Raw genomic sequence first — 61,405 nt, 5'->3', positions numbered from 1 at the left:
GGAATCAGGGAGCTGGAATATAAAGGAGAAAAATCCCAGAAAGGAGACACAGAAGAGAAGGGCCTCTAAGTTCTGCAGATGCTCTGGCGTAACTTCAAAAATTCTTGGAAAATGCATACTTTGAAAAAAACTATGCATGGACTTCCAGAAAATTCCACCCCACAGCTGCAGAATACATTCTTAGCACATAAAATACACTCCAGGACAGACTGTGTTAGGCCACAAGACAAGCTGCAATGCATTAAAAAAAAAAAAAAAAAAAAAAAGTAATCATTTTTGTTTTCTAACCACAAAGAAAAAAACTTAGAAATTATATATGGAGATTAAATAACATGCTTCTGAATAAACAATGGGTCACTGAAGAAATAAAAAGGGAAATCTAAAAATCTCATAAAACAATGAAAATATACCAAAACTCATGGGATATGAAACTGGAGTGCCTACATGAAAAATTAACCATAGAAATCAAGAACTTAGGGGAAAAAAATGCACCAAGCACAAGCTGAGGAGATGGAGAAATATAACAAAGATCAATGATATTAAGCAAAAATTAATAAACCTTTAGCTAGAAAAAAGACTCAAAATCATGAAAAAGGAGCTATCACAACTGACACCAAAAAACATCATTTGAGACAAGTATATACAAACAAATGGAAAAACCTGGGAGAAACGGACACACACAACTTGGCCAAGACTGAACTAAGAAGACCCAGAAGCAAGTAATGAGACAATCAGTAATAAAGTCTCTCAATAAAGCAAAGTCCTTTCCTGCTGAATTCTACCTAACCTCCTTAAGGAAGAACTAACAATTCTTTCTCCAAAAAAATTGAGAGGGAGGAGGCCTCTGAAATTCATTCTATGAGGCTAGCATTATCTTGATACCAAAACCAAAGATGAAACCAAAAATAACTATATACTGATACTCCTGATGAATACAGATTCCAGAGAAGAGTTCATATATCTACAGCTGATTTTTTTAAGATTTATTTTATTTGAAAGGCATAGTTGCAGAGAGAGAGAGAGAGAAAGAGATAGAGAGAGAGATTCCATTGATTGGTTCACTCCCCACAAGGCTGGGGCTGCCAGGAGCCAGAAGCTTCCTCTGGGTCTCCCATGTGGATCCAGGGGCCCAAGCACTTGGGTCATTTTCTGCTGCTTTCTCAGGCCATAGCAGGGAGCTGGATCAGAACAGGAGCAGCTGGGAGTCGAACCAGCACCCATATGGGATGTTGGCAATGCAGGCAGGGGATTCACCTGCTACGCCATAGCACCCCCCCCCCCCCCCGATTCTTGATAAAAGCACCAAAACCATAAAGTAGAGAAATGCCAGTCTCTTCAATAACTGGCACTGGGAAACTGGATATCCCAATGCAGGATATTGAAACTTGACTCCCACCTCTCACACTATAAAGGAACAACTCAGAATTGATCAACGGTCCAAATATAGGATCTGATACTTTCAAACGACAAAGGAAAGTAAGGAACCAGAATGCTAAAAGTCATGCTAACTATGTCATCAGTTCATGCTCTATGCATTGTTGAAATACTTACTGCCCTATATCTCATAAAAACTACTAGCATCAAAATAAGCTTACCTTTTAATTCTACTTTCCACAAACTTTTTTTCCACATACCCCCTATGCATGGATTTTGAAATTTGTTGCAAGCCAAGATAAAACTCTTTTAATTCCATTTTCCCATAAACTTTCATTTACAAACGCATGCAGAGAACAGACTTCAGGCAGCACAGCTAGAGTGAAAACTGAGAAGAGATTTCAGGTGCTGCCCTCAACAAAAAGAATTTAGAGTTCAGCCAAGTTACTACTACCTGCTAAAATAAAAACTCAGGGGCAGATGTGGCACGGTGGGTTAAGCCACATCCCATTTCAGAATGCTGGTTCAAGGTCCAGCTATTCTACTTCTGATCCAGCTTACTACTAATGTGCCTGCAAAGCAGCAAATGATGGCTCAAATATATAAGTCCCTGCCACCTACATAGGCAACAGAATGGAGCCCATGGCTCCTGGCTTTATCCAGCCCAGCCCCAACTGTTGCAGTCATCTAGGGAGTGAACTGGCAGATGAAAAGTCTGTCACTCTGCCCTTAAAAGAAATAAATAAATCTTAAAATAAAAACAAAAGAACAGAAACAAAGACACCTTAGTGTCTTTCAGAGACATAACCGAACCAGTCTTTACAATGATCACTCATAATGGCATGATACAATTTAAGATCACTGGACATATGAAAAAAAGAAGGAAAATTCAACTAACTTATAATGCAATCAAACCATGAATTAATATTTTCCTTTTAGCTATGATGAACCAATCGTCCAGATTACATTCTCCAAACTTTCCTTATGACTACAACCTTTAAATCACCAAGTCAGTATCTAGTTTGCTTATTTCTAGTGCTTGAAGATTTTAAAGTATTTAGTTTTTTCCTCTTTAGAAGTTTATGCCATCTAGGCTGGCGCCGTGGCTTAACAGGCTAATCCTCCACCTTGTGGCGCCGGCACACTGGGTTCTAGTCCCGGTCAGGGCGCCGGATTCTATCCCGGTTGCCCCTCTTCCAGGCCAGCTCTCTGCTGTGGCCAGGGAGTGCAGTGGAGGATGGCCCAAGTCCTTGGGCCCTGCACCCACATGGGAGACCAGGATAAGCACCTGGCTCCTGGCTTCGGATCAGCACGATGCGCTGGCCGCAGCGGCCATTGGAGGGTGAACCAACGGCAAAAAGGAAGACCTTTCTCTCTGTCTCTCTCTCTCTATCCACTCTGCCTGTCAAAAAAAAAAGTTTATGCCATCTATACAAAACTTGAGAATTACTTGCTGAATCTAAAATGATTCTTGAGTTTAGTTGTAATATGCAAAATCCTACTCAGAATTTAGTATTTTCTTAGTATATCTTCCAAAAAGATATTTTTTAGACATTTATCAATAAATGCAATTTTACAGTATTCTTTATAAAAAAGAAATGGCCATTCATCTAGCTATGGCAATCCACATAGGAAAAAAGTAGATTCCTTTAATGTTGTATTTCTCCAGAAGTATATGCTAAGCATTTAGCAGGCATCTCTAAAGTGAATGAAAGGACTATGTCCTTTTAAATACCTTAATACCATACAACATGAACAAAGATACATTCAGCCCAAGAAAGCAGCAATAAATAATAAGAATATATGTTACAGGTAGTCAGAAAACATCATCTCAAGAGCCACCCATAATAACCAAGAATGAATATTTAAGACATGTTTATTGATATCTTTATTCCCCACTGTAACACATTTAAGTCTCCATTTAATATGTTTGTAAACAGACCTCTTTATTTCTGTAACTGAATAACTATCACTCAGACTTGTAGACCTCAATGGAACCTTAAAAATTCTACATTTAAACTGCAACAATTTAAGGGTTAAACAAGACAAGTGAGAGACAGTCACTTTTTATTTACATCGGTTCAGTTTATACATATTTGAAACTTATTCTAATGACTAATCTGTTTCCAATATGAAAACCAAATTTAAAATAACTTGATCACCTTGCTTCAACACATGCCATATTCCAGCTCCATCCATGTAAAACTGAATTCAATTTCACTGTACCAGAGATAAAAACTATTTATCACAAGTTCAGTGAAGCCGAACCTTACAAACAGCATGAAAATATAGGTTGATGGAAATCTTCCAGGATGCTACTATTACAAGTAGCTTTTGTCCTGCATATTAATGCACTGAAACAAAATATTAAATTTATTTAAAATATAGATAGGAGATTATCCCATTCTGCCCAAACCTATTAAATACCTTCCAAAAGTCTCATAGTCGAGTCCTAGATATCCTTGCATTTGGGAGCATATTCTGTTCAGAAATGTGACCTCTATAAAAGCTCCCAAGAAATTTCAGAAAAAATATATAATCTTCTAATTTAAAAGTTGATTGATTTGCCAAATGATGCAGCCAGGTTTGCTTCTCTGAAAGCTTCTGATAAGGTCTGCAAGAGAAGACATTTAAAATTAAAAGCCAAGTCTTTGTGGGACACAAGAAAACGTAGACAGCCATCAATTCTCATGTTGTCAGTAGTTACCGGATGTGCGTGACAGACTCTAGCTATGTCTTCACAGGACGCCCCGTATTCCAAAGCCAGAGCCGCTTCATTCACCATTTCTCCAGCACCCTTCAAAGTAACAAACAAGAAGTCATTTTGCTTCCCATGGCAAAAACAATTACCCACTAACAAGACAGCAAAGGTTAAGAGAGGCTGCTTTAGATACTAACATTGAAATGTTTATGATTACAACAGTTGAGATAAAGTCAGGAAAAGTTGAACAGAAAAGGTGACACAAAAGAGCTTGAAAGGGCAGGTGTTGTGGTGCAGCAGGTCAAGCCACCACTCGGAACACCTGCATCCCGTCCTGGAGTGCCATTTTGAGTCCCAGCTCCTCTACTCCCAATCCAGGTCACTGCTAAGGCACCTGGGAAAGGCCGCATATGATGGTTCAAGTACTTGGGTCCCTGAAACCCATGTGGCAGACCCAGATGGAATTCTGGGTTCCTGGCACAGCCTCTGCTGTTGTGGGCATTTGAGGGATAAAAGATATTTCTCTCTCTCTCTGCCTTTCAAGTAAGTAAAAGTTAAAAAAAAAAAAAAAACAGTCAAAACTGCAAGTGTTTAACTTGCAAAGATAAAGTGCTGCTGTGATAAGAACTCTGTTTTTAAATGAAGAGCCTGGGCTCTTGAGCAGCCTGGATTGATGTCTTACAACTTGCTACCTCAACCTCTCAGACGCTCTGTGTTTCTGCATCTCAAGAATCACAGCAGCACCTATCTCACAAAGCTGTTGTAAAAGTGAAATGAACTGAATGAATGTACTTAGGAAGTAACATAGTAAGCATGCACATATTCTGTTCTCATTACTAGCTGTGTTACATCAGCCACCTCGTGGGAAGATGCAACGCTCACTGGCGGGTAGGAAAAGCTTCCCTTAGGAGGTAACCGACGAGCCGAGATGTGAATAGTGAGTCAGGCTTGGAAAGGTCTGAAAGCAGAGCCTTCGAGGCAGAGGTCACAGAAAGCACAGACAGACAAGAAAGCTGGGCAGGGCAGCACCAGATTCGGACAGGCCTTGTACTAACGGTCAGACGCTGGGAAGTACGACTGGAGGGCTTCAAGCAGAGGCGTGGCCCGGGGCATTTGTTAAAGGGCTAACCCTGGCTGTAGTACAGAAAGCAGGTGATATGGTGCACAAGACTGACCATGCTGGCACCCTCCTAGAAATGATGCACAGAGGCCAAGTTCAAGTTTTTACTGATAACTGGCAACCTCAGACTATAAACACCAGGTTGTTTAAAACTTCATCTACTACACACTATGGTCTGTTTTACTGGGTGTGCCTGACAGACTGCAGCTGTGTCATCCCTCAACAGTCCACATCCCAAAGTGAGAGCAGTTTCCTTCACCGTTTCCACAGCACCCTTTAGAACAACAAACCAAGCTTTCCACACTCACTGGTCCTAGAATATGTGCTCCCAGTACTCTGTCTGTCGACTTCTGCCCGAGAATCTTCACCATGCCGTCTGTGTCAGCATTAGTTTTAGCTCTGCTGTTGGCAGCAAACGGGAACTTACCAACTTTGTACTCAATACCCTGATGAGAAACAAAAAATGAGAATCTATAAAAACACTGAAAAAAGTCATTCCCAATGGTAAAATCAGCTACCAGTTGTTCAGAAAATAAATTCCAAGGAAGCAATTGTTCACACAGTAGACAGAAGCAAAGACCAAAAGGCTAGCTAAGGAAGTATACTTGTATTTTGGGTACAAACGTAAGCAAACACAGTGTCCACAAGCTTTTGAGTTTGGGACATCATCCACCAGTGGTAAATCTAAAGAGTGAATCCCTCCTCATGACGCTAACAAAGGAAAAAATGCATAAACTCAACTCTAAAGTTCTACATGGTTATTAAAAGATATTCACACGATTAAGAAAAACGCTTTTTCTCAGCTATTAACATCATCAGCTCAATTCACACGTTGGAGTAAAACTGCCCGTTATTCAGGCTTACCTCTTCCTTCAACTGTTCTTCCGATTTTCCAACCCAAGCAACCTCAGGGTGCGTGTAAATCACGGACGGCACGCAGTTGTAATCAATGTGCACCGCACCACCAGCCATTCCCTCGACACAGATGATGCCCTCATCTTCTGCTTTGTGAGCCAGCATCGGGCCAGCAACCACATCACCAATAGCATAGATGCTGCCATGGAGATCAGAAGAAACACAGTGAACGTCTGAAACTGGACATGTCTGAAACCAGGTACACCATGCTAACAACACGTGTCTGGCTAGTACATCTCAAAAAGCATACCACATGCGGCTCTTCAAAAATGTGATTTCAAGTTCTCGTCTTTGAGTAATGAAGATACTCACTGAGTTATTTTTATTTTACATCTTTCAAGTTTAGTATTCTTCCCCAAATCCAACACATGCTTTAAAGTCTAACAATTTTAGTTTCAAAACAGTCACAGTAAATTTAAAAATTACTGAAAATATAAATAATTATTTAACTTACTTTGGAATCTTAGTTTGGAATCTGGTGTTGATTGGGATTCTACCTCTGGGATCTAGTTCAATTCCAAGCTCTTCTAGTCCCAAATTCTGAGTAAAGGGTCGTCGCCCAATGCAAACCAAGAGCACGTCACAAGTGATGACTTCAGCTTTACCACCAGAAGCAGCTTCAATACTAGACAATGGACAGCACAAGGGATTAAACACACATCTGCCATATATGCTTGACTTAGAAATTCAACATCCGAGAATTGTCTTGTGTTGATGACATTTCTAACAGTATGTTCAGTTATAAACATGAACATAGGGGTCAGGTAAGAAAAAGTGTATACATCCTCTAAAAGCTTCTCATTAAAATCTCACAAACAGCCTAACAATCGTGGATACAATATAGGTCTTACAGTCAGAAAGATCCAAGTTCAAGTACTGACTTTGCCACTCTCTAGTTGTATGAATAACCTTAGGTATGTTGTTAAATGACATAAATACTTAACAATTACGGTGCCAGGCACATAATAAGCGATCAAATTAATATTGGTTTCCCCATATAGCTACTAAAAATATTAGTTTCACTAAATGTTGGGGGTTTTAAATCTTCTGGATGTACACTACAAAAGGGTATATTACAGCAATAATAGTGGGCTAAAGGGTTAATTTTTCTACTATCAACTGAATCATGCATTTCAATGCACTAATTTGGCAAGTAATAGTGTTTTGTTTTTTTTTTCAATTTGTTATTAAGCAACAAAAGTTAAAAAAGTTGGGGCCGGCACTGTGGAACAGTGGATAAACCCACAGCCTGTGATGTATGCATTCCATATGGGCTCTGGTTTATGTCCTGGGCTGCTCTGCTTCTAATCTAGCTCCCTGTTAACATGCCGGGGAAAACAGCAGCAGATGGCCCAAGTGTCCAGGCTCCTATTTCCCATATAGGAGACCTTGATGAAGCTCCTGTTCCCTGGCTTCGGCCTGGCTCAGCCCTGCCAGTTGTAGCCGCTTGGCAGTGAACCAGTGGATAGAAGACCTCTCTCTCTGATTTAAATAAATAAATAAATCTTTAAAAAAAAAAAAGTTACAAAAAAACCCTATACTAAACTCATTACTCTGATTCTGAAACCTGAATGGTTTTCCTAGAAAAATACACAGAAAAGGATGACACCATATCAAAACAAAGGTAGCATACTTACGACACATCAATTTTTCCATCTGGCTTCTTGGTAGCACCAGTAACCTTTGTATTCAATTTAAATTTAAATCCTTGTTTTTGAAGGATGCGTTGAAAGTTTTTAGATATCTCCATGTCAATTCCAACTCCACCTACATGACCCAAAAATTCAACTGCTGTCACGTCTGCACCAAGTCTTTGCCACACTGAACCCTGCAAATAATAATAATCAAAAAACCCCGATAATCATAAAAATAAAACTAAACATGTTTACCAAATCATGTTAAATAATTTATTGTAACATATTGCCTTCTTTTGCTTATGTGTTTTTGTTAAAAGCTTTAAGGCTTAAAATTAACCCTGTGACAAATATGAGTAACTTCATATATTTATTCTTTCACATTTATTGAGCATCCACTACCTGCTAGGCCACCAGTTTAGCTACTAGGCATTCACTAGTGAACAAAACAAAAGTAAGGGGCCTTAAATTCTAACAGGAGAAATAAATAAGCAAAATTCATAAGAAGATATTAAAGTACTTTGAGGAAAATAAAGCAGGAAGTAAAACAGGGATTATTGAAGGAAGAAAGAATGGAATTTTATGTAGTATGATTGGGGAGGGCCTCACTGGAAGTACCATTTGCACAAAGACTTGAAGAAATGGGGGCGAGGGGGCCAGCACTGTGGCATAGCAGGTAAAGGCGTCGCCTGCAGTGCCAGCACCCCATATGGGCACTAGTTTGAGTCCTGGCTGCTCCTCTTCCGATCCAGCTCTCTGCTGTGGCTTGGGAAAACAGTATAAAATGGCCCAAGTCCTTGGGCCCCTGCACCTGTGTGGGAGACCTGGAAAAAGCTCCTGGCTCCTGGCTTTGGATCAGTGCAGCTCCGGCCGTTGCGGCCATCTGGGGAGTGAACCAGTGGATGGCAGACCTCTCTCTCTATCTCTACCTCTCTCTGTAACTCTGTCTTTCAAATAAATAAAATAAATAAATCTTAAAAAAAAAAAAAAATCACTCCAGCCACTGTAAGGAAAATAAACTATGAAACAGAAAAAAGCGGCCAGGAAGAGGTATGGCAAGACACGATGCTGGCTTTAACTAGCATCTAAGTAGATGAATATGAGAGTGAAGTGGATATATGCTGGAGGTACGCATTAGGTAAAACCACAGGAACACAATGACTGACTGCACTTGGGGCTTGAGGGCACCCTAGAAATCATACCTAACTCCCAAAGGTCTTGCTTACATCTTTATACAGACAGCAGCACCACTCACTGAGGTGGAAAGTGCTAGAAGAGAAATAGGTTTGGTTCTGCTTGTGAGGCGCTGGGGTGGGTGGGATGGACAGATTAAGTTGCACATCTACTGGAGAGTGCGCCTGTGAGACACACAAGCAGGAATGCCAGTACACACACAGATACAAAACCAGAGCAAGGCGAGAGGACGAAGCTGCAGGTATCACCCAGTCCTTGTGTAACTGGGATGGGGGTGAAGAGAATATTATGTGGAAAGACAAAAAGGGTCGAGGATGGAAACCTGAAAGGAGCCTAGAGTAATGAATAAAGGGAAGGCTGAGAAAGGGGAACCTGCAAAGAAGATGGAGTCAGTCCTCAGGGCAGATGTAAAATCAGCACAACATGCCATCAGAGAAGCTAGGAAATTTCAAAGACAAGAAAATCAGCAATGCTGATGACAGATACCAAAGAAAGCAGTGAAGATTGAATAGTAAATCCATTCATGCCCTTATCAGGAGCAATTTATTGGCACAAGCAGCCATGGACCGAGGAGTGAGAGTTGATGAAACAGGGCATGGACAACTCTTGAAAGAAGCTTGGTGGTAAAGAGAAGGTGACAGGGAATTAGTAACCGAAGGACACGGGGTCATGAGAAGGCTTTTTATATGTAGATAAGTCTGCATCTGTACCTGCAAACCTGTGTGTAACATGTGAGTGCACACATAGCCACACTCAACTGTAAATGAAAGAGAAGCACAAGGAGAAACAAGTCTGAACACTGAAAAACCAAGTCCATAAGAAGGCAGAAGATGATGCACTTCCAAGCCCGGGTGAAGGGACTAATCTCAATGAGAAAAAGCATTTCCACACTAACAGGAGGGAAGAGCAAAAGAACAGCTGTGAGGTCAGGCAAAAGCATGGTCGAATGCGGAACATCAGGCTGAAGGAGTCCTCATTCCCTCTCTCACGCCATCTTGAGGACACATGGTAACCTGTGGGCAGGGAAAGATGGTGTACCAGCAGGTCTGCCAGGAGTGGGAAATGAAATAGCACTGCAGAGGCCAGGACAGCGTGCCAGCTAGGCAAATAACAGATTGTCGGCAACACTGGTGAGGTTCCTGCGTAGGCCTGTGACCAAGAAATGACACAGGCACCCGTCGGCAGGGCATGTATCTTCCAGATGCAGTCAGCAGACTGGGAACAGCATTTAAAAAAAGATGCATTCAACAAGGACGAGAGCTCTGCCAGGGAGGTACGACCAAACCGTGAGGCAAGTGACTCAAGACTGACACAGAGTGGCTGAAATGACGACTGTGCAATCAAAACTGGCCAGGAAAGCAGTCCTGGAAGGAAAGGACAGAGTTAGGAGAAAACCATAGGCGGACCTATGGAGCAGAAAACCCAGCAAAGTTGAGTATAAAACTACAACAGAAACAACTGAGTAAGAGTAAGAGGACAGCAAGTTGTGGTTAGAGAACAAAATGCCCGAATTTTATGATTTCAGAAGTAGAGCAATTCCTGATTACCAGACACAATTGCCTTGGGATCGGCCACCTAAAATGGAGGGGAAAGGTCATTGGAATATGTGGAAAGTTGCCAGGTGGACAGAGCAGGCAGAAGGTATGAAACAGCATGGGGTGCAGAGAACTGCAAGTAGTTTGACACTGCAAAAACATAAATTAAGAGGGACCAACATGAGGATGGAAAAGCAGGAATGACCAGATCACATATGTCATAGTAAGGAGTCTGATCTTTACCTGGAATACAGTTGGCTCAGAATGAGAGCTGCCTTCAATACCTGAGGGGCTGTGGGAGATTCAGAAAGAACGAGACTAGTTTCAGGGAACAGGGGGTGGAAGGTATGGGGAAGCAGATTGGAAAAAAACAAAAAAACAAAAGATTGTTCTAATGGTTAATGGTTACACACATTAAGTACAAAGGTTGTCTTGAAAAAAAGATGTGAATTCTTTATTATTTTTAAACAAAACTCAACATCAACTGGTTTATAACGTTAAACCAAGAAGGGATCACTTACCAATTCTACTCCTATTACTCCTGCACCAATAACAACCATCTTTTCTGGAACTTTTTTTAAAGATAAAGCACCTGTAGATGATACTACTGTATCTTCATCAATCTATAATAAAAACACAAGAAAAATGATTGAAGTTATTTGGAAAAAACCTGGTGATTTATAAACTATGATATCGCTTAAAATCACTGAAACTGCTCCATCGTTGATTTTGAGGTTTCTATACTTGCCAGCTCAATTTCATCAAATCCCATTTAAAAATGCTGAATTTTATCATTTGGAATTTCAAAACAAAAATTTAAATCTTAATTTTTTCATACTGATTTCAGCTCAGTGACTGTCAAGATGTATAGTATTTCACTCAGAAATCTATTTTTTAAAAAGATTTTATTTATTTATTTGAGAAGTAGAGTTACAAACACAGAGAGGGAGAGACAAAGTGAAAGATCTTCCATCTGCTGTTCACTCCCCAAATGGCTGCAACAGCCAGAGTTGAGCCGATCAGAAGGCAGGAGCTGGGAGTTTCCTCTCCATACTACACATGGGTGCAGAGGCCCAAGCACTTGGGCCATCTTCTACTCCTTTCCCAGGCCATTAACAGAGAGCTGGATCGGAAGAGGAGCAGCCAGGACATGAACCCAGTGCCCATATGGGATGCAGGTGTCTCAGGGAAGCTTAGCTTACTATGCCACAGAGCTGGCCCCAGAGATCTATCATTTAAAATTCACAAACAGCATAAGCTACATTTATAAAACACACATCCAAAAGAACGTTGTAATGGCTATTACTGGTAAAGTATTAAGTACCGTGATTCCAGGAAAAGGAGTAACTTCTGATCCGGTAGCTATAAGAATATTCTTTGTGTCGATGACCTGCGTGCTGCCATCAGCTTTTGTAGCAGTGACCTGATTTTTGCCAGTAATCTTTCCATATCCATTGACATGAACAACCTTCATAAAAGAATAAAATTCATAAAAGCTAAAATAAATTTTTGATAAATATGATTAGTAAGATTAAAAGCCCTCTGTAAATAATTTATCTAATGTAAAATGCTGCCTTTGGCAAAATATGACAAACCCAAAGTCTGCTTCATATTGAATGGAGAAAAGTTGTAAGCATTTCCACTGGGACCCAGAATCCGACAAGGATGTCTACTTTCACCAATTCTATTCAATATAGTTTAGCTAGAGCCATTAGAAAAGAAAAAGCAATCAAATAGTAAGGAGGAAGTCAAATTATCCCTGTTTGCAACTAACATGATCCTATACAGAGGGGAACCAAAAGACTCCACTAAGAGACTACTGGAACTCTTTTTTTTTTTTTTTTAAATTTTTGACAGGCAGAGAGGACAGTAGAGGGAGACAGAGAGAAAGGTCTTCCTTTTTGCCATTGGTTCACCCTCCAATGGCCGCTGCGGTAGGCGCGCTGCGGCCAGCGCACCGCGCTGTTCCAATGGCAGGAGCCAGGTGCTTCTCCTGGTCTCCCATGGGGTTCAGGGCCCAAGAACTTGGGCCATCCTCCACTGCACTCCCTGGCCACAGCAGAGAGCTGGCCTGGAAGAGGGGCTACCGGGACAGGATCGGTGCCCCGACCGGGACTAGAACCCGGTGTGCCGGCGCTGCAAGGCGGAGGATTAGCCTACTGAGCCGCGGCGCCGGCGAGACTACTGGAACTCTTAAGAGAACTTGGTAAAGTTGCAGGATATAAAATCAACATACAAAAATCAATAGCCTTTGTGTACATAAACAATGCCATGGCTGAGAAAGAACTTGTAAGATCAGTACCATTCACAATAGCATTCAAAGAATTCAAATACCTTGGAATAAATTTAACCAAGTGTGCGAAAGATCTCTATAATGAAAATGACAAAACATTAAAGAAACAGAAGACGACAAGACATATAAAAATGGAAAAATCTTCCATGTTTCTGGATTGGAAGAATATCATCAAAATGTCCATACTACCCAGAGCAATTTACAAATTCAATGCAATCCCAATCAAATTACCAATGACATTCTTCTCAAATCTACAAAAAAGAACGCTAGAGACACTGAACAGGTAAAGCAATCTTAAACAACAAACACAATGTCAGAGGCATCACAATACAAGATTTCAAGACATATTACAGGGCAGTTACAATCAAAACACCCTGGTACTGGCACAAAAATAGACATGCAGACCAATGGAACAGAATAGAAACCCACACAGCTACAATCAACTAATCTTTGACAAATGAGCTGAAATCAATACCTGGAGTAAGAACAGTCTCTTCAACAAATGGTGATGGGAAAATCTGATCTATGTGTGCTGAAGTATGAAACAAGACCCCTACACCTTACATCTTATACAAAAGTCAACACACACTGAATCAAGGATCTAAATTTATGACTAGATACTATTAAATCACTAGAGGAAAACCTTGGGGAAACTGTGCAAGACATTGGCATAGGGAAAGACTTCTCAGAAAAGACCCCAGAAGCAGAAACAATAAAAACAAAAATAGACAAATGAGATCACATCAAGCAAAGAAGCTTCTGCACAGCAAAGGAATCAACAAAGAGGCAACTGACAGAATGTGAGAAAATATTTGCAAACTATACACCTGATAAAGAATGAATATCCAGAATAAATAAGGAGCTCCAGGAACTCCTGAACAAAAAAACAAACAATCCAGTTAAGAAATGGACAAAGGATACAAACAGGCATTTTTCAAAAGATGAAATCCAAATGCCCAACAGACACAAGACAAAATGCTCAGGAACACTAGCCATCAGGGAAATGCAAATAAAAACCACAGTGAGGTTTCACCTCACCCCAGTTAGAATGGCTATCACTCAAAAATCAAAAAATAATAAATGCTGGTAAGAATGTAGAGGAAAAGGTACCCTAATCCACTGTTGGTAGAAATATAAACTTGTACAACCATTATGGAAGACAGCAATGGAGATGACTCAGAAATCTAAAAACAGATCTACCATATGACCCGGCAATCCCACTCCTGAGAATTTACCCAAATGACATTAAATCACCATATGAGTTATTTGTATCCCATGTTAATTGCAACTCAATTCACAATAGCTAAGATATATAATCAGCCCAGATGTCCATCAATACTGATGAGTATATGAAGAAAAATATATATACATTATGGAATACTGCTAAGCCATAAAAAACAATGAAACCTATCTTTTGCAGCAAAATGGATGCAACTGGAAACCATTATGCTTAGTGAAATTAGTCATTCCCCAAGAGACAAATATCATTTATAGTCTCTAATATGTGGAGGTTAAGAGTATACAAAAAAATGTATAGGCATGAGACAGAAATCTTATGATCTGATTGTCATTTTTCGCCCTTGTTTATACTCCTGTGGTCTTTTTAATCTATGTGCTGAATATTACGGTTAGTGGTGCATTAAGTCTGTGATTATAAAGTGGATTGAAAGCATGTTTTTGCAAAAATTAAAGAAAAAAAAAGGGGGATTCAGGGAGGCAGAAAAGGAGGAAGGGAAGTACAGTTACCTTAAAATTGTACCTATGAAATACTTGAAATCTGTTCTCTTTATATTAATCAAAAAAATTTTTAAATGCCACCTTACTTAGGAATGCCACACACGAAATGACAAAAGACCTGGTTACTGTGTCAGGAAAACTGATGTGAGGTTAGCATCACATCAGTTTTTTTTTCTTTTTTTTTTTTTTTTTAAGGAGTTATATATTTATTTGATAAACTTAGATTAGAGAGAGAGAGAGACAGAGACAGAGATAGAGAGACAGAGAGAGACAGAGAGGTCTTCCATCTGTTAATTCACTCCCAAAGTGGGCAGCAGAAGCCTGGAACTTCTTGCGGTCTCCCACATGGTTGGCAGGGGCCCAAACACTTGAGCCATCTACTATTGCTTTTCCCAGGCCATTAACAGGGAGATGGATCGATAGTGAAGCAGCCAGTGAGCACCTATACGGGAAGCTGGCAGCTTTACTTGCTAAGCCACACCGCCAACCCCAGTAGTCAAGTGCAAACTGGAACACTCTATCAGCAGTAAACAAATGAGAATGTTTCAAATACATACAAATTAGGCAGAAATCTGAATATTCAACACCAACCTTATTCTGCTTGAATAAGTGGGCAATTCCGCCTGTTAGAGCTTTTACTGCAGTACTCTTCTGCTCCATCATCTTCTCTAAATTCAAGCGAACTTCAGACACTGTAAGTTGTTAAGTAAATGTGTAATCATTACCTAAGTTCTTGAACTGCGGTATTTTTTTTACTAAGCCAAGTCTACAAAGCTTCAGCCTACTGTTTACAAGGCTTTATAAAAGGCATTAACATTTTAACTTAATAGCTGGTATGATAATCACAGCTGGTAAAATCTCATCAACATCATATCTTAATAATGGGATCTTTATACACTATAAAATGCACACCCTGGGTAAAAGCACAGTCCAAAATAAAATATTACATCCCACTTTGAAAACATATTCTCCAAACATCTTAGGACTGTTCTAAGTCTGGAGGACATTTAAGAAGAAATAGAAAAGTAAAACATCACTTGGAATTTTAAAAAGGAAACAATAATTTCATGAAATTAAAAAGATACACACTTGAACATGTCAAATACAGACGCTTACAATAAAGAATGAGGTTTATCATTTAGATTTTAATCGTTCACTTAACTCAGAAGAGAACTTGGAAGCTTAAGATATAGAAGCTCAACTCTAATTATTTCTCAACCTTTTGGCCCCGATCAAGTGTTGAAACTCAACTCTCAGAAATCAGCTCCCACAACCCAGGCAGACCTCAGAGTCAAGAAAACACAGACCCCTAAAGATTCCTGATTTACCAAGGTCCCAGGGCTGGTACATAAAGCCTTTCCGGCAGTGCAGACCTCCTGGCTCTCTCTCCCACAACCGTATCATCTCTTCTTCCCTTATATTATTCTACTTTTCATCCCGTCTGGTATTTGCTTTAGCATGCATTACTTCTATACCCACTGCACTGCCAACACACAGCTCCTTTCAGAAGATTACCACTGCAAAGAAACCAATGAAGGAGGGGCCAGCGCCCTCACACAGTAGGTTAATCCTCCGCCTGCGGTGCTAGCATCCCATATGGGTGCCAGTTCTAGCCTCGGCTACTCCTCTTCCAACCTAGCTCTATGCTGTGGCCTGGGAAAGCAGTATAAGATGGCCCAAGTCCTTGGGCCCCTGCACCCAAGTGGGAGACTGGGAAGAAGCACCTGGCTCCTGGCTTCAGATCGGCACAGCCTTGGCCTTTGTGGCCGTTTGGGGAGTGAACCATCTCTCTCTCCCTCTCACTTTCTGTAACTCTACCTCTCAAATAAATAAATAAAATCTTAAAAAAAAAAAAAAAAATAGGAAAAGTAACATCCCAGGGAACACTCAGGTCCTTCCTAGAAGAGACTGCCCTTCTGTCAACAACAGTAATAGGAGTCAAAGGATGAAAAACAGCCCAAAAAAGTCTGGCAAAAACAAGACATACCAAATTCCAACACCAGTAATGGCCCTCTTTTCCTGCTGTGCCTCACCCTCCCCTCTCTCCTCTGCTTTTTCCACTACCTTCTTTTATGTCTGTCTGCCCATGGCACTCAGGATCCGGCCTTCCTACGACCAAAAGTTAGCAAAGGAATAGAAGATAGGATATAACTCTGGACTTAAAAATTCTTTCTTAAGTAACTCTATATTTTCATGAGTCTTTATCCTAGTCTTCCCTAACTAAACATTTATGAAGGTACTTTAAAATCTTTATGAAAAACAAAATTAAAAGACAAGCTCATTTTGAAATTTTTGAAATCTATGCAATTCTTTCATAATACATATTTTTGTAAATTATTTAAAGACCCCTCGTTTGCATGGATTTAAAAAATGTCTCCACCAGAATTTACCTTTTAATTCCATTTTCCATCAACTTTGTAAATAGCCTCACATTACATAAACATACATTACACACACACGTCTTCACCCAGAAGAGTCAAGTTAAACATGTCTGATAACATCACTAACTACGAAAAGTACACTTACTTTCAATTCCCCTAGATGCGAAATCTTTTCCATGGGCCATATGGTAATAATGAGAGTTATTCAATAAAGCCTAAAGGAAGTAAAAACATAGATTTATCAAATATTCATAAGAAGACCATATACAAGAATAAAGCACTTACGAAATGACATTCTCTAAGTGGAACAGTACTTAGGACTACACCAATTCAATTCCTTAAGTAAACAATCTAAAATAAACAATAACGACATAAAAAACATTCAACAAACAAGAATGAATAAAAAAAAAACTTTACTTTCTTCAAAAGCAAAGGTATTGGTGCTGGCGTTGTGGCACAACAGGTAAAGTTGCTGCTTGCAATGCTAGCATCCCATGTGAGTGCGCTGGCTCAAGTCCTGGCTGCTCTACTTCCAATCCAGCTCCCTGCTATGTGCCCAGGAAAGCAGAAGATGATGGCCCAAGTCCTTGTACCCCTGCACCCACGTGGGAGACCCAGAGTTCCAGGCTCCTGGCTTTGGCCCGGCCCAGTGCCAGCTGTGTGGCCATCTGGGGAGTAAACCAGCAGAGAAGATCATTCTCTATAACTCTGCCTTTCAAACAAATAAATCTTTAAAAACAAAATTAGAAAAAAAAAGCAAAGGCACAATAAGCACACTCTTCAAGGTGACAGGTGAAAAAGGCAGTCCTGTCTACATACAAAGAGGACCGCTGAGACCTAAAAGGATCTATTATCTGTTTCGTTGGTAAAGGAAAGCTGAAGAACATGGAAGAACAGAATCCGAATCTAAAGGCTAGGTCTTCTGAGACAAAGAATCAGGAATGTATGGCAGACTGGGGACAGTACTGGAAGCTTTACCAAGGAAAATATGTAGGACTGATTTTTTCATCGTCCTTGGATTAAATTTTAGTAACTGTATTAGCCTAATCATTTACCTGAGTACAGCCTTCTAGGTCGCGGCTGAAGAAAAACACCCCTGCGCTGTGCAAAGCATATACTCACCTTAGAGGGAATACAGCCCACATTCAAGCACGTCCCTCCAAGAGTCTCATTTTTCTCAACGCAGACTGTCTACAACCAAAGAAAATATTATTTAACTGCACATAACCTGCAAAGTCTGTTCACTGAAATTCCAAATGTATCTGTCTTAATAATAAGTTCCTCAAGCTGCTTTATAGAAATCAGAATATAGTCTTTCAAAATTTTTCATTAGATTAGTTCTAAACTAGGGTAGCCCAAGAATCAATTATTTTAACACATATTTTTGTTCAACACCACAAAATACATGATTTTAACTCTATCACTGTGTCTTTCAAAGTGTGAATAGAGGCCCAAATGGTTAAGTCCTGGGAACAGGGTAAAAATATTGCACTTCATGAGACTACAACCCAATGAATCCTATCTTCATCAGTTTCAAGCTTACTAACAATTTACAGGATTAAGAAATCATTTATCATGTCTACACTCGCAGAGTATTTTGTGAAAACAAGCAAACCCACAGCTACTTTGAATGTAAATCTTACCTTAAAGCCTAACTGGGCAGCTTTAATAGCAGCGACATATCCGCCGGGACCAGAACCTATCACGGTCACATCAGCATCAACTACAATAAAGCAAATTGATAAGGCATAGTAAATTTTTAAATATTTACCAAAAACAATTCTTGGTAAAACAAACAAAAAAACTCATCTAAGCCTCCAAGAAAGTGAAAATAAGCATCTTCTACACAGTCTATTTTATTCCTGGGACTTGTTCTTTGATGTCAGTGAAAATGGCACATTTTAAATTTCATTTTTGTTTTCTATTCATTATGGCATATGGAAACACAACTGAGTTCTGTAATGTTAACTTCTTGTCCCCCAACCCTGCTAAAATCTATCATTTAATGAGAAATGACAAGAAGTACTGAAACCAGAAGACAAATGTGTAGGCAACAACCTAAGGTTTGGAATCTGGCATACTGAGCTTCATATCTCAGCTCTTATCAGCTATGTGATCTTGGCCAAATGACTTAGTGTTTCTAACACAGGAATAACAACAAAGTTTTATTTATTTATTTGAAAGGCTAGGAGTGCGGGGATGAGAGAGAGAGAGAGAGAGAGAGAAAGAGAGAGAGAGAGAGAGAGAGATGGAGACAGGGAGGGAGAGAAGGGTAGGTATCTTCCCAATACTGATTCACTCCCCAAAAGGCCACACTGGTCCAAGCTGAAGCCAGGAGTCTAGAACTCCATCCAGGTCTCCCTCATGGGTGGCTGGGGGCACCCAAGTACTTGGGCCACCTTCTACTGCCTGTGAATTAGCAGGGAGTTAGATCAGAAGTGGAATGAATAGCTGGGACACAAACCAATGCTCCAATATGGGATGCCAATATCACAGGTGGTGGCTTAACCTGCTGTGCCACAATTCTGGCCCCACATAAGATAATTTTATATAATGCCTTAATACTTCGAATTAATTTAGATCAATTATCCCTTTTAGGTCCTAACTTCTGAAATATCAGGAGGAAAAAAAAAAAAGTTTCCCTATAGTACATGGCATGTTATATCTATACTGATAAAAAAAAAAAAAAAAATTGACAGGCAGAGTGGACAGTGAGAGAGACAGAGAGAAAGGTCTTCCTTTTCCGTTGGTTCACCCTCCAATGGCCGCCGCGGCCGGCACGCTGCGGCCGGCACATCACGCTGATCTGAAGCCAGAAGCCAAGTGCTTCTCCTGGTCTCCCATGCGGGTGCAGGGCCCAAGCACTTGGACCATCCTCCACTGCACTCCCGGGCCACAGCAGAGAGCTGGCCTGGAAGAGGAGCAACCGGGACAGAATCCGGCGCCCCAACTGGGACTAGAACCTGGTGTGCCAGCGCCGCAGGCGGAAGATTAGCCTATTGAGCCGCGGTGCTGGCCTATACTGATAAATTTTTTAAAAAGATGTATTTTATTTATTTGAAAGACAGAGTTACAGAGAGGGTAGAGATAGAGAGAGATGTCTTCCATCCGCTGGTTCACTCCCCAGATGGCCATAATGGCCGGAGCTGCGTCGATCTGAAGCTAGGAGCCATGGGTCTCCCACATGGGTGCAGGGGCCCAAGGACTTCGGCCATCTTCTACTGCTTTCTCAGGCCATTCAGAGAGCTGGATTGGAAGAGGAGCAGCCAGGACTAGAACTGATGCCCATATGCAATGCCGGCACTGTTTTAATCCACTGTGCCACAGTGCCACCCCTACACTGATAAATTTTACAGAGTTTAAGATAACAGGCTAACTAGAACATTCAATTAACTATTCTAGATATTTACCTTACAAAGATAAAAATGAAAAATTAACTGATCAGTAGCCTTAGGAATATAATTTTAAAACAAATGTACAAATACATCTAATTACCTTCGTTCTCCTCAATCCAACTTCAAGTAAAGCAAGAATAACTCTTAAAGAGTTAGGTGATTGAGGCCAATGTTTTAGCACAGCGGGTTAAGCTGTCACTTGCACAACCAGCATCCCATATGAGTGTTAGTTCGAGACCAATTGCTCCACTTCTGATCCAACTCCTTGGTAATGCATCTAGGAAAGCAGCAGAAAATGGCCCAAGTACTTGAGCTCCTGCCACTCACACAGGAGACCAAGATGGAGCTCTAGGCTCCTGGCTTTGACCTGGCCCAGCCCCAGCTACTTTGCCTTCCAAACAGCTAATAGGGAGTGAACCAATGGAAAGAATGAAGGAATGATGGGTAGATGGATGGATGGATGGATGGAAAGAAGGATGGAAGGAAAGAAGGAAGGAAGGAAGGAAGGAAGGAAGGAAGGAAGGAAGATACATGGATGGATGGACAGATGATAGATAGATTTAACTTTGCCTTCCAAATAAATAAACCTTTAAAAAAGTTAGGTGAGTCTTCCTTCTTCTATCCCAGTGTCATTACAATCCCAATTAATATAGTATTCAGCAGCTTATAACACATATTCACATACATTATGTTTCAGTCTGTGAATTTTCTAGGAGGAACATTAAGGACAGAACAAATATGACATTTCACAGAGTAAGGGATCCAGAAAGGTCAATTAATTAGCCCAAGGTCATCTAGCAAGTAAATGGTAGATAAAACTATTTAAGCTTCTTGGCTGTATTTCTGATGGTCTAGCCATTACTCAATACTATATCATTCCTTGGTCCCAAGCACCATGAAGTAAAATCGCAGAGCATGACGAAGAAGCCTTACAGTTATCAGTTATCCTAGGTAACGTAATCTGCCTCATCTTTGACTCCTCATCTGCCAACTACAGAAAATCTACTTCACAGTCATACACGGAATAATGTATATAAATAGTATAGCACAGCACCAGTAACATACAGAATACTTGAAACCAGTAACTTCATTCTGATCTACAAAGATGGCAATTTAATTTGTATCAACCCCTCCCTCAAAAACTACACACTCAGAGGGAATGGAAGCATTTCTATCATTCAAAAAAACCTTAGTTGGCAATGGTGCTGAAAGAAAACTAAACCTTCCTATGGAGTAAATAGAAGTAGGGATTCAGAAACACATACAAAAACAATGAAAAAAAAAAAAAAGGTAGGGATTCTCCCTGATCACATCAGATGATAATTAAGATTATTCATACATGAAACATACACAGCCAGTCCAATACGTGAAAAATTTACTACTTCAATTTCCACTGATCCATTTGTGTTTTTTGGTTACTTTGCTTAGTTCTTTATGTTTATTACTAAGTTCAGAATAAAATGTATTTGTACTTTTAAATTTCAACAAAATGATAATCTACAAGGAATTCTTTAAATGGGCTCTAATTTTTATTTCACAGTAATGTAAATACAACAAACTACAATTTCTTTGCTGAACTGTCTTCTTGTTAAACAATAAGATTTACTGAATAAATTTAAAGACAGAAAAGCAAAGAAAAACTCCCCAACCATGTTGCCATACATGTACTAGAAAGAAGATGATGTTTACAGGTTCTTCTCCATCTTTTTTTCACTCAAGCTTTTAATGGAAATATTATAAAATAAGTTTCTCCACACTATACTTTAAAAGACTACAGGTTTCTGTAGAGACATCAGTGGTCAGTGAATCACTCTTCTATGACACTAGAGGGCTGAGTACCTGCAGTTCTGACCTCACTATCCAAACACCCGAGGGACATGAGCTCAAGGTGATGAGTGGTGGCAATGTGGCCAGCACAGGACCCCAGTGTCTCTGTCCCTATCTGGCAAGGGTACAGAGCAGGACACGATCCCTCTTCCAGTTGCAACCAAACAAAATAGGCCTAATCCCTCTCCCCCCCTTGAGGTATCTGAGAATGGACCAGTGCCCAAACTGGGCCCTCCAGGGACAGGCAGAGCAAAGGACAGGTGGGGATAGAGAGACTCCTTCCTCATGTGGACCCACTGGGTCCCACCAAGAGTGTGTGTGTGTGTGTTGAGGGGTGGGGGGGAATGCAGTACTTCTGAGGTCAATAAATTACAGCGATAAAACCAAGGTAACGTTGGAGAGGTGAGTTCTTGCAGAAAATTAAAGTGGGTGATGGAAGGTGGGGGCATTCTGCTAGGGGGTCCAGGGCAGCCTGAAATCCCACAGGTCACACCCACTCCTGGAATCCCACTCACAGGTTCAGTGACACAGGCTCCAGTTAGTCTGGGGGACAGGACGACCTCGGTCCCTTCCAGGGAGCGTGTTAGGGTTGGGAGCGCTGCCCGCCACCCTCCCCAGCCCCCAAGTCTGTCTCAGGTCTGGTGCCTTCGGCTTTTGCCCTCAAGCCTGGGGGTGGGGCAGATGCCTGCACCTGTTCCCTGAGCCCTGACATCCTGGCTGCCCAGGCCTTTCCCTGACCCAGGATGGTGGTGGGAGGGCAGGGGTCTGCCTGCCAAGAGGCCCGGATGGCACTCCTGCACAGGGAGCTGAAGTCCAGTGAACACTGACAGAAATGGGGCAAGGTGGCCGGGTGCACCCAGTGGTGAGGACAGGAGACACACACAATGGCATGTGTAAAGGGGCAGTCAGTCTGGGTCCACAACGTTTCAGAAGCTGAGGTATATGGTTATGCTACAAAGTCTCTGAGATTCTCATCTGTTAGGATGGTCTTTTTTTTCCTTTTCTGGAACCCTTGCATGTGGCTCTGTTCAGCGGGAGTGGGCAGTGGTGCAGCCCAGCAATGCCACTCAATGCATTCACCCCAAGTCTGAGAAATAAACACACCTGGCTGGCGCCGGCTCAATAGGCTAATCCTCTGCCTGCGGCGCCGGCACACCGGGTTCTAGTCCCAGTCAGGGCACCGGATTCTGTCCCTGTTGCCCCTCTTCCAGGCCAGCTCTCTGCTGTGGCCAGAGAGTGCAGTGGAGGATGGCCCAAGTGCTTGGGCCCTGCACCGCATAGGAGACCAAGAGAAGCACCTGGCTCCTGCCATTGGATCAGTGTGGTGCACCGGCCGCAGCGGCCATTGGAGGGTGAACCAACGGCAAAGGAAGACCTTTCTCTCACTGTCCACTCTGCCTGTCAAAAAAAAAAAAAAAGGAAAGAAATAAACACACCTATCACGCGACAGAAGTCCCATAAAAGGGAATGAGGGCTCGGTGAATCCACGAGGTTTCCAGTCCCTGCCCTGCCCCCAGGGCTGCCTCTGCCCATGAGTAGCTCCAGAGCAGACTCAGAAGGGCCCTCAGCAGAAGGCGGGCATCCCTGGGATGGGTCTTTCAGCTGCTGAGGTCTGAAATTGTGCAAGTTCATGTAAACGAGATATATTAGTACCTTTTTTCTGAGCCCACTGAGGTCCTATATACAAACTGATCTTTTGTTTAAAAAGATGTTGTGAACGTGGGTATGAGGGTTTTTCTTTTTCTTTGTTCACCCTCTTTCCTATGTGCCATCTGCTATCTTCTGTTTCTTATTTCTCTGAAAGATTAAGGAATTAAGCAACTAAAGCAGAGAATTCTAAGTCTGTCTTCCTTATAAGGCTCTTAAACACCCACAGACACTCTCACAAGCACACACTCAACAGGAATCAATGCAAAAAGTGTGGTGTTAACCTTGCCTGGCCCCATAAACCCCTGACATCTTAAATATGAAGACACAGAAAAGGCTCGATACAAAACTAAGGTGGGGACATTGAATGGCCGTCACTGGGTGAGGGCTCTGTTCCCAGTCCCTAAGGTTCTGCAAGGGAATCGCCTACGGTCAGGAGTAACCTCACAGATGCGGCTGCCACGGCCTCAAGACCGTGTGTGTGGCCAGGCCTGTATGGTACAGACTTCGTGTTTTATGGCTCAAGTACCGCCGGAGTGGGGCGGGCTCAGGAGAGCAGGAGGCCTGGAAGGCCCTGCTCCCTCACTGGGTGGGGTGGGGCCGGGGGAGTCTGCTCAGGTCCTCAGGCTGGCTCCTCCCAGGACCCAGTCCATGTGGCTCTCACTCCCTCACTCCCAAAACACACTGCTCACCACTTGGGTCCCTGAACTCAGGCTCTGTCTTCAGCAGGAGGTCTGGAGGGGTGAGGGTGGGAGACAACTTTTTGGTCTGAATTTAAAAGAAAAACAAGAGAAAGAAAAGTATAAAAAAAAATGAAGATTAAGACCTGCTGGCCCAGCCAGGCAGCTCCTGGAGGCTGAGGGCAGCGAGCCAGAGTGGTGACCTTGGTCTGCCCTTGGCTCAGGGCCCTTCCAGGTGTCTGAGACTGGCTGAGAAAGCCCAGGGTGAGGGTGGGACCCTGTGTGTGGTGACTAGCCCCTCACCTGCTCAGGGAGCACACGCCCCAGCCCACACCCAATACACATTTTGGTCAGCTCCTCCCACATCTCTTGCTGACAAGGTAGGCACTACTGCCCTCCCAAGCTCAAGGTCTCACAGGCCCTGGGGGAGGAGGCCCAATGGGGCAGGCTCACTGCCATCTCATCCTGGCCCTAGCAAAAGCCACTTCCTCCTCCTGGCTTCGGTGCTGGGCTACTGGGCCAAAATGGAGGCTTGTGGGCACAGGATGCCAGGACACCCACAGGAAGGAAAACGCACACATCAGCAGCAGGTGCCCCAGGGCACACCAAGAGGAGGAAAACAGACTAGTCAAGGCCTCAGCTGCCAATCACCAAAACGCTGTCATCATGAATCCAGGAGGTAGTAAACAAGTCAGAAGTCTCTCTACCTTGTTCAATGAATAAGGAAGGAAAGTAAAACAGCTGTCCATGCACACAGCACATCCACACAGAAAATGCAAAATGAGAACAGGAACAGCCTAGGCATCACGTCCAGTCTGCCCCAGGAACCCCAGACCTTCCAGTTCAAACAGTCACAGGAATATTACACTGGTTTTGCTCTTAATAAAAAACAAGTACCTCTAAACAAAGAACATTCCTCGGAAACTACAGGAGAAAGCACTCCCTCTTTGGCAGCCCAGACAAGCCTCAGGTACCAAGGAACCTTTGGGCAAGATGGGCTTCTGGGGCCTGGAGGGGAGGGCTCACCAGGCACCCCAGAGCGCATGGGCTGTGGGACAGCAGGCAGGGCAGCTGTCCCTTAGAATCAGTCTGCAGACCCAGGTTCAGCCCCAAAGGGGACAGGAAGAAAATGAACTACTCTTGGGGCCGGCAGTGGGCTAACGCCCTGGCCTGAAGCGCCCGCATCCCATGTGCGTGCCAGTTGGAGATCCAGCTGCTCCACTTCTGATCCAGCTCTCTGCTATGGCCTGGGAAAACAGCAGAAGATGGCTCAAGTCCTTGGGCCTCTGCACCTGTGTGGGAGACCTGGAGGAAGCTGCTGGCTCCTGGCTTTGGATTGGCACAGCTCCAGCCATTGCAGCCAACTGGGGAGTAAACCATGAATGGAAGACCCCCCGTCCCCCACCTCTCCTCTCTCTGTGTAACTCTTTGAAATAAATAAAAAAAAAGAAAGAAAGAAAAGAAAATGAATTACTGTTTCTTCTGGTTTAAAAAAACAAAAATTTTAAAAGAAAAATAAGGAACAGATCAGTACGAATAACAGCAACAAGTCTTTGGTCAGCGGGGCAGTCGGTGGGGTCACCCTGACTGTGCCTATGCCAACAAGCAGCACTGTCCTGGCTCACGGACGGAGGCTCCACTCCCTCATCCCAGCACCTGCTCCCTGCAGAGCCAGGGCCACCCACGCCTGGCCAGCAGGAAAGGAACCAGGTCCCAAGTGAGACCCACATGAGCCACTCCCACCAGCCCTGAAGTGGCCCCCAAGGGCAGCTGGGAGTCTAAGCAGGGCAGGGAGGTAGGCGACACCAGCACAATGCACACAGAGCTAGGCCAGCAGCTTCTCCTCGTCATTCCCCTTGGTACATACTGTCAATTAGAGCTCTGGGTGTGGGGAGGGACCACCAGGCACGACTCCGGCCCCTCCCACAGTGCCTCCTAGCTTCTCCTGTGGGTTTTGGAGAGTCAGGTCTGCACAGGGGGCCTGCGGGTCTGTGGCTTCTAGGAGGGGAAGGTGTGCGTGCGCAGATGGCTGATGAGGTTGTGCAGTTGGGTGAACTTGCCCCTGCAGCGCGAGTGCACATGCTCGGCGGGACTGGTAGGTAAACCCAGGTGGCTCCGCATGTGGCGGGTCACAGTGCCACACCAGGTGAACATGGTGCCACAGATGTTGCAGTGGAAGGGCCACGTGAGCCAGTGAGTCTTGGTGCTGCAGCAGGGTGGCTGGGTCCTGGTAGGTCTTTTCGCAGACCCAGCACTTGAAGGGGCGAGGCTCGGCCACGCGGTGCTCAGCCTCCCTTTCGGCACCCCTGCTGCCCATGTCATAGGCCCCCTCCTCGATCAGCAGCTCCTCCTCTGTGTGCGTCTCCACATGGACACTGAGCAGCTCAGCACTGGAGAAGCGCTTGACACAGAGGACGCACAGGTACAGGGTATGCCTGTCTTAGCCAGTCTGCAGGTACAGGTCGTGGCGCCAGCGTGGCTCCACTTTGCCCTCAGTCATTGCTCCCATCCTTGCCATTCTCTTCCTCCTTGCAGGGGCAAGGGGGTCCCCACGGGTAAGGGGGTTCCCCATGGGGCCCACTTTGCTACCCCCACCAACGCCATTGCCAATCTTTCCTCCACACCAACATTTATAGATTTCAGACTTTGCCACATAAAATTTTATATTTTTTCATCGTTATATGAGTATAATACATATGTTATTTCTACAATAATTCAAAACTCTGGTGACTACGTTATTGAATTTACATTCAGATTTTGGCCTTTTGGGTATGTGGGTTTTTTAAAATTTAATTTAATTTATTTGACAGATAGAGTTATAGACAGTGAGAGAGAGAAACAGAGAAAGGGCTTCCTTCCATTGGTTCACTCCCCAAATGGCCACCACGGCCGGCGCTGCGCCGATCCGAAGCCAGGAGTCAGGTGCTTCCTCCTGGTCTCCCATGCGGGTGCAGGGGCCCAAGCACTTGGCCATCCTCCACTGCCCTCCCGGGCCACAGCAGAGAGCTGGACTGGAAGAGGAGCAACTGGGACTAGAACCTGGTGCCCATATGGGATGCCGGCACCACAGGCAGAGAATTAACCACGGCATCGGCCCAAGTATGTGTTTTATTTTTAATCATTAATATGTAGCAACGCATAAAATAAATCCACGGGACAAAAATGAGAAATACATTTGGTCTGGAGAACAGCCTCTTTTGGTAAGCAAAGCCAGAAGTAAACAAGAACTAAGACTGAGGCAGGTGTCTGGCACGGTGGTTAGGAAGCCACCTGGGACACCTGCATCCCTTATCCCAGTGCCATGAGCTTGAGTTCTGGCTCCATTCCCATTGTATCTTCCCAACATGCACCCCTGGGAGGCAGCCCGTCCGTGATACCTTAAGTACGTCAGTCCATGCCATCCACATGGGAGGCTGGGACTGAGTTTCTGGCTCCCAGGCATGTGGGGATTGAACCAGTAGATGAGAGGTCTCTGTGTGTATCTCACAAATAAAAATTAAGAAATATACACATACACACCACATATAAATAAAAATTAATATACACATACACACCACAAATAAATAAAAATTAAGAAATATATACATACACACAAGACATAATAATAAGAAAACTTTATATTTCCCATATTACTATATGATCTTGTGGGTTTTTTTTTTTTAAGATTTATTTATTAACTTGAAAGGCAGAAATACAGAGAGAAAGAAGGAGAGAAGGGTGAAAGATCGAGCTCTCCCATCCACTGGTTCCCGCCACAATAGCCGGGACTGGGCTAGGCCTAGGACAGGCTGAAGCCAGGAGCCAGGAGCCAAGAGCCAGGAGCCTCCTACGTGGGTACAAGAGCCCAAGCACCTGGGCCATCCTCTGCTGCCTTCCCAGGCGCACCAGCAGGGAGCTGGATCTGAGTGGAGCGGCCAGGATTCTACACTGCACCCATGTGGGATGCTGCCACAGCAGGGTGCCCATATGGGATACCACAGTACCAGCCCCATGTTCTTGTTTTTTAATAAATGATTTATTTATCTGAGAGGCAGGGTGAGAAACAGAGTATCCAGTCTCTTGCTTCACTCTCCATATGTCTGCAGTGGCTCCGGGGAGGGGATGGGAGCTGAGCTGGAATCAGGTATATAGTGTCATGTACTGAACCCAGGCACTCTAACATGGGAACACAGGCATCCCAATCAGCATCTCATTCCATATGGTGGTATCTGTTTTCTGCAGCAAATGCCAAAAAGTCCAAACAGTTCGCTTCTCACCATACTAGACGTAACACTCCAAGTGATAGGCAACATAAAAATGAAGGGAAAAAAGCCAAGTCTTCATGTAAAGATTTGCCAGCTTAGAATACAGAAGTGTACAATCCAGTGACAAAACTTCAAAGACCAGCCAGAATTTAGGGGAAATGTACAGATGTCTGCAAATTATTTTAAAAGGCATCAAAAAAATAAGATGGACCAATGGATAAGTAAATGGATGGCCAGTTATGAAATAATTTAAGTACAGTAAGGTGTTAAAGGAACGATCTATGAGTGTTCACTATAAAATTCTTATAGCAGTCATAATGAACCATTGGGAAAACACATGGCTAACTGTCACTTTTAAGGAGGTAAGCCAAAGTCTTCCATGGTTCCGACTTTCCCCTGTCCCTATCACAGAATACTGGTCAAGTGGGTCCCCACTCATAAATTTTAAAAATCAGGATACAGGGGTCTGCGCTGTGGCTCAGCGGGTTAACGCACTGGCCTGAAGCACTGGCATCCCATATGGGCACCGGTTCGAGTCCCGGCTGCTCCTCTTCCGATCCAGCTCTCTGCTATGGCCTGGGAAAGCAGTAGAAGATGGTCCAAGCCCTTGGGCCCCTGCACCCTTGCAGGAGACCGGGAAGAAGCTCCTGGCTCCTGGTTTCGGATGGGCGCAGCTCCAGTCATTGCGGCCAATTGGGTAGTAAACCATCGGATGGAAGATCTCTCTCTCTCTCTGCCTCTCCTCTCTCTGTGTAACTCTTTCAAATAAATAAATAAATCTTAAAAAAAAATCAGGATACAGAGTTCATGGACAGGGGCCAGCACTGTGGCTCAGTGACTTAAGCCACTGCTTTTGACACTGGCACCCCCTACTGGAGCACCACCGGTTTGAGTCCCAGATACTCCACTTACAATTAGCTCCCTGCTAATGCACCTGGGGAGCAGAAGATGGCCCAAGTGCTTGGGCTCCTGCCACCGACATGGTAGACTCACAGGGAGTTCCAGGCTCCTGACTTCAGCCTGGCCCAGTCCTCACCACTGTGGCCATTTGGGGAGTGAACCAATGGATGGAAGATCTCTTTCTCTATTACTCTGCCTTTCAAATAAAATACATCTTAAAAAAAAGAAAAAATATCGTAAGACAATAATTATTAATTACCAAATTCATTAAATAAGCAGAAAAGCTATTTGGTAGAGTTTATTTGCTAGTATTTTGTTGGGGGATGGGGAAAGCTCTTTATTTTTATTTGAGAGGCAGAGAGCACAGTGCAGATGCCCTCATCTGACAGTTCACTCCCCAAATGCCCTCAGAGGGAGGGGGAGAGGGTAGACAACTCAATCCAGGTCTCCCACATGGGTGGCAGGACCTAACCACTGAACCGAAGCATCACTTCTGCTTCCCAGGGTTCACACCAGCAGGAAGCCAGAATTAAGCCAGGCATTGGATCCAGGTACTCTGACATGGGACACTGGCATCCTAACTGGTATCTTAACCTCTAGGCCAAATGCCTGCCCCAGGCAGGCTGTTTTCAAATGTCACTAGCCTTAATGTCCAGTCTATTTCAGTAACCTTCTCCCACAGTCACACTCTATACTTGTTCTCATGCCAAACTGTTCAGCCTTTGAAATCTTGGATTCACTCTATAACCGTAACTTTACAATCGCCTAGTGCATAAGGAAAGAGAAAGAGTAAATAAAGGATTTGAAGTGTAAAAAAAAAAAAAAAATTTTCAAAAACCCTGGGGTTCACATATGCTCGACCACTCCTGAAGTGGGCTTTAATGTAACATATGAACAAAGTAGGTATGCTACCTACAGTCCAGGGTTGTGGGGTTTGGTGATTCCTTGACACACAGTAAATCAAAAATCCATTAGCACTCATGCATATAAAATGAATGGATCAAGTAATAAATGTATGACACGTTTATACTCATCTGATGTATTTATTTAACGGCTGTCTTGCCCCTGAAAATGCACATTTTATCAGGACAAGATTGAGACTGTTTTGCTCAGCTCCTAAAATGGTACATGTGATACTCTGTTCATGCATATATACACTGAATACAGGGGGCTGTGTCTGTTTTAGTTACTGCTTCAGCACAAAGCATCCAGTATGGTGCCTTGCACACAATGACTACCTGACAACAGTGTTAACTGGTACACTGAGGGTTTAACTCTGTCCCAGGAAAGCCTTGCAAACTTGTGGGCAGCTCACCACCTACGTGCTGCTGGCTGCCTCATTTTATAGATAGACTGGTCGAGTCTTTGGTTTCCCACTTCAGGAATGCCAGAGTTAAGAGACTCCTCTGAAACTAGAACCTATACTTCTTTAAAAAAAAAAAAAAAATTTATTTATAGGGGACCAGTGTTGTGGTGCAGCAGGTAAAGGCCACCATCTACAGCGCCAGCATTATATATGGGCACTGGTTTGAGTCCTGGCTGCTCCACTTCCGATCCAGCTCTCTGCTGTGGCCTGCAAAAGCAGTAGAAGATGGCCCAAGTCCTTGGGCCCCTGTACCCGCGAGGGAGACCTGGAAGAAGCTCCTGGCACCTGGCCTAGCTCTGGCCATTACAGCCATCTGGGGAGTGAACCAGAGGATGGGAGACTTCTCTCTCTCCCTCTGCCTCTCTGTAACTCTGCCTTTCAAATAAATAAATAAATCTTTAAGTAAAAAAAGATTTATATATTTGAAAGGCAGAGACCTAGAGGAGAGAGAGAAAGAGATCAATCTTCCATCCAGTGGTTCACTCCCCAAATGGCCAGACCAAAGCCAGGAGCTTCCTCTAGGTCTCTCACTTGCATGGCAGGGGCCTAAGCATTTGAGCCATCTTCTGGTGCTTTCCCAGGCACATTAGCAAGAAGCTGGATCAGAAGTGGAGCAGCCAGGACTCAAACCGGCACCGCAGGCAGGGGCTTAACATTCTTTGCCACAGCACTGGCCCCAAGAACCTACACTCTTAATTAGTGTTGTATTCAGGCTGCCTACATAACTGTCAGTGGACCAAGAGATAGTCTCTGTCACAACTCCTGGGAGATATTTAAATATCCTTATAATCCGGAGTCATCCGGATTGGCAAAGCTGTGCCTGCTGCTGTTGCTATGACCTTCCATCTCACTGATACACATCTCATGATATGAGCAGACTGGCTGTACTTAATCATCCACTCATTCTTTCATTCACTCATTTTTTTTTCAACACTTTTAGTATCTACTCTATGCTATTTATTGTGCCAGCCACTAGGAGGCAGCAGCGAACAGATAAGATCCAGCTTTTCAGAGTTCACAGACCAGTCAGGAAAGGTGGACATCCAACAAAAAATTATAATTGTGAGAAGGTGCTCATGAGCTATGCATAAGGAGCTGTAAAGTCTCAGTATGGATGGAAAATGGTCACAGAATTCTTTTTTTAAGAATTTATGTGGGGGCTGGTGCTGTGGCATAGAGGGTAAAGCTGCCACCTGCAGTGCCAGCATCCCATGTGGGCGCCAGTTCAAGTCCCGGCTGCTCCACTCCTGATCAAGCTCTCTGCTATGGCCTGGGAAAGCAGTGGAAGTCCTTGGGCCCCTGCACCCGCATGGGAAGACCCAGAGGAGGGTTCTGGCTCCTGGCTTCAGATCAGCACAGCTCTGGTCGTTGTGGCCAGTTGGGGAGTGAACCAGCTGATGGAAGACCAATCTCTTTCTCTCTCTCTCTCACTCTCACCCTCTGCCTCTCTGCCTCTTCTCTCTGTGTGTAACTCTATCAAATAAATAAATCTAAAAAAAAAAAAATTATGTGGACATATGCGAATGGTCAGGGCAGGAGTGGGTGATGGGTTTTCCAGGCAGAACAGAACAGCATGCAAATATTTTGATGTGGGAAGCAGTGTTGTACACTTGAGAAGCAGAAAAATGTTTAGTACATGAAAATGTGCTAAAGATTGAGAGCTGACTTATCACAACTGTGAAAGGCCTTGACTGCTTATCCTAAGAATAGTTGTAAGGCTTTGAAGTTTTTTTTTTTTTAATTTTTTATTTATTTATTTGAAAGAGGCAGAGTTACAGACAGAGAGAGGGAAAGACTGAGAGAAAGGTTTCCCATCTGCTGGTTCACTCCTCAAATGGTCGCAACAGCCAGAGCTGGGCTGATCCCAATCCAGGATCCAGGAGCTTCTGGGTCTCCTATGTGGGTGCAGGGGTCAAAGCACGTGGGCCATCTTCCATTGCTTTCCCAGGAACCTGGATTGGAAGTGGAGCAGCTGGGACACAAACCAGTGCTCATATCGGATGCCGGTGCTACAGGAGGGAAGCTTAGCCCACTATGAAACAGCGATGGCCCCTGAAGGGACATGATATGGCTTTTTAAAACATCACTCTCTTAGGAGCTGACATTGTAGAACCCTTAAGAGTGCTGGTCAGCAGTTAAAAAAAAAAAAAAAAAAAAAAAAAGACGAAATCTGGTCATTTGCAACAAAATGGAGGAAGCTGGAAAATACCATGCTGTGTGAAATAAGCCAGCCCCAAAGGGGGGATAAATATCATATGTTCTCCCTGATCTGTGACAACTAACTGAGCACCTAAAAGGAAACCTATAGAAGTGAAACTGACACTATGAGAAACAATGACTTCATCAGCCCTTGTCCTGTCGAGGAACAGCTTACTATTTTATTCTTTTTAGTATTTTCGTTTTCAACTTAATACCATTGTTTGAACTCTTTACTTAACACAGAATTATTCTTAGGTGTTTAAATCCAACTGAAAATTGATCCCTGCTAAAAATAAGAGTGGGCATAAGAAAGGGAGGAGTTGTACAGTTCAGTACATGCTCCTTCGAACTTATCCCTAAGGGTAAAGCTAAAAACTTGCCATGGGACTCCAAATCCCATTAAGTTTGCAGGTACCAATAAAGTGATCAGTTTAAGTTCATAACTGATCATAAAGATAGGATTAAGTGTCAAAGGGATCACAAAAATAAGACCAGTGTCTGCTAATAAATGATCCAACATGGGAAGCAGGATACACAGCAGACTCATAGAATGGCAAATGTCCTAAACAGCACTCTGGCATCAGAATCAGCCCTTAAGGCATTCAGATCTGGCTAAAGAGCTCTTGAGAGTTTCTCGGGCATGGAAAGCCAAGACACTGTGGCAAAAAATGACCTGAATGAAAGATCTGTGAGTGAGATCCCGGTGGGAAGAAAGGGCCATCAAAGAAGGAGGTACCTGGCCGGCGCCGTGGCTCAACAGGCTAATCCTCCACCTTGCGGCGACGGCACACCGGGTTCTAGTCCCGGTTGGGGCTGGATTCTATCCCGGTTGCCCCTTTTCCAGGCCAGCTCTCTGCTATGGCCTGGGAAGGCAGTGGAGGATGGCCCAAGTGCTTGGGCCCTGCACCCACATGGGAGACCAGGAGAAGCACCTGGCTCCTGGCTTCGGATTAGCGCGATGTGCCAGCTGCAGTGGCCATTGGAGGGTGAACCAATGGCAAAAAGGAAGACCTTTCTGTCTGTCTCTCTCTCACTATCCACTCTGCCTGTCAAAAAAAAAAAAGGAGGTACCTTTCTCTGAAGGGAGGAGAGAACTTCCACTTTGATTATAGCCTTGTCTAAATAACGTCAGAGTTTGTGAACTCAAGAGGCAGCTCATGACAAGAGCCTCGGGTGATAACTGATGTCATAAATAAGAGTGTCAATTGTTAAATCAACAACGGGAGTCCTGTGCGCTTGCTCCCCATGCAGGATCTCTGTCCTTATTGTGCTGTACTATAAGAAATAATAGTAAAACTAATCTTCAAACAGTACTTTATACTTTGTGTGTCTGTGTGGGTGCAAACTATTGAAATCATTACTTAGTATAGAGTTGATCTGTATATAAAAGTAAGTAAAAATGAATCTTAGTGAAGAACGGGATGAGAGAGGGAGTAGCAGATGGGATGGTTTGCAGGTGGGAGGGTGGTTATGGGGGGGAAGAACCGCTAAAATCCAAAAGTTGTACTTTCAAAATGTATATTTATTAAATAAAAATTTTCTATAACAAAAAATAAGAGTGCTGGTCAGTCCTTTTCTCTCAATCTTTCTCTGTCATTCTGCCTTTCAAATAACTCTTTAAAAAAAACTGTCCTAGTTAGATTGGACTTCATTGTCATTCTAATTAGACTCTAAGAACCAGAACTGTATCTTTTGTATATATCCCAAGAACTTAGAGTGTATGCAATGTGAAACGCATACTATCAGTATTCATTTCGAGGGAGATGGTGCAAAATGCACCCAGGTGGACCAGCGTAACTCTCGGCACATTAGTCAGTAAGAGATTGGGAAATCAATGAGGAGCAAGAGAGTAACATCCGAGTCAGATTTTATCTGTTATGAAGAACGAAAATGAGAGTGGAGGCTGCAGTACTCAAGCTGGGAGAGGAATCTGATAAGGGCAGAATCCATTCCTGTTTTTTCTCATCTGTATCTGGCACCTCCTTAGGGTCTTGACACACATTCTCATAACATGAAAATCTAACTTCCTGCTCGGGGACTGCATGGCAAACAGAAGACATGAATAAAGCACTGGTGAAAGACATCAAAGCTAGAGTCAGCTGTGAAAGGATGCTCTGAAAAGTGAAAATCTGGGGCCGGCACTGTGGCACAGTAGGTAACCTGTGGCACCAGCATCCCATATAGGCTCTAGCTCGAGTCCCAGCTGTTCCACTTCCAATCCAGCTCCCTGCTAATGCACCTGGAAAAGCAGTGGAGGATGGCCAAGTGCTTGGGTCCCTGCACCCACGTGGGAGACCCAGAAGCAGCTCCTGGCTCCCGGTTTCAGAATGGCCCAGCTCTGGCCGTTGTGGCCATTTGGGCAGTAAGCCAGCAAATGGAAGACCTCTCTTTCTCTCTAACTCTGCCTTTCAAATAAAACAAACAAACCTTTCGAAGAAAAAAAAAGTGAAGATCTAACACTGCTCCTGTGTGTGAGCTGGGAAGACTATTCCCATTTAACAAGGGACAAAGAGTGTAACAAGTCCAACTTTTCCTCCCATCACCAGTATGTTTTAAAGGAGTTTGTGCTCTGTTCAAAGCTAGCATAAACCAGCCACTCACTAGTAACCAGAATCCTTCTAGGAATCAAGCATCCAAAATGACAGTGGTTCAACCACAGTCATGGGTGTTGAAGAACGTTATTTCACAGAGCACAGGAAGACCAATGGTCAGAGTCCCGTGTTACCAGTCTGCACAAGGAAGCCTGAGGACATGGTTTTGTCTGACAATCCACACAGGTGGGTCCAGTAAACTTCAAAACAGGCCATTTCAAATCATCAACAGCCTTGAAATCAGGTGGCCACAAAACCTCAATGCAGGCCCACTAATTTCCTGTTTTAAATACTTTCCATAAAAGTATATTCTCTGTAGAAATTCAAAAATATAAAGTACAAAGAAAATTCTATATCCTACAGCTTCTTTAAAAGAAAAAAGATTTTACTTATTTCAAAGGCAGAGTTACAAAGGGAGGAGAGAGAAGTCTTCCACCTGCTGGTTCACTCCCCAAATGACCACAACAGCTGGAGTGGGCCTGGCCAAAGCCAGGAGACTCTTATAGGTCTCCCAAGTAGATGCAGGGGCCCAAGTACCTGGGCTGTCCTTCTCAGCTTCCCCAGGCACATTAGCAGGGAACTGGATCAGAAGCAAAGCAGCTGGGACTGGAACCAGCATCCATATGTGATGCTTAATCCACTACACTACAGCGCCAGCCCTTCTATAGCTTCTTTCACGATTAGTCTTTGAAATGTGCTTTTGATAAATCCATCAAGATTTTCATTCAGGATATCAAAAAAGTCATCTCATCTTTCTAAGCAGTGTTAACATGATCTTACCTAATGAACAAAATTAACTTTCTAAAATATAAGTATCTGAAACCACTCCTCAGTAGTTTCCCATCACACTTGGGAGTAGAGGCCAAACAGCAGTTGGCCTGGCTTGCACAGTACTCCATGATCTGACATCCGCTGACACTCTCTGGTTTTTACTTTCTATAGATCTCTGCTCCAGCCAAACCAGACTGTGCTATTCCTGAGACCTCACAAGCTAATTCCCACCCAGACGTCCACACCGCTGAAATAACCTTCTCATGCCCCACTCCACTCAGGGCCCCACTCACCCACTGCATCCTCAAAAAGGTTTTCCTTGACACCTCAAATAGTCTCCTCTTCTCAACGACCTGCGTTCATTACCAATTACTTTGTGAACCACTTACCTGCTACCTATATATCGTTTATCTTTTATCACCAGACTCTAAATTTCATGGGAACAGGGCTTGCTTTGTTCACCACCAGGAACACACTAGGTGCTCAATAAATAACTGAATAACTATACGAACAAATTAATTCTAAGACAGATTACTGCTTGTACATCAAAATACAAAGGACATGTAAGCTAATCGTACTTACTGGATTGATCTGCGTAAGTTCTCAGGGGCACTACAGAAACTCCCTGTAGGCCATGAGATATTCGATTGAAATGGCCTCTCTAGAAAAAAAGAAAATGTTTTATTATGTAAAATGCGAACTCAAAACAGAACTCTGAAGGATAACAACAACTTTGGGCAAAGGTGTCAAATACTGATTATTAATATCTTTTTAAATGTCTGATTATTTTTTAAAAAATTATCTATTTGAGAGACAGAGCACCCAAACGCCTGCAACAGCTGTGACTGGGAACTCCAAGCAGGTTTTTCATGCAGGGACCCAACCACCCGAGGCATCACTTGGTGCATCCCTGGTACACATTAGCAGGAAGCTAGAACTGGGAGTGAAACCAGGACTCAAATCCAGACACTGTGACATGGGATATGGGCACCCCAATCCCAATGTTAACTACTAGGTCAAACAAGCACCCCTATTAACGTATCTTCCACCACCACACAGATTTACATAACAATGACTCTCCTCTCTGGCAGTAACAGTTTACACTCTACACAGCCACACTTACCCTTAATTATGAACATTCACCCTATTTAATATAACTCCATATTTAACATAATAAAAATATATTCAACAATAGTAACTTTGATTAAATTTTCAGAAAATATTACTAATTGTCAGTTCCATAAATAAAACTCTGAAAATTCTAATTTAAGTACTTGAATAATCTACTTGATGACAATCCTTCCACTTGTCTAACTCTAATCTACCAGGTACGTATAGTCCAGTCCATATTGAACAATTCATGAAGATACTTCTGAGCCATCAACTAGGAACGGAAAGCTGGACAAGGTATCTTAGGAAAATGCAGTAAGTAATAAGTAATATTACAGCTTTACAAATTCTATCAAAATCACCCCAATTTTGAAATATGGATGGCTACCATTTCCCAAAAGCAGTGATGCACAGAAAAACAAACAGCTCCTGCTGCCATCACAACAGGCACACAGGAGACAGTGACAAAACCTACAGGGAGGTGGTAGGTTCTCTGCTCCAGGACAACTCTTGTCCTGAGGTCAGTGTAGCAACTGGCAGTCCTGAGTTGTAGGCCCCACTCTGCCTCTCCCTTAAAGCGTGACTTCTGGCATGCTCTGTTAGTTATCTTGAAGACTACAGATACCTCATCTTTGAAACAAAAGGACTTCACTGGATACATTAGTTTCCTCTCCTCATCGAGGAGTTCAGCCACCTACAGTCAAACTCAAAAACAGTATACTTATTACATGGAAAACTCCAGAAATAAACTACAGCTGACCCTTGAACAACATGTATTTGAACAGTGCAGGACCACTTATATATGAATTTCTCTTTTTGGGGGAGACTAGCAAAATTTGAAAAACTCAATGAACTGAGTAACCCAGAAACATTTATAAACAAATAAAAAAAAAATTAGGGGGCCAGCATGGCAGCTCAGTGTATTAAGCTGCTACCAATGCCAGCACCCCACATCGGAGCACCTGTTCAAGTCACAGCTGCTCTGCTTCAGATCCAGCTTCCTGCTAATGTGGCTGGAAAAGCAGCGGAAGATGGTCCAGGAACGTAGGACCCTGCCACCCAAGTAGGAGACCAGATGGAAGTTTCCTTCTCGGCTCTTAACTCATCCCCAGCCATTGGCGCTGACTCTGCCTTTCAAATAAACAAATCTTAAAACAAAAAACAAACAAAAAAAAATTAAGGAAAAGCTATGTGATGAACGCTCAGAATATGCATAGAAAAATCCCACTTTCTGGGGCAACTGAGCTCAAGTGTTGCAGCTCCTTAAAACACCAGGTGATGCTGTCTCTCCCTCAGTAGCTCCTCTCTCCAGTAAACCGCATATCACAGTGACAAGTTCTCTCTCGCAACCCTTATTTTTCACTGTATATAACATACAACACATAAAAAATGTACCTACTCGCACCCTGTTAACGTTTGGATCTGGGGGAGGGGGTCAAACCTCGCAGATTTTTCAACTGCACAAGAGGCTGGCACCCGGATTCCTGTGTTGTTCGGGAACCAGCTCTGTTCATCAGTTTTAAATTTCGCCACGCCACTCGACCAGCTGGGCCAGGAATCACCCTTTCGTCCACATTATGCTACCTGCCCATTCGTTCTCCCTTGGTAGGCCTGATGACCGCCTGTCTCAGCGCCACAGGCAAGTCCTATGTTACTGAAAGCAGCCATGGCTCTATTAGCTCTATTAGTGACTGTCGGTAATCGTTTACTGTGCCTAATTTATACATTAAACGTTATCGGAGATATGTATAGAAAAACAAACAAACAAACAAACAACATGGTATAGGGCTGGGGCGAGCCCTGGGGTGGAGGGGGGAGGGTGAGGAGATCCGAGCCATTCAAGCAGTGCCCTCAAGGTTTCCTGCTCACTGCAGACAACCAGGCCACTCCGGAGTCAGCATTACGAAAAGGGCGAGTGCAGGACGCGCCAGGTCCCTGCTCCTCGGGCGGAGACCTATGGGTTACTGTACGCCCCTCGGCCCAGCTATGGGGAATGCTGGCCGCCACCAGCCAGCAGGGGCAGGGACCCTCCGCGGCTGCTCAGCTCCCGCCGCCAGAGAAGGAACCGCCACGTCCGGACCGAGGCCGGGCGGGAGCCGGTGCACAAGAGGTCCGGGTCAGGCCGCCAGCCTCTCCCACTCGCACCAGAGTTAGGCCGCGAACCGGCTCCCGGACGCAGGCCTCTCCGTGCCTCCGGCTCAGCACGACCCCACCTCGGAGGTCCTCACCTTGGCCAAGGAGCAGTACACACGACTCCAGCTCTGCATTTTTCCCCGGTACTTTCCTTTCCTCCAATGCTTTCACCTCCGCTAAGCGCGTCCACGGCTTTTCCAAGGTCTCCCCACCCTGCGCATGCCCAAGCGCGGCTTACGTCATCCCTGGGGAGCAGCGCGATTGGCCCGCGAGGACAAGGCGTTCGGGTCAGGCTCGGCGTCGTAAACTGTCGTAAAGAACGCAGTGCTTTGTGGCGGCGTGGGGTGGGGCGGACCATTTTGGGATGCTGTGGAAATGTGCAGGGTTGTACTGTATCCTTATACTTGGAATATGAAATAGGCGAGTAAACTTACCGTTTCATACAGACTACCAAAGGAAAGGTTGGCAAGCTGGACAAGCTCTTTGATGTACTAGGCATTCTTCGGCACTTGCCACTTCATCCTTACGCTCACTCTGAAGTATTGTCTATCTCCGTTTTCCAGAGAGCTTAAGCAAAACCCTCAGTGTCGCTTAAAGAAGTTTCTAAAGCTCTGAGGTTAAACTCTTTCATCTTTTTTTTTAAGTTTGTGGTTTATTTATTTATTAAGCAGAGAGAGAGAGAGAGATCCTCCATCCACTGGTTCACTCCCCAAATGGCTGCCACGGCCAGAGCTGCGCTGATTGGAAACCAGGAGCCAGGAGCTTCCCCCCGGGTCTCCCATGCGAGTACAGGGGCCCAAGGCCTTGGGCCATCTTCTGCTGCTTTCCCAGGCCATGGCAGAGAGCTGGATCGGAAGTGGAGCAGCCGGGACTTGGGACTTGAACCAGCGCCTATATGGGATGCCAGCGCTCCAGGCAGCCACTTTATCCGCTAAGGCGCAGGCAGCGCGGGCTCCTAACCACTGCTTTAAATTCCCTCCTGTGAAATTAAATGCCATATAAGGCATGGGGCCACAAACTGACATCAACAGTGTCATCCCCCTAAGTAGGCGGAGTGCCGACATGTGCAAAACTCTACCTTCTGTGTCCTCCTTTGGGAAACACCTCCCAGGTAGAACACTTGATGGTGATATGGTGGGTGAGATTTAAGATTTTCATAAGAGGTAATAGATGCAAAAGGGTTGAAAAGGCGTGTCGGAGGTGGAGCATGGAGATCGAAGATCTGATTCTTGCTTTGTGATAACTGTCTTTAATTTGAGTAGAACTGCATTCCACATTCCTTGAAGGCTTACCACCTGGCACCGTGCTGGGCTTTGTGGATGTGAACACTGGGATACATTACTCGCTGCCTATTAATGTTTAATTTTAGGTGAGAAGAGATTAATGATATTAAGTGTCTGTTATAGAGACTCTAGCTGTAACCCAGTACCCATACTAACTTTTTAAAAAGAAAAAAAAATGATTTATTTATTTATTTATTGGGAAGGGGGGGGGGTCTTCCATGCTCTGGTTTACTCCCCAGATGGCCGCAATGCCTGGAGCTGGGCCAATCTGAAGCCAGGAGCCAAGAGCCTCTTCCAGGTCTCCCACACAGGTACAGGGGCCCAAGGACTTGGGCCATCTTCTACAGCTTTCCCAGGCACTAGCTAAGAGTTGGATCAGAGGTGGAGCAGCTGGGACCCAAACCGGCACCCAGATAGGATGCCGGCACTTCAGGCAGCAGCCTTACCCCTTAGGCCACAACGCCCACCCCCCCATACTGCCTTTTTTATACAGTTGTAGAATGTGCAGCAGGACACATAGGTGCCCAGGAGAGCAATGCTTTTTACAAGTTTTCATGCAACTGTATGTGACCATATGACCAAATAATGTTCAATCCTCTTCCTCATTCAATGTGATAAATTACTTCTGATCATCTCTAAAGAAATAACCCCCATCATGGCATCCTCAAAAATACGTCCAAAAATTAGTTCCTACCTCTTCCACCAAAAAGTAATCTGGGGTGGGCATTTGACCCAGTGGTTAGGTTGCTGGTGGGGAAGCCTGCATTCCTTATCAGAGTGCCTGAGTTCAACTCCTCACTCTGCTCCCAGTTCCAGCTTCCTGCTAATACAGGACCTGGGAGGCAGTGTGTAATGACTCAAGCACTACTCTCATGGGGGGTCTGGATTGAGTTCCTGGCTTTTGAGCGGCTTCAGCCTGACCCAGCCCTGACCATTGCAGGCATTTGGGGAAGTAAACTAGCATATAGGAGTGCATGCATGTGTGTGTGTGTGTGTGTATCCCATCCCGAGAGAGAGAGAGAGAGAGAGAGAGAGAGAGAGAGAGAGAGAGAGACTTAATTTCACCTTTCCTTGAATATGGGCCAAGCTTAGCCAAGTGCTTCTTCTAATTAGTAGAATGCAGCAGAAGTAACTTCTCAGGCTAGATCTTAAAAATAAATACAACTTCATCCTGGGTCACTTATATTCTCTCGCTCTCTCTTTCTCTCTCTCTCTTCAACAGACCTTGTAGTGCCCTCGCCATGCTGTCAGGAAGCCAAGCAGCTACGTAGAGAAACCAGGTATAGGTGTCCAAGGGTGTTGTAGTCCCAGCCAACAGCCAGCCAAAAAAACCATCAGATATGTGAGAGAGTGAGTCTTCAGATGACGCTTGCCCTTAACCCAAGCACTGCTCAATTCCCATACTTAGGAACAAAAAAACTTTGTCATTATGTAGCCGCTAGTTTTTAGGGGGTTGTTTGTTACACAGCAATAGCAAACTAGAGTGCTTGTTCCTACCCGACAATCGGCTGTGTTTAGACTTCTTTCTTTCCTACTGTGACTCTTTATTCACATCCTTTCCATGAAGCCATGAAAGCAATCATGTGACTGCTGTTGCTCTTCATCATGTGGGCAGCAGCATTCATGCTGACCGCAGGGATTGCCGTACCACTACCAAAATGGAATGGATTATGCAAAAGTCGTTAACGTATAAGCTTGGCTGCTGTAACTTGTCTTTCCAGAATGAGGACAAGGACTTCACTGTTGTCTCATAAAAATTGCTGGGCCAGGGTGCCATCAGCTGTGTGCTGGGCCAGGGTGTCAGGCTGCTTTTATCTTGTGGTTCTGCCATGCTCAGGGCCTGCTTTGAATCTTTCATTTCAATTTGGCTGTTCTAGTTTCTTCTAGAAAGCCAGTTCCTTCTGGTTACAAGGCCATACTTTGCTGCATGGGGATCTGGGACATATAGTCTGGTCAGGCGAATGCCTAGCAGGAATTATATTAATAACCAGGAGGGGATGAAGAGATATTGAGGGACTGCAAACAGCCTCCCCAACACGGGGAGGGAGAGCTCCTTGTGCTCAGCCCGTGCCACACGTTGGCATCTGGTCTAAGAGTCACCTCTGTATATGCACCAAATCCAACAGTTCTTTTCCTGAATTGTTCTGTGGCTTTTGATCCCTATTGCCTTGTCCCAAACTATAATATTCTCATTTGTAAAGAAATACCTCCATCCTTTCCAGTTCTCATTCATAAAACCCAAAGATTTGACCTAGTAAGAAAAGTCTGGCAGGAATAGGTTTCTTATTGACTGTTTCTCTCCCTGTTCCTCTCCACATCTTCTACAAATCATACCTCTCCTCACCTAAGACAAAGGCCAAAAATCTATAGCAATTAAAGCAGACAATCTTGGGGAGGGGGTTATCAATCATAGAGACTCCATGCCACACATCTTTGTATTCCAGCAAAGGCAACCAAACATTAGACCACCATTATTTTGCTAACTTGGTTTTTCTCACTCAAAACTATCTCATGAAAGAGATTGTTTAGCTTCCCATGTGAATATTAACCTACAACATTAGTTCTAACAGCTCCTTAGTATTTTTGGGTGCATATTAATTATTTCACTATTCCTTGTTGTGATATATTTGGCCATCCTGATGTTTCATCACTATGAACAGCCTGTGGCTAAGTCTTTGTACATGGTTCCTTATTATTTCCTTACAAATAGGTTCCCAAAAGTGGAATTGGTAGATCAAAGAAACAGTGTATTTTAAAGCTTTTAGTTCACTTAATTCTTAACAGTGGTTGCCTTAAATGAGTCAAAGTTCTAACTGGCAATTTCAAATGTGCTTAATTTATTTAAATGAGTTAATGTAAATGAATTACTAGTTGTAAATGCATTAGGTCAAACTGTATTTCAAACATGGCTTTTCAAAACGCTACTTTTGCTATTTTGCTTAAAGGAAGTGTTAAACAAGGTGGTTTTTACTTCCTTAAGTGTTTTTTTTTTTTTTTTTTTTTTTTTTTTTTTTTTTTTTTGCTGCAATTGACATTTGTGACCAGAACATGAGGTTTGCAGTTGGATAGGCCTGGCTAGACTCTCGCTTCTCATTTGGTAAATAACAGTGGAAACTTGTGACTGTTTCTTAATTTCTGTGATGTTCAGTTCTTAAGGATAACATTGGTGCTAGCTCTCATGCCAGGGGTTGTTGTATGCATCCAACATATGATGGATGAGGAGACTTCAAAAAGTTCTTGGAAAATTAAATCAAAAGATTAGTTTATTTTGGTGCAAAAATACTTCAAAATCCATACAATTTTGATGAATTTTCCATTAACTTTCTGAAAATGTCTCATATGCATGGATTTCTGTTTTTTCTTACCAAAATGAATTTAGCTTTTAATCAATTTTCCATGTATTTTTGAAGTACCCTCAAATGTACAAGATCTGAGATACATGGTTTGCATTTAATCAAGGTTAATTCCCCTCTCCTCAGTCCTTTTACGCTCCTAATATACTGAATCTCAAATCCTTTCCAAAGCACAAGAGACTAGTAGGTCCTAGAGGAAAGCCTGCATAATGTTAACATGCCAGCAATTTTTCTTTTAGATCTATTTATTTGAAAGGCAGAGTTACAGAGTGGCAGAGAGAGAGAGAGGGTGGGGGGAGTCTTCCATCCACTGGTTCACTGCCCAGATGACTGCAATGGCCAAAGCTGTGCCAATCCGAAGCCAGGAGCTTCTTCTGACTCTCCCACATGGGTGCAGGGGCCCAAGGACTTGGGCCATCTTCTGCTGATATCCCAGGCCACGGCAGAGAGCTGGATCAGAAGTAGAGCAGCCAGAACTCAAACCAGCACCCTTATGTGATGCTGGCTCTGTAGACGGCAGCTTTACCTGCTATGCCACAGTGCCAGATCCTAACATGCCAGCAATTTAAGTGGTCAGCAAAGCAGCCAGGGTTAAGTGCTCTGTTCAAGACCAAAACACAGGGGCCAGCTCTGTGGTGCAGCAGGCTTAAGCCTCCGCCTGCAGCTCCAGCATCGCATATGGTCACCAGTTCAAGTCCTGGCTGCTACTCTTCCAATTCAGTTCTCTGCTTATGGCCTGGGAAAGCAGTGGAACATGGCCCAAGTCCTTGGGCCCCTGTACCCAAGAGGGAGACCCAGAAGAAGCTCCTGGCTCCTGGCTTTGAATGGGCTCAGCTCCGGTCATTGTGGCCATTTGGGGACCGAACCAGCGGATGAAAGACCTCTCCCTCTCTCTCTCTGCCTCTGCCTCTGCCTCTCTGTAACTCTGCCTTTCAAATAAATAAGTAAAAAAGGATAAAATAGGGTAAAATAACCCCTCTATTTTGAAATAAATCACTTCTGGAGATCTAATGCACAGCATGGTGGCTATAATTAAAGACACTATGTCATACATTTGAGATTTACTAAAAGAATGGACCCCAAGTCCTTTCCACACATATACAATAATTAAATGAGGTGATGGGTGTATTAATTAAGCTGAGTGGCCATTTCACAATGTATGTGGATGGTATATCATCCCATTGTACATCCCAAATATATTCAATCTTTATTCGTCAATTATACCTCAATAAAAAGATACTATTTCTCCGGGGGCAGGGGGAGGGGAATACTCAAAATAAATATTTCTAATAGATGTTGGTTGCTTTGGGAGCTGCACCCTATTGGGACTTTTTTCCCATGCTTGAGGACTGCACTGTGGGACAAGACTAGTAACCACTGCAAGTCCCCTTGGCCACCCCTGGCTGTCCTGGCCACCAGCTTAAGCAGGCAGAGAACCTACATCATGTCAGTCAGACACACTCACTAGGACCTGAGTCAGAAGTGGCACAAGGAGCTGTGACAATTAACAAATTCCCTATGGCAGCAGCAGCAACTCCATTGTCAGCGGCCAGTAGTAGCAATGACCATGTCCTCAGAAACTCCCTGGGAGAAGCTCAGCTGGGGCCCGCTGCTTTGCACACGTTCTCAGCCATCACCCGTCCTGCGGCTAGTAGATAGCTCTCCAAGAAGTCCCTTTCCTGCATCAGTAACCCAGACACAGAGATTGGGACTCCTTCCATTTAGTGAAAAGCTACTACGTACCAGATCCTTTCAATTAAGTTTTTTTTTTTTTTTTTTTTTTTGACAGGCAGAGTGGACAGTGAGAGAGAGACAGAGAGAAAGGTCTTCCTTTTTGCCGTTGGTTCACCCTCCAATGGCCGCCGCGGTAGCGCGCTGCGGCCAGCGCACCGCGCTGATCTGATGGCAGGAGCCAGGTGCTTCTCCTGGTCTCCCATGGGGTGCAGGGCCCAAGGACTTGGGCCATCCTCCACTGCACTCCCTGGCCACAGCAGAGAGCTGGCCTGGAAGAGGGGCTACCGGGACAGGATCGGTGCCCCGACCGGGACTAGAACCCGGTGTGCCGGCGTCGCAAGGCAGAGGATTAGCCTAGTGAGCCGCGGCGCCGGCCTCAATTAAGTATTTTTATAAAATCCCATAACATTGCACTTCAGGTATGATTGTCCACTTTGCAGAAAAGGAAACAGAAGCTCGGAGGAGTTAAATAGCAAACCTAAGGTCAGGCAGTCAAGCTGCAGACTCCAATGCACCTGCTAAAAATTTTTTTATGTGAAAGGCAGGGACAGAGAAAGGGAGAGAGGAAGAGAGAGAGACAGAGAGAGAGAATTAATAGCTTCTAGCCACTAATTATCTCACCAAATGGCTCCCCTGGGGTTGAGCCAAGCCCAAACCAGGCACCTAGAACTCCATCCTTGTCTCAGTTGGGTGCAGGGACCCAAGTAGTTGGGCCATCATCTGTTGCTTTCCTAGGGACATTAGCAGGGAGCTGGACTAGCAGTGGAGCAGCCAGGACTCAAACCAGTGCTCTGATATGGGTGGCAGCTTAACCCACTGCGCCTCAGCACCGACCCCTGGCCCTACTTTCTCCACAATCCAATGTCCCACTTCTTTCTTCCAGACCCAGTACCGATTGGTACCGGGTAAAATCCCCTGGCTCCTTTTCTCTTGTGGTTGAAGGCCTCATCTCAGGGATTGACCCACCCTGATTATTTAACACAAGGTCACTGGGGTCAAATCTCCTTATCTAATACTAGAGGAATCATCCTGAGTGGCTTTCAGAGTGACAGTCATTGACAGACATAGTCCACTTCCTGGGCATTTTGTGATTTTATTGAGGGACTAGCTATACTTCATTTACTAAACATCTTTTCCCCCACCTAGAGAAATTTCATTACTAAAATGATGCTTTACAAACAACAGAAAACTTTGTCTCAAAATTCTCACCTAAGCAGTTGTGTTTGGTTGAGTAGATAGTAACTTGCAGTATTGTTAACAGTATTTGAGGGGCCGGCGCTGTGGCATGGCAGGTGAAACTGCCACCTGCAGTACCAGTATCCCATATGGATGCCGGTTCGAGTCCCTGCTGCCCCACTTCCAATCCAGCTCTTTGCTATGGCCTGGGAAAGCAGTAAAAGATGACCCAAGTGGTTGGGCCCCTGCACCCGCGTGGGAGACCCCGAGGAAGCTCCTGGCTCCTGGCTTCAGATCAGCGTAGCTCTGGCTATTTCGGCCAATTGGGGAGTGAACCAGCGGATGGATGGATCTCTCTCTCTCTCTCTCTCTCTTTCTCTGCCTCTGCCTCTCTGTAACTCTGCCTTTCAAATAAAAAACAAATCTTAAAAAAAAAAAAAAAAAAAAACACCAGTACTTGAGTATATGAATATAAATGGGCTGAGAATAACTTAGAATTAAAGTCCCTGACACAGTTTTCCCAGAAGGGGGCAGTGTTCTCTCACTGAGGTTACCTCCAGAACAGCAGGGAATGGAGGGATTTACCATTAATGCTTCAAATGATTCTAAATACAGAGACACTGGGTCACTGATGTGCCATAATTAATAAGTCAACAATCACCTCGTATTGTTTGTTGAGCACCTACTGGGTATAAAAAATTGTGCAGGACACTGAAGGGGATGTGAAAAGGCTATGCCCAAATGCCCCTGATTTCAGAAAGTTCACGATTTAGTTAAGGCAATCAGGCCTCCACCCAAGTCCTAGACAAGGATTGGACAACACACACACCTGCCCCAGCTGGGCCTTCCATTCACACACACCCCACCCATCCTACTTCCCCAGCCTGCCGAAGCCAAAGGACTCGCTCATCTGCCTCACTCAAGCACTCACCCAAAAGATACTCTCTTAGCGAGACCCACCCCCGACCACTCTGCTCTGCTCTCTCATTCTCCCCAGTCGGGCTTTCATTTTTCTGGATGGCACTTATAACTGTCTCACATGCCACGTAATTACTCTGCTGTGTGGATTTTCTGATGCCACCAGATCCAAGATCCACGAGGGTTAAAATTTCTGCTTTGTTCACTGATACAACCCCCAGTGCCTAGAATAATACATTGCACAGAAAAGGTGCTCAAAACAATGGTTCACTGACAAAAATGAGCAAACAAGGTTAAGTTCTGCAGGGATTCAGAGGTGGAGGGTTAGTCCCAGGCTGGGTACCTGGGGAATCTTATACAGTCGTCTCTTGGAATTTTCAGTGATTGGTTCCAGGACTCCCCACAGATACCAAAATCTGTGGGTGTTAAGTCCCTTATATAAAATGGCGAGTGTTTGCACAGAACCCACACATATACCTCTCGCATGCTTTAAGTCAGCTCCACGTTACTTACCACATCTAAAATAATGTAAATGCTACGTAGCCAGTCCTTGTATTGTACTGTGGGGTGGGGGTGGGGGGAGCTGATGACAAAGGGGAAAAAAGTCAGTTCATCTTCAGTACCGACGTAACTTTCCCAAGTATTTTCCATCTGTAGTTGGTTGAGTCCGCAGAGGTAGGACCCACAGCCCCAGAGGGTTGATGCTGTTTGCAAGGTATAATCCCTCAAATGGGTCTTTCAAAGATAGATAGGAATTTTTTAAAGGGAGAAGAAAAACCAGGCAGACTGTGATTTCTGAAGCACACAGACATCTGCACAAATAGGATTCAAGGACAAAAGTGTAACAGTTTACAGCAGAGTATCAGAATATTGGATAGGCCTTGTCGTCAGTCCTACAGATTCGAATCCCCATTCTATAGTTTCTTCCTTTGTGCCCTTGGAAAAACTTGCTGATGTCTCTAAATTATTCGTTCATCTGTAAAGTGGATAATAATTATACTTACACTGAAGATTGTTAGAAGGATCAGAGAAAGTTTATAAAGGATGCCCCTGGCACACCGTAGGTTCTTAAACGGGAAGGCATTATTATTATTCCCCTGCTGTCATTCTCTGAATCTTATCAAACAGCTTGGTTAAATTCACTTCCAAAATATATTTTGAAGTTTACTTGACCTGAGTCTCTTCAGGCTTTCTGTAGTCAATCGGCCATAAAATGGATTAAGGTGATGGGTGAGTCTTTTAGGAGCTCTGAGAATGAGCAAATGAACAGTATTTTCCAGTTCAGAGAATTCTGTCACAGACACCCTACTGCTGCTTTGCATAGAGACCCTGATGTTGAAATTATTAGTATCATTGCTTCTGATAATGAGGCAGGAAAGAGCTGCTGTAATGAGATTGATTTACTGGTCTAAGCTCCTGAGTGTGACAAGTGATCAAGACAGGATTATATCCAGGATTTCAGATTCCAAGCAGGGCTCTTTTCATGAAATGATTCTCTGCTTCTAACCACTTATAGGGGATTTGAACCAACACAATTATATTGTTGATCTGTTCAATCGGTTGAAAAAAAAAATCCCACTGCCTCTAATTCCGCCTCACTCCCGTCTCAGATAAGAGGAATTGGAGCACTGAAACGTATCTCCCAAGGCCACTGCCTGCCAGCTTATGAAGGATTTCCTCTTCACAGTCTTTGCTCTCACCGAATTTAAACCACTTCAGGTGGAAATGGTACTTACCACAAAAGAAGTTGAAAACACAAACATACTTTATCTCATTCAACATATTTCATTTAGAAATTCATCCTAGCCACTAAGAAACTGAAAAGAAACATTAAAAGCTAATTGACCCAAACACCTAGGAGATACAAATTCATAATATTCATATGAGGAGTTTGTGCTACAACATCCAAGGATCAATAGAGCGTCACGTTATTGATTTAGAATATTGTGGTAGGATGTTAGAAAATCCACCAGGACCCAACTTAACATGACAGGGGATGAAAAGGGACATAGGGCAGGTTTGAAAGGGAACTGGACAGGGCTGGATTTGGAAGAGACTTGATGCAAGAGATAAAGCTACTGCAGGAATGTCAGTATTCCTGCCAGTTTATTAAGCAGGTTCTCCGATACACTCTCAGCAAAGAACATACTCAGCACCCGCCACCAATTGGGCATTTCTTTGATTCTAATCCATGGACTAAGTAGATATTTTCTTCATTTATTTACTAGAGTCAAGAAGAAAGATGCTCAGAGGCAATCTCCGTGACTTCTCCTTTCTGCATCTTTTAGAGAATTCTGAATCTTCCCCCTGCCAACGATGCTACACTTTGTCAAGAAATTTCTGACAAAGTGACCCTTAGCATGTCCAGTTAAACATATTCACATCTAATTTTTTCTAGTGCGGTGTGCACTTGTAATTGTCTTTTGGGAAGACAATTACAATGCTCCTCAAAATGACAATAGGATCAACATGTGGATAGCACTGTACCTTGTGCTATAAAGAATACTTAAAACTTGTTCTTTTTTATTTTAATTTAATAGAAATTTTAAAAACACACAAAATAGAATTGCATTTTGCACCCTCAAATACTTATCACTCAGCTACAACGATTATCAAATCAAGTGTTGCTTCACTTCTCTCATTTAACTTTATTTTGTGGCAAATCCCAATAATCACATCATTTCATCCATAACTAGTTCAATGTGTATCTGGAAAGTGTAAGGTTTTTTTTTTTTTTTTTTAACAGAACATAAATCTCAACTTCTTTTTTTTTTTTTTTTTTTTAATTTTTGACAGGCAGAGTGGACAGTGAGAGAGAGACAGAGAGAAAGGTCTTCCTTTGCCGTTGGTTCACCCTCCAATGGCCGCCACGGCTGGCACGCTGCAGCCAGCGCACCGCGCTGATCCGAAGGCAGGAGCCAGGTGCTTCTCCTGGTCTCCCATGGGGTGCAGGGCCCAAGCACTTGGGCCATCCTCTACTGCACTCCTGGGCCATAGCAGAGAGCTGGCCTGGAAGAGGGGCAACCGGGACAGAATCCGGCGCCCTGACCGGGACTAGAACCCAGTGTACCGGCACCGCCGGCCCAAAACTCAACTTCTTAATACCATTAAATATCTGGTCATTGTCAGACTTTCCAATTAAAACTTGTTATTCTGTTTTTGTTTTTGCTTTTTTTTGTTTTTGAAAGGCAGAGACAGGGACAAGAGACACAGACAGAGGGAGATCTTGCATCCACTGGTTTGCTTCCCCAAATGCTTACAACAGCCAGAATGAGGCCAAGCCAAAGCCATTAGTTGAGAATTCAATCTGGGCCTCCCATGCATGTGCCAGGAAACTATCTGAGCCATCACCTGCTGCCTCTGAAACTGGCATCCGCCCCAAGACTTGCTATTCTTAACAGTAACATTTGGGAGCTGATACTGTGTCCTAATGGGTAAAGCCACCACCTGCAGTGCTGGCATCCCATATGGGTGCCAGTTCGAGTCCTGGCTGCTCCACTTTCAATCCAGCTCTCTGCTATGGCCTGGAAAAGCAGTAGAAGATGGCCCAAACCCTGGGCCCCTGCACCCACTTGGGAGACCCAGAAGAAGCTCCTGGCTCCTGGCTTCAGATCAGCACAGCTCTGGCCATTGCAGCCATCTGGGGAGTGAACCTCGGGTGGAAGACCTCTCTCTCTTTCTCTCTGCCTCTCTTTTTCTCTCTGTGTAACTCTGACTTTCAAATAAATAAATCTTAAAAAACAGTAACATGTACAGTTCTTCAGATATGTCAGGCTTTGGAACAATTTACAAACACTTTGCGATTTAATCCTCACAAAAACGCTAGGAAGAAGGTAACATGATCATCCCATGTTTTACAACAGAAACTTCCTCTTGTCGCTGCCTGCATAAAGTGTAGAAAACCTAAATAGAACAACGACAGTGGTTTACTGATTTACTTGACTAATGAGGTTAAAAGGTTAAGTGTAAAGGAGGAAGATACCCACCTGTCTATAGCAGACAGGAAAAAATATTCTGGTGGGCACAGGGCTGATGATCCATTAGATTTTCCATGGTCTGTAATGAATGAGAATTCCAAAGAGAAAGTCATTTCAAGAGGCAATCTAAGTGTTGTGTTGCCTGAAATATCAAGGGCTCATAAATGATCAGCTTCTTTTTTTCCTATACTTATTACAACCAGTAGATGGCAGCCACATAGCAGTGATAGTAACGGTCTCCAATCCTATCCAGTAATCAACCCTGCCTTCACCCTCATTGCGCTGATACGTTACAGCCATCCTAAAGTGATTTGGGAAACATGGAAGAAACAGAGGAGCCTTTAGGATAGTGCTTTTCCAAGTTGGTCTCATAGCCCTCCTTACACACATACCTGTAACACACACAACACAAACACAGGCTCATTATCATCACTTGGAAGCCTTAATAAGATGAAGGGTTTAGGGGCCGACGCTGTGGTGTAGTGGGCAAAGCCGCCGCCTGCAGTGCCAGCTTCCCATATGGGCACCGGTTTGGGTCCCAGCTGCTCCAGTTCCTGTCCAGCTCTCTGCTGTGGCCTGGGAAAGCAGTGGAAGGTGGCCCAAGTCCTTGGGCCCTTGCATCCACGTGAGAGACCTGGAAGAAGCTCCTGGCTTCAGATCTGCAAATCTCTGGCCGTTGTGGCCATCTAGGGAGTGAACCAGTGGATAGAAGACTCTCTCGCTCTCCCTCTCCTTCTCCCTCTGTCTCTCTGTAACTCTGCCTTTCAGATACATAAGTAAATCTTTAAAAAAGAAGATGAAAGGCTTTAATAATTTGGTACAAGAAAAGAATGTAAAGCATCTGAGTAATTTTTATATTGATAATATGTGTAAATAATATTTGGGATATGCTCGGTTATATAAAATGTATTATTACATTTTCTTTCACCTGTTTCATTTACTTTTTGCCATCCTGTTTCAATTGGACATCTAGGCCCCAAAAGCTAGAGGCAGAGCATGTGACCCAGTGCTGGCCAAGCAGAGCAACATACACCTGTTGGTGCAGTTATTGGTTTAGGGACTTAGGACACAGTTAGAAAGAGTGAAACACACTCTTGTTACCTGGAAGATGTTCATGGAAGAAGACATAAAAGCCAGAGCTGTGGTAACGGTCCAGCCTCCATGTGCATCCCTGTGCTGGAGCACACACACCGAGGAATCCAAAGCAAGCAAAGGGGAGAATTGACATCATGATGAGACTGAATCCTGCAGGGAGCCACGCCTGTAACTCGATTCCCATACCGCTCAGTTACGTGACCGGGTGCATCCTAGTCCTGGCTTAAGCTAGTTTTAGTTGGAATTTCTATCGCTGGCAACAGAAGTGTTCCTAATCAATGCACCTGGATTAGTGACCTTGAGAACAAACTTCAATCTCCAAAAGGGGAGAGATTGAGTGGTAAGGACATGTGGGCACAAAAACAGCCAAGCTGTTTGGTGATAACAATGAAGACAGGGCAAGGTCTTTGCAAGGACAAGTGCACTTCCTGGCTGGCTTGTTTGGTTGGTTGGCCTGCTTTGGTTTGAAGAAAACTAGACTATCTCACAGCTTAGTTTTTCTGACTTTGGGGTCAGCAAGAACAGGGAGTGTTTCCTGTACCCTCTCCACAGCATAGCCTCAAAGTCAAGGCTTCTCTTATGCCAGAAGAGGGACTATTGGAAGTATCCCAAGCAACAAGTAATGAATGCCTGAACTATATTAATAGAGGTGGGAAATGCCAGTTCAAGTTCTGGCTGCTCCACTTCTGATCCAGCTCCTTGCTAATTTACCTGAAAAAGCAATAGAAGATGGCCCAAGTGCTTGTTCCCCTGCACCCACATGGGAGAACCCAGAATAAGCTCCTGGCTCCTGGCTTCGGAGACCAGCTCTAGCCATTGCAGCTGCTTGGGATTGAATCAGCAGATGGAAAATCTGTTTGTGTGTGTGTGTGTGTGTCTCCCTCTCTCCCTTTGTAACTCTGCCTTTCAAAAAAATAAATAAATCTTTAAATAAAATAGTGGTGGGAAGGAGATAGCAGAAGGAGGAGACCCAATTAAAGGGCTAGAAGTTGATGAGAGGTGGGGGACAAACATGAGAAATAGGGAATGGCTCGGTTTCCTGATTTGGGACACTGGTTTTGTGGCGATGCTTTTGCCTACAGGGGAATTCAGAAGAGGGAGCAGATATGCTGGAGGCAGGATTGCCGTTTTAAGCATTCTGGTTCATTCCTGTGTTTTCCTAGAGCCCCAGGAACAGAATGAGGATGCCCCCTAACCTTTGCTTCCCCTTTCCCCCCCTTTTTTTTTTTTTAATTTTTTTGACAGGCAGAGTGGACAGTGAGAGAGAGAGAGAGAGACAGAGAGAAAGGTCTTCCTTTGCCGTTGGTTCACCCTCCAATGGCCGCTGCGGCCGGCGCACCGCGCTGATCCGATGGCAGGAACCAGGTGCTTCTCCTGGTCTCCCATGGGGTGCAGGGCCCAAGGACTTGGGCCATCCTCCACTGCACTCCCTGGCCACAGCAGAGAGCTGGCCTGGAAGAGGGGCAACCGGGACAGGATTGGTGCCCCGACCGGGACTAGAACCCGGTGTGCCGGCGCCGCAAGGCGGAGGATTAGCCTAGTGAGCCACGGCGCCGGCCTCCCCTTTCCCCTTTCTAAAGGGCTACTTTGAGTCCTTGGCCTCCAAAAATCTCCATCCAGAAAACCGGACACCAGTCCCCTGGGCCAGGATATCCCTCACCCTCAGTGATACTTGTCAAGCTCTGCCAAGAGTGCTTGGCTACCTTTCCATTCATGGCAGCGCCAGAGAGGGCTGGTGTCCAATCAGGGATCCAGAAGCCAGTCTCCCCTTCTTGTGGGACCGCCAATGCTTGTGAGTGATTTTTCTGTGACTTCAGCAGTACTTTGCCTGGGGGAATGACAGAAAGTTCCTGGTGGATGGAAGGACACACTCACAGCCACAAGGCCAAGAACTCTTAATTCCCACTCTACCACCATCCCCAGGCTTCTTATTTAGACAGTAGGTAGCATCAGAGAGGCAGTGGATGGTAATAGAACCACTTATGCTGCTGCTTAATATAGCCTGGGGGAAGAATCTCACCATATTTTTTTTAGTGGCTTTTTCAGAAGACTGAGTGTGATGGTTAATTTTATGATGTTAATTTTGACTGAATTGTCTGCGTTGTAGCGTTGTAGCATAGTGGGTTAAGCCTCTGCCTGTGGCACCAGCATTCTATAAGGATACTGGTTTGAGTTCCAACTGCTCCACTTCTCATTCAGCTCCCTAATAACGGCCTGGGAAAGCAGAAGAGGATGACTTAAGCACTTGGGCCTCTGTACCTACATGGGAAACCCAGAAGAAACTCCTGGCTCCTGGGTTTGGATCAGCCCAGCTCCAGCTATTGTGGCCATTTGGGGAGTGAACCAGCAGATGGAATATCTCTCTGTCTCTTTCTCTCTCTCTTTCTTCTTCTTCTTCTTCTTCTTCTTCTTCTTCTTCTTCTTCTTCTTCTTCTTCTTCTTCTTCTTCTTCTCCTCCTCCTCCTCCTCCTCCTCCTCCTCCTCCTCCTCCTCCTCCTTCTCCTTCTCCTCCTCCTCCTCCTCCTCCTCCTCCTCCTCCTCTTCTTCTCTCTGCCACTCAAATAAATAAATTTTGACTGGATTGAGGAATACCTAGAAACCAGGAAAATCATGCTTTGGTTGTATCCATGAGGGTGTTTCCAAACAACGTTAGAATGTGAGTCTGAGTGGGCTAGGTGGGAATACTTGGCCTCACTATGGGCATCATCAAAGGTCCAGGGTCTGGGGAGACCAAAGACAGAAGGCAAACTGGTCTCACTCTGTGCGCAGTGATTTGCAATTATTCGACGTGTTTGCCTCCTGCATTTGGCCATGAGTTACTGGCCTTTGGACTCCAGGACTTGTACCTAAGACCAAGTTACTTGTCCTTAGGCTTTTATCCTCAAATCATGATTCTCTCTCTTGGCCTCCCTAGTTCTCATACCCTTATGACTTAGGACTGAGCCACACTACCACCATCCCACGGTCTCCAGCCTGCAGAAAACTTGCTGTGGAATTTCCTGGCTGCCATAATCATGTGTGTCAATTACTCTGGCAAATTCCCCTCCATCTACACACCCTGTTAGTTCTGTCTTTCTAAAGAAACACAACTTGGGGCTGTCGCTGTGGTGCAGTAGGTTAATCCTCCGCCTGTGGCGCCGGCATCCCATGCGGGTGCCAGTTCTAGTCCCAGATGCTCCTCTTCCAATCCAGCTCTCTGTTGTGGCCTGGGAAAGCAGTATAAGATGGCCCAAATGCTTGGGCCTCTGCACTCACGTGGGAGACCAGGAAGAAACACCTGGTTCCTGGCTTCAGATCGGCGCAGCTCCCGCTGTTGCGGCCATTTGTGGAGTGAATCAACAGACAGAAGACTTTTCTCTCTGTCTCTTCCTCTCACTGTCTGTAACTCTAACTCTCAAATAAAATAAATAAAATATTTTTAAAAAAGGAATACTAATACAGCAGGTATCAGGGTTTTTTTTTTCTTTTTTTTTCTTTTTTTGGCTTGGGTTTCAATCCCCAAAGAGCTAGAGTGAATGAGTGAGGCAAAGTTGATGGAGCCAAGGAAAGAGAACCTAGGCAGAAGGACCAACCATTGGCAAGACCACAAGGTGGGAAAGGTCTCAGCATGTTGGAAGACCAGAAAGGAGACATACATCTCAAGATTCTGAGCATGGCGTGTAAGGACCTTCTGGAAATGGCAACTACTTGTCTTTTCCCTTTTACATCAATGCATTTCCCACTCTCAGACTTCTGGTCATCAGTTATCCATTGCTGTGTAGCAGGGCGCCCCAAAACACAATGGCTTACAACAATGATGGCTGAGTCTCATAATCCTCCAAGTGGACTGGACATAGCTAGGTGGTTCATCCGCACCATGTTGTGATGCACATACAGCTCCATTGGCTTGGAAGCTGAGCTGGGGCTGAAATGTCCAAGGTGGCCTTACCCACATGTTGGGCCTTGGTTGCTGACAGCCGAGGTGTCAGCCTTTCTTCCCAGCCGGTGGCCTAGCCCTAGCTTCTCTACATTGCAGCTGACTTCCACAAAGGTGAAAACTAAATAAACTAAATTTCTTGGTCTTGGAAATCCATACAAGATCACTTCAATTGTATTCTATTAACAAAACAGATCACATGACCAGCCCACAGTCAGTGTGGGAAGGGAAATACAGGCCACATCTTGATGGGAAAAAGGATAAAGAATTGTCACCATTTTTAATACACCACACTGGCAAAGCGAAACAACTCACATTTTTGTTTTGTGAATGCCATCTTGTTTCCTTCCATGTACCTTTGGACATAGGCTGTCTTTGGGCTGGAATGGCTTTTCCCTTTTTCCTTTCTTTTAATCTTTTACTAGATATCTATTTAAATGAGTTTGCGAAATTTTTAGACTCCCCATAGGGACCAGACACTGGGGAGACCAAGCAATGACCTTGGGCTGGGTAGCTCTCTTCAGTTTAGGGCAATAGCTCAGCCCAGGGCCCACCACACCCCACTGCCCTTCCTCAACATTCTCTGTGCCAAGCACCTGTTTTGACGAGGGGTGCTTTTGGGGGACTGTTGCCTTTGAACTCCAGCCCAGTGGCTGGGGCACTTGCTTTTCTTTCCATTCCTACTTGAGTGTCCAGATATTTTATTTTCCTCAACTACTACTTTGATTTGTCAAGGTTGGTCTCTAATCCTTATGGGTACCCTTTGTTGTTGACCCTTCTTGAAATTCAGCCTCTCTGGAATAGTCACCTATCCCATCTCAACAGCCCCAGACATTGAGCTCAGGCTCTCTCTGAACATTGGCTTTCGTTCCCTGCTGTAGCCTTCACACACCTCCAATTTCATGGGCTTGTTTATTTTCCTGGCCTCCTTGTCTGGGTCAATGAGACTATAGGTGAAGAAATATTTTACTTCACTATCAATCATAAAAATTTAGGTGAAAAATTGGCCGGCGCCGTGGCTTAACAGGCTAATCCTCCGCCTTGTGGCGCCGGCACACCGGGTTCTAGTCCCGGTTGGCGCGCCGGATTCTGTCCCGGTTGCCCCTCTTCCAGGCCAGCTCTCTGCTATGGCCCGGGAAGGCAGTGGAGGATGGCCCAAGTCCTTGGGCCCTGCACCCGCATGGGAGACCAGGAGAAGCACCTGGCTCCTGGCTTCGGATCAGCGCGATGCGCTGGCCGCAGCGGCCATTGGAGGGTGAACCAACGGCAAAAAGGAAGACCTTTCTCTCTGTCTCTCTCACTATCCACTCTGCCTGTCAAAATAAATAAATAAATTTTAAAAAAAATTTAGGTGAAAAATTATGAGAATTTTTATGAGTAAGTTTATTCAATATTTAAAAGACTGATAAAATCTTGAAACTAGAATGGCATTAGTCCCTTCTCATATATGGTTGGTGTGATGAAATTATATCCTGGCCATCCTAGTGAAGAGTTTGATTTCAACAAGTACACCATCATGGACATGACCCAGCAGTTGAATTTCTGGTCATTTATACTAACAAGATATTTTCAGAGGTGTGAAAAGATTTATAAACCAAAATGTCCACTGTCATATTTAGGGAAATTGGAAAAATAAACTATCAATTAGCAAATAAATTATAGTATGAAGACACAATCCTATGCAAACATTAAAATCAGCAATAGATTTATATTAATGTTCATGATGTTGGTCAGTAAAAAACAAAACAAAACAAAACAAAAACAAAAACAGGAGTCGGCGCTGTGGCATAGCGGGTAAAAGCTGCTGCCTACAGTGCCAGCATCCCATATGGGCATCTGTTCGAGTTACGGCTGCTCCACTTCCAATCCAGCTCTCTGGTATGGCCTGGGAAAGCAGTAGAAGATGACCCAAGTCCTTGGGCCCCCACACCTGTGTGGGAGACCCAGAGGAAGCTCGTGTCTCCTGACTTCGGATCAACACAGTTCCAGGCATTGTGACCGAATGGGGAGTGAACCAACGGATGGAAGACCTCTCTCGCTCACTCTCTCTCTGCATCTCCTTCTCTCTGTGTAACTCTTTCAAATAAATAAATAAGTCTTTAAAAAAAACCAAAGTTATAGACAAAATTATAGAACCTGATGCACACTGTAACCTTCACTTATATAAAATGACCCCACTTATATAAAATATATTTATGTGTAGTTGTGTAGTTATGCACTGAAAGATACTTGAAAAGTTATTTACCAAAATGCTTCTTTTAAAAAAATCTATTTGGAAAGCAAAGATTTAGATATAATAAGGTAAAAGGTATTGGAAGGAATATAGCTACAAATATGTAAAGTTCTTTTTTATATAAAGGATTTATTTGAAACTCACAGAGGGGGGGAGGAGAGAGAGAGAGAGAGAGAGAGAGAATCTTCCCTCCACTGGTTCACATCCCAAATGACCACCACAACAGGGTCTGGACCAGACCAAAGCCAGAAGCCAGGAACTTCATCTGGTCTCCCATGTTGGTACAGGAGTCTAAGGACTTGGACTACCTTCTGCTGTTTTCCCAGGTACTGTATTAGTGAGCTGGATCAGAAGCAGAGCAGCCAGGACTTGACCTGGCACCCCATGGGATGCTGGCATCACAGGCATCTGCTTAACCCACAGTGCCACAATGCCAGCCCTGTAAAGGTGATCTTACGCCTCATCTGAAATCAGAGAGGGATAGACTGAGTATGGAAACTTTTGAAATTTCTGTATGGAATAAATGTCATGAACAATAATGAAAGACAAAGAACCAGGAAAACTATTTACAACCCATAGGACAAGGTTTAATGTTCCTTGTCAAAGGGCACTCAGAAAACAATTTGAAAAAAAAAAAGGACACCCCAGTAGAAAAAGTGGTGAATAAACAATACTCAAAGGACAGAACACACACGGGTGGAAAACACACAAATCTCCCACCAAACTATAAGCTCCATGGAACAGATCAAGATTCAGATTGATTGATTGGGACTTTTCTTTCTTCAAATTAACTCACTTAGCCCTTAAAACAAGCCTACTGTTTTTATACTGTTCCTTACATTTGTAATTGTTATTTGCCCCATTTTACAGACAAAGAAGTTGAGGCATGGAAAGGTTGACTAACTCGCCAGAGTGATGGAGTGGGATTTAAACCCAGAAGTCTGTTTTTAGAGCCCATCTCTTACTACCGTAATATATCTTAGGACAGACAGATCACCAAGTGCTATTTAATGCTGCCTCCCTCTCCGTGCTCATCTCGTTCTGCTATCCCCCACTTCCATGTTTTCCAACCATACTGGCCTCCTTTCTGATCTAGGACAGGGCCAGGCATTTGGCCTAGCAGTTCTGACACTGCTTGTGACATCCATATCCCATGTCAAAGTTCCTGTCATGTCCCAGCTCAGCTCCTGATTCCACGTTCCTGCTCATGCATACCTGGGAGGCAGCAGGTAGTGGCCTGGGGAGGTTGGGTTATTGCCACCATGTGGGAGACCCGGATTGAGTTTCAGGCTCCTGGTTTTGGACTGACCCGACTCAGGCTCTTGTAGGCATTTGGGGAGTGAACCAGCAGGAGGAAGATCTCTGCCTCCTTGGTCTCCTTCTCTCTCTTCTTTTCAAAGAAAATGAAAATAAATAAATAAAAAGTTTAAAACCTTCACAATTCATACCAAATGGATACCGACACATCAGAATGACCTGAGCATAAGCAAGAGACGTGGTCTCACCACTGTGTATTGACTGATGATCCCCTGATTTTGAAAATGAAACTAAGACATATTGATTTCTGTTTCAAGATACTTATTTCGATCTTAAACAGGTGAGTGATGTAAATAAGGGGCAGGCTCTGGGGGAAAGAACAATATATACTAGCAAAGTTGGAACACATTAAACTCAGCTACCATCCAAAGGGGACAGTAATGACTTAGCACTAGCTAGTTGCTGCTATTGGCAATAGAGATTGAATCGACTTTTTCAAAAGTCTCAGCTTTGGAATTTTTGACAAAACTGGATGGGGCTGGGACTGGCCTGAGCACTGGTTTGCTCACAGGTATTCCAACCCAAACCCATTCTTGAACTTTTACTGGACCAAAAAAATCAGAAATCTCTAATTTGTTTTGAATACCTTTTGATCTAGATTGACTCAGAAGAAATAAAAAACTTTAAGACTCTTGCTTGTGTCATTTTGTTTTCTG

The 61,405-nt window shown here is 44.1% G+C and overlaps 1 protein-coding gene across 1 annotated transcript; it reads right to left on the bottom strand.

The window, feature by feature from the left end:
- Window positions 1-3,232: 3,232 nt before the first annotated feature.
- Window positions 3,233-39,979, bottom strand: DLD (dihydrolipoamide dehydrogenase). Its single transcript, XM_062176436.1, has 14 exons — window positions 39,843-39,979; window positions 37,087-37,165; window positions 18,528-18,607; window positions 18,007-18,075; window positions 17,030-17,099; window positions 15,095-15,195; window positions 11,798-11,941; window positions 10,995-11,096; window positions 7,748-7,938; window positions 6,565-6,735; window positions 6,060-6,249; window positions 5,504-5,641; window positions 4,082-4,171; window positions 3,233-3,988 (listed from the first exon to the last, which is right to left on the bottom strand). The coding sequence occupies exons 1-14, from the start codon at window positions 39,879-39,881 to the stop codon at window positions 3,923-3,925; spliced, it is 1,530 nt and encodes a 509-aa protein (XP_062032420.1). The 5' UTR covers window positions 39,882-39,979; the 3' UTR covers window positions 3,233-3,922.
- Window positions 39,980-61,405: the final 21,426 nt, after the last annotated feature.

Source organism: Lepus europaeus, chromosome 1, assembly GCF_033115175.1.
Source record: "Lepus europaeus isolate LE1 chromosome 1, mLepTim1.pri, whole genome shotgun sequence".
In the NCBI taxonomy this organism is placed as follows: Eukaryota; Metazoa; Chordata; class Mammalia; order Lagomorpha; family Leporidae; genus Lepus; species Lepus europaeus.
Note: the sequence above shows the minus strand (reverse complement) of the source record. Positions and strands in the feature narration are given on the sequence as shown.

Excerpts from the sequence above, each read along its gene's own strand:
- DLD (XM_062176436.1), bottom strand. The coding sequence starts at position 39,881 with ATGCAGAGCTGGAGTCGTGTGTACTGCTCCTTGGCCAAG. Across the intron at positions 11,097-11,797 it reads CTCCTTTTCCTGGAATCACG|ATTGATGAAGATACAGTAGT; the intron begins GTACTTAATACT and ends TTTTTATTATAG. Across the intron at positions 7,939-10,994 it reads GAGTAATAGGAGTAGAATTG|GGTTCAGTGTGGCAAAGACT; the intron begins GTAAGTGATCCC and ends TATTATTTGCAG.